This window comes from Sminthopsis crassicaudata, chromosome 4, assembly GCF_048593235.1.
Source record: "Sminthopsis crassicaudata isolate SCR6 chromosome 4, ASM4859323v1, whole genome shotgun sequence".
Lineage (NCBI taxonomy): Eukaryota > Metazoa > Chordata > Mammalia > Dasyuromorphia > Dasyuridae > Sminthopsis > Sminthopsis crassicaudata.
In genome coordinates, this window is record NC_133620.1 from 71,712,652 (window position 1) to 71,773,599 (window position 60,948).

The 60,948-nt window shown below is 37.8% G+C and overlaps 1 protein-coding gene across 5 annotated transcripts; it reads left to right on the forward strand.

Moving 5' to 3' along the window:
- The first annotated feature begins 17,531 nt into the window (after window positions 1-17,531).
- On the forward strand, window positions 17,532-60,573 carry NPL (N-acetylneuraminate pyruvate lyase). 5 transcript variants are annotated; one of them, XM_074308540.1, is made up of 12 exons: window positions 17,532-17,747; window positions 26,040-26,111; window positions 35,493-35,566; window positions 37,420-37,507; window positions 48,641-48,698; window positions 50,697-50,772; window positions 52,789-52,881; window positions 55,649-55,797; window positions 55,922-55,968; window positions 56,338-56,422; window positions 57,844-57,883; window positions 58,594-60,573. In XM_074308540.1, the coding sequence occupies exons 2-12, from the start codon at window positions 26,044-26,046 to the stop codon at window positions 58,743-58,745; spliced, it is 930 nt and encodes a 309-aa protein (XP_074164641.1). In that variant the 5' UTR covers window positions 17,532-17,747; window positions 26,040-26,043; the 3' UTR covers window positions 58,746-60,573. The 5 variants fall into 5 exon arrangements, with proteins under 5 accessions (XP_074164641.1, XP_074164642.1, XP_074164643.1 ...); XM_074308541.1 differs by having other exon boundaries at window positions 17,714-17,906; XM_074308542.1 differs by lacking the exon at window positions 17,532-17,747 and adding an exon at window positions 17,824-17,954.
- Window positions 60,574-60,948: the final 375 nt, after the last annotated feature.

Genomic DNA, 60,948 nt, shown 5'->3' on the forward strand with positions numbered 1-60,948 from the left:
TTACAGATGAGGAAACAGTGGCCCAGATTTAACTTGAGCTGACTTACCCAGAGTCACACAAGACTGGGATTCAAATCCAGGTCCTCTGATTTTAAGTCCCATACTCTTTCTATGCTGCAGACAGGCATAAGTGTATGTATCCAAGGACAGCTAGGTGGGGCAGTAGATAAGAGTGCCAGACCTGGCAAATCCAGCTTCATTTATTTAAGTGTATGATCCTGGACAAGTCACTTAACCTGGTTTGTTTCAATTCCTCATCTAGAAAATGAACTAGAGAAGAAAATGGCAAACCACCCCATTTTCTTTGCCAAAAAAAAAAAAAAAAAAATTACAAATGGAGACACAAAAAGTGTCTCTGCTTTTTGGATTGCCTTGAGTTTGAGAAGTGGGGGACTAAAGGAGTGGAATGTTACATATGTGCTTATACATGGTCTATATATGCATGTTTGCATACATGTATGCATAACAATAACCACCCATGGACCGAGGGAGCTAGGACACAAAGGGAGTCTTCTCAATTATAAATCCTGCCTCTTTGGTGTACCAGGTTTAGCCCTGGGGTAAACAGACCCATAAAAGAAGAAAAATTGAGCTTTTTTTCTATCATTCAGAGAAATTTACTTAAAGCTGAGATTTTGTCTTATATTTGGGGTCTACCAAAATAAGGAGTAGAAAAACATTAAATGCATAAAATATTGTAAAATGTGACACATGTTATTTCCTCCCATACAACAGGAATGCATGATGATGATAATCACAGTATTCATTGATAAGTTCTTCAACAAGATACTGCAATTTATCACTACCCATTGTATTCCTCCAAGTTTAACTTAAAAGTATCAAAACATGAATAAATTTATAGAATTTCTAAATAGACATTTTATATTTCTTCTCGGTTCTATACTCCCTCAACATCTGGAGAGCTGAGTCAGAGCTGGGGCTTCTTTTCCTCTTGTAGTCATTTATTCCAAGAAGTAGTGGATGTAGAGAGGGTACCTAACTAGGATCCCTGAACCTCTCAGAAGGCTGCCTCCACACCTGGGCATGTATATCTGGGAGTTACCCCAATCATCCATTACTTAGGAAATAATATAGCAAAGAAGAGGCAACAGAAGCCCAGACTCAAGTTCATCTAGCTAAGTCCCTGATCTTTCAAGTTCATGAGAGCAGTTACTCTACTGATTGGCTAGAGAAGGCCAGCCCTTCCCAGGAACACTCTTCTCAGAAAGCCCCAGGCTACCTTTTCTTGATTTCTCCCTAAAAAATCAAAGAGAGAGAGAGAGAGGAAAAGGGCAGAGTGACTCTCTTTTTAAAAATTCTTTGATTAAGTATGTCTTCCAGCAATAGTTTGTTTTATTGTCTCAAAAACTTACCCTTGAACTCTAACTCCACCCATTCCCAACATTATGAAGTTGTCATAAAAGCTCCGATACATGGTCCCTGGGATAGTCCTCAAGGGACACATGATCTATAGGATACAACTAAAAACATGTATATATATATATATATATATATAGAGAGAGAGAGAGAGAGAGAGAGAGAGAGAGAGAGAGAGGGTGAAGATGACAGATATATAAATATATACATAGATGGATATATAGATACATAGATGCATAGATAGATAAATATATATATATATACTTTTGAATCACTGCTCCTTAATAAAATAACTATTTCATTTTAACCTTTGTATCCTTATTTCCCAGCCCAGTAAGTATGTGGCACATAGTAGGCACTTACAAAATACTTTTTGCCTGACTGATTGATTGAAACAGCAGGACATCTAATCTCTATAATTCTAAATGTATGGTGTAATTTCTTAATTATTAAGTTTTTTTAAGGAAGTTAAAGAGAAAAACTTATTGTAGAAGTTCATTATTTAAATGCAAGGTTGGGAGTGGGGAAATACTTGACCAGACCTTTAACATTTTTAGTGACTTTAAGCAAATCATTTTCTGCCATGAACTTTAGTGTCATTATTTACAAGATGAAAGACTTAGAAAAAATGATCTCCAACTCCCCTTCCAGATCTGAAATTCTATCACTCATGGCTTTATAGAAAATATATAGAACTGAAAAATTACAAGAGGAAATTTTTGTGGCTACCCTGCCATCTAGTGGTGAATTTCTTTTTGGGGCTATCACAACCTGTACACTATATTGCAATTCCCTAGGCTGCTAAAGCTTTATGGAGATCATAAGATCATACTTATTTTTTTTTTAATAACAATAGCTTTTTATTTTTCAAAATACACACATAAAGACACATTCAACATTTCAACAACACAATTTCAATAGTCAACCTTGCAAAACTTTGTGTTCCAAATTTTTCTCCCTTTTCCGTTGACATCAGGTAATCCAATAAAGATCAAACATGTATAATTCTTCTAAACATATTTCCATATTTATCATGATGCACAAGAAAAATCAGATGAAAAGAGGGGAAAATGATAAATTCATATTAATTCCCCATCACAAGTCTATTGGAATTAGCCTGAACCACAACATTGTTGGGAAAAAAAAAAAAAAAAAAAAAGCCAAGTTCATCCCAGCTTATCATTACATAATAAGATCACACTTTTTATTTTCTCACATCAGCAGGGCATTATTCAGGATACTTTAACATTAGAGCAACAGAGAAGATTTCCAGCAATACAGTACAGTTTATGGATATTGGAAGAGTCATGGTCTTCACACCGGCCTAATTTTTACCTAGACTTAAAGCTAATATGTTGAAAAAAGAAAAATTTTACTTCTGTTATTATCAGACTTAGAGATTATTGGATGATAATAATAATATTTCCCACTTTCTCCTCTCTCAGATTTGCTAAAGGGGATTTCTGAATTCCCCATCTTGAAATCTAATCATTTGGGGTCAGTTTTCCCAGGTATTCTAATCTCTTAATAGGAACAAAGATTATTGCTAAAACACAGGTATCTTCATATACATATACAGCAATCCTTCCTGGTCTCATTCTCCTCCTATTCCTCTACAAGGCTATTCCCTTTTTGCCATAATCCAGAAGCATAAGATTTTTCTTAATTAAATGCAGTATCTTTCAACTACCAGCCATTTTTTTCTCTTCCATCTCTTTCTACCGTGAGGCAGGAAAAACATTTGTAACAAATATGTATAATCAAGCAAAACTAATTTCCATGTTGGTCATGTCCAAAAATGTATATTTCCCTCTTCATTTTGACCATCACTCTCTCTCAGAAGGTAGAAGCATTCTCATCTTCGGTCCTCTGGAAGCATGATTGATCATTGGTTGTACAGAGTTCTTAAATCTTTAAAAATTGTTATTTTTCTGTAATGTTGAGTATACAGTATGAACTGTTCTGGTTATGTTCACTTTACTCTGAATTAATATATTCAAGTCTTCCAAGTTCTCTTGGAACACAATTTTTCATTTCTTGAAACACAATACTATTCCCTTTCATTCATATTCCATAATTTGTTTAGCCAGTTCCCAACTAATGAGTAACTTCCTCCTTAGTTTCTAGTTATTTCTTATAATAAAAGAGCTGTTGTAAATATTTTTGTATATATAGAATCTATTTCTCTTTTTTTTTTTATTTCTTTAGGTTATAAGTCTCATAGTGCTATCCCTGAGTCAAAGAGTATGATATATAGCTTAATAACTAATGAGGAATGCTTCCAAAGTGCTTTTCACAATGGCTGGACCAATTAATTCACAGCTTCATCAGTACCCATTTAGAGTTTTGTTCCATGGCACTTCCAATATTTTTCATTTTACATTTTTGTCAACTTTGAAAATCCTGTAAGTATTAGGTAGAATTTCAGAAGTATTTTAATTTACATATGGCTATAGATCGCTTAGATTTCTTCCCTCAAAAACTATTTGTTCATATCTTTTTACCATTTATCAATTGGAGAATGGCTCTTATTCTTATAAATTTGGCTGTGTTCCTTATATATCTGAGAAGTGAGACTTTTATCAGAAAACCTTGATGCAAAGATTTTTTTTCCCCAGTTAACTGTTTCTCTTCTAATATTAGCTACATTGGAATTATTTGTATAAAAACATTTACATTTTACAAAATCAAAATTGTCCATTTTATCTTCTGTGATAGTCTCTAGCCCTTATGGAGTCATGAAGTCTTTCCTTATTCGTAGAACAAAAATTTCCTTAAGATATTAAGCTTCAGCTGACTAAAATCATCCAAACTTCCAGCCTTTGGAGACTGTTTTGGAACCTGACCATCATCCAATTTGTTAGCTATTCCTCATGGCTTAGTGTCATCTGCAAACTTCATTAACATGTCTTTCTCCAAATGAAAAGTATCCCACAATTGGGGATCCCAATGAGAAGGATCCCACTGATCTAAAGCTAGGAGACAGGCACCTTAGAGGCCATCTAATCCAGACCTCTCATTTTGTGAATGAAAAAACTGAGTTCCAGGAAGATTAAATTTCTTTTAACTCTCACAAAACTTATTTTGTCTAAGTAACATTATCATTAGAGTATTTTAAAGAGTTCATTTTAACTCTGGTCCCCTTCTCTAATATACCATGATTCTTATCTGGAGCCAGGAGCTTAAACTGTCTCCAGGACAGTGGGGAAGTAGCTGCCTTACCTTAAGACAAGTCAGCCCCAGGATATCAGTATCTTCTACTTTGGACCAGCAGCAAAACACTCCCACCCAGGTAGGAGACTGCAGAAGCCCCTGGAGGATCAGTCATCTGTCCCAGCTTCCCACTCTCCCAAACAGAAGCATTCCCATTAAGGGGAAGTGTCAGCTATTTGTCTGGGAAATAAGACTTTCCTGAGGCTTTCTAAAATACTGCAAATTCTTTTTTTAATTGGATAGGAGGGGAAACTGATTTTGTAAGGAGTTCTAGTAGTCCTTTGCTAGAAAACCGCATTCTAATAATCCCCCCAAGTCCTGACCATTCAACCTCACAACCTCAAGCAAAAGCAATTTATCCATACTATGATAAATGGTCAAGGGATATGAACAGACAATTTTCAGATGATGAAATTGAAACTATTTCCACTCATATGAAAGAGTGTTCCAAATCACTACTGATCAGAGAAATGCAAATTAAGACAACTCTAAGATATCACTACACACCTGTCAGATTGGCTAAGATGACAGGAACAAATAACGATGAATGTTGGAGGGGATGTGGGAAAACTGGGACACTAATACATTGTTGGTGGAGTTGTGAAAGAATCCAACCATTCTGGAGAGCAATTTGGAACTATGCCCAAAAAGTTATCAAACGGTGATACCCTTTGATCCAGCAGTGCTACTACTGGGCTTATATCCCAAGAAGGGATTCCCAAAGAAGGGAAAGGGACCTGTATGTGCCAAAATATTTGTGGCAGCCCTTTTTGTTGTGGCTAGAAACTGGAAAATGAATGGATGCCCATCAATTGAAGAATGGTTGGGTAAATTATGGTATATGAAGGTTATGGAATATTATTGCTCTGTAAGAAATGACCAGCAGGAGGAATACAGAGAGGCCTGGAGAGACTTACATCAACTGATGCTGAGTGAAATGAGCAGAACCAGAAGATCGCTGTACACTTCAACAACAATACTGTATGAAGATATATTCTGATTGAAATGGATATCTTCAACATAAAGAAGAGCCAACTCACTTCCAGTTGATCAATGATGGACAGAAACAACTACACCCAGAGAAGGAACACTGGGAATTGAATGTAAACTGTTAGCACTACTGTCTTTCTACCCAGGTTACTTATACCTTCAGAATCCAATTCTTACCGTGCAACAAGAAAATTGGTTTTACACACATATATTGTATGTAGGTTATACTGTAACACATTTAATATTTATGGGATTGCCTGTCATCTAGGGGAGGGAGTCGAGGGAGAGAGGGGAAAATTTGGAAAAATGAATACAAGGGATAATGTGTGGAGCTTCCTTGAATCATCCCACTCTTTTATATAGAAAAGGAATTTCTGGAAGTAACTTTTTTAAAGCTTACATTTCATCAAAATGCCCATGCTATTATTCTTAGTTTTCTTAATTATTTCCTGTTATTCTGTGTTTATTTAACATTCCAGACATGGCAGGACCATTTTTTCTGTTGTCCGCCCTTGTTCATTTCTTCAAAACATGTGTTTTTAGAACTAAAAATGTTTGATTAGTGGCCTTTCTAACCAAATTGTCCTCTTCAGACAATCCCTCTTTTACTTTCTCATTGAAATTGTTTGTTTGGGTCTTCAGAATTTCATTCTTGAAAGCTTCCCATCCCTCAAGGTTTCCAACATTTCTTTCCCAGAAAACATTTCCTCCTTTTGTGAATGAAAAGTAGGTGCAGAGTAAACATTCCCCTCATTAGAAACTTTCCATTTGTATAGCTATCCCATGTTCTAGTACTCTGCAGATTTGAATTCACTTTAAAACTTTAGCTCACAAGTCCCCACTAATTCCATTCATTTTGCTAGAGGACACAAATCAAATCAGTGATATTTGATGAAATAGCAAAGGAGTATAGAGAGCCAAAACTCTGGAGAAGTACACTTGAAAAAAGTATACTAGAAACAAGGTGTTAACTCAGTGGAATTGATGAGACAATAGTTCTCTAGTTTGCGTATATTTAATACTTAGCATGGTGAGGTAATGGTTCTCTAATTTCCACATAATCAGTATGTAATAATGATGTAATTACAATAAGGTATATAAGGGTTTACAAGGACTGGAAGATAGACATTCTATCTCTGAACAGCCCCTTGGTGTCTGTCCTGCCTTCACTTCTCCAAAAACCTAGCTCAAATATTACAAAGGAAAAGTAACAGTAGAATGTGTCTGCCATAAATCTGTATTCCTCTCTCCCATAAACATATACACCATCATTGTAAAGAGTTGAACTTTGTAGGGAAAATACATGAAAAGAAACATAGGAAACATAGAGTCATTTTAAGATGTGATCCAGAAATACAAATTCCATTATAGGACACCATCTTCTAAATAATTGATGTTAACAATGGTGACTCTGAGGCATTAAAATATCTTGGGGTAGCTTTTCATCTATTAAAGATAGATGTCATTTAGCAGTAGGTATGTTTTATTATAAACTAATTCTTTGTGAATTGTCAGCATGCATCATATATGGTATTAATCATTTATGCATAGTACTTGTGGGCAAATTCATTTAGGAGCCAAATTTCTCCACTCACAAGACTTGATTTGGTAAGTATAGAATTAGAGGATGGAGAAGAGGCATTGAATATTCTGTTGGAGTAGCTTGATAAATTGCCCCTATCCACTCTAAGAAAAGTGTCCCAAAAATCAGTCATCAATAATCAGAGAGCATCCCCTCTCTCCAGTGTGCTGGAAAAACACTATCAAACTACTCATTAGCTTTCTTTTTTTCTTTTTTTTAAATTTTATAATTTTTTGGCTTTCTTTTTTTTTAGATTCCATGAAGGTCACCAACCTTCTGTCATGTCAACATAATGTTGAACATATGACAATACAACAGAGTAGTTTACAGCTTTCTTTATATTAGGTATGTTATGGAAAGATATATCACTGGAAATTTTTGGCCTTTCCCAAATTAAATTAGCCATCTAACTTTGAGAAATTAGGAAAAGAATGACAGAGCCAAAAGAAAATACCGATATAAGAATATGGAATATTGCCAGAATAAAACTGAAATTGGAAATTTTGGGGAGCAAAATGGGAAAAACTAAGACCATTTAAATCTTTGGGGGATCTAACTAGAATTTTGGGATAGCAGCACAATTTCATATCTAATATTTTAAAGGGATATTTTCTAATGGAAAAGCCCATAATTTAGTTTATACTACCCAAAGTTCCATTAAGCTTTTATAAAATAACCTGCTCATTACATTGGCTTTGAGAGACATTTTGTCCCCATTAATAATCCATTCACAAATTGTCTCTTATAGTAGATTACTTCTGCTGACTGCTAACCTCATCCATTTTCAAATTTATTCTAATTGCCTTCAATTTTTAACTTTCTTTTAACCTCGTCCTCAAATTCTGAGGTGATTTCCTATTTGCTCCCTCCTACACACTAAATACTATTCTCTTTTAACAAAATATTTGGATAAGACAGTCCATTCCCATTGGATAATAATTATGAAACACTCATTGTGTTTCACTGATACAGAGATTTATCTAGCTCTAGGAAGTGGAACATGATAGCTTCCCAGCATGCTTCACCTAGAGATGCCACCAGGTGGAACTCTATCCTTGAGCTGCCTCAATAAGCTTACTAAGACTACTTGCATAAATCAAATGTGTCTTGTCCTGCAACTTCCAGTCTTGATCTTGACGGGCCTAGGGGATGAAATATGAAAACTTCCAAAAATAACTCATAGCTTATGATTCACCTGGCTCATGCCCCAGTTCTCAAGAGGATTCTGATCTCCTTCCCCAGTACACCATATGTATCTGTACTAAAGCAGAAACAAAATGACTTATATTAGCTTTGACACCGATGATTCTGGCTCCCAAACCTACATTTCTAGCACTTGTCTCTCCCTGGAACTCCAGTCCTCCATCACACAATTACTTTAAGCATTTTGAATTGGAAATCCCATAGGCATCTCAAAAATAACACACCTGTGAGGGATGTAGATGACCCTTACCCAAAATGACTACTCAGAGATCACTCAGTAGAAGGCAGAAAAGTTGTTTATTAAAACTTCCAGAGGATGAGCCATCCCATCGTGAGATAAGAAAGAGAAAGCTCTCAGTAGGAGGGCTAAAGAAGTAGTAAAGATACACAGCTTTTATATAAGAAATTACATCACAAGTAAGAGAGCATTGAGAAGCGGAGGGGGAAGCATTGCTAAGTTGGGGAGCATTGAGAAATAGGTACCCTCTCCCTTTAATTGAATGTTAGACATGGGTGTCAACAGATCTTCAAAATTTAGATTACTAAACTAATAGCACTCAACTAATAGTCTAAATATTGATAACATTGAATAGTGATAAATGTCATCATTTCAGGTCAAGTAAATATGATTATAGCTGGCCAAGGCTCAAATAAATATGGGCCTGCACATATTATTCAGGTCATAGGGGAAACACAAAAATAATGAAAATAAAATACAGAAAAAGAATTCACATATTTTTTAAGTTCTTCACCTTATCTCTCTCTATTCTCCACACTCCAAAACTAGAAATCCTTTTTTCCAAACTTACCTCACTTCCAAACTACCCTATCTATTCCATTCTTCTGACTAGAGCACCACCATACTTCCACTTTCATAGTCTCAGTGTCATTCTTGACTCTTCATTTGCCCTGACCCAAGTCACCAATCAAATGATTGTATAGCTAGAGTTGGAAGATGTGGCTCAGAGGCCATCTAATCCAACTTTTTTATCTTACAGATAAAGAAACTGAGCCTAAGGAATTTTTCCTGAAGTCCCAAAACTCAGGTCCCCTTACTCCAGAACAAGTACACTTTCCACTATTACAGGATCCTCAATAATTTTTTTTTTAATGGAAAGAGATCCAAAGACTACTGCACTATAACATGTATATATAATCAGCCTCCACTAGATGCCAAGTCTTATTGATTCTACCTCCCCAACATCTCTTGCATCTGTCCTCTTTCTTCACTCAAATTTCCTCTATAGGAGCCTCTTAATCAGACTGTGTGTCAAGCCTCTCATCTTCCATTCCATCTTTCTCACAGCAGCCAAAGTGATGTTCTCAGAGTGAAGGTCTGATTATATCACGTCCCTGCTCAATAAATTCTAATCATTACCAATTGCCTCTGGGATCAAATATAAATTCCTGTTTGACATTGAAGGCTCTTTACAACCTGCCTCCAACCTACATTTCCAATCTTATATAATATTATCACCCTGAAGAATATTATCATATTATCATCATGAAGGGTCTTATCATACCCTTTTCATGCTATTGCTCCCTTGTGACATGATGTCAACTAATATTTATATAACACATTGAAATTTTCAAAGAACTTTATAAATAATTATCATATCTTGCGAAGGTCTGGTCTAGCTCCTCTTGTCAGAATAAGCAAAAGTCCTTGCCCCACGTGTGGACGCCAATTGTAGCGAGCTGTCGTCTCTAGAAGCTGCCAGATCACTCTCTGGGAAGAGATCTGCTGTGTCTTCTACTCAAATCTCTCCCACAGATTCTTCTTCCTGTAACGAACCGTTGTCTCCAGGCAGTTGCTGTTAACTCTTGTCCAGAGAAGTGACTTCCCTTCCTGCAGAGAGCCCCATCAAGCCTGATGCAATGCAGAGTCTTTTTCTATCTCTGGGAGTCCTCTCTTTTATTCTCCCAGAGAATGGGCGTGGGATAATGCAAGGGCTTCTGGGAAGAACCACCTCAGCCAATGAGCCTGCTCCTTCTCACCTTGTAATTGTCCAACCTGAATTCTCACCTTGTCACTATCCAGACAACCCGAGTTCTCACCTAGTAATCCCAACAATATCTGATCCTCATAACAACCCTGGAAGGCAGGTGCTATCATTGTCCCCATTTTATAGATGGGGAAACTGAGGCAGATAGAGGCAATGTGACTTGCCCAGGGTCATCCAACTAGTAGGTGCCTGAGATTGCTTTTGAACTCAGATCTTCCTGGTTCTAAGACCAGCTCTCTATCTACTGAGCCACCTAGATGATATTGTACCTTCTTCCTCTGTGTCTTGTCCAGGCTGTTCTCTCTTCTTACTGCCACCTCTTAGAATCCCTGTTTTCCTTCACACCTCAGACGAGCTGCTGCCTCCTCTGTGAGGTCTTTCCTGACCCTTTGCTTCAGCTGTTAGTGTATCAGTTAGTATCATCCCTTTGTATGTATTGTAAATATACTTGTTCTGCATATACTGTTACAAGTTGTTGCTATTTTCCCCATAGAATATACGATCCTTCAGGACAACAGCTCTCACTTTTATCTCTGTATCTCCAGATCATAGTGATTCAATGCAACAAACATATAGGTAAGAACCTTCTGTATACCAACTACCTGGTCTTTTGATAGGGCAGAAACTAAATAGTCCCTGCCCTCAAGGAGCTTATATTCTATTAAAAGGAAACAGCACATACACAGAGAAGTCATTACAGAAATATATGTAATGGAGTATGTGTAGGGATACACGTGTGTTCCGGGTCCTCGATAAAAGACAATGTGTGAACAGTGGCTGGTTAATGTTTTCATCCCTGTAACTGGGATGTTACATAATGTTACACAACTGTAACATAATCCTCTGTAACTGAGGATTATGTCAAAGATGATTAGAGATTGAGTCAGAAAGACTTTGGTTACCATGTTTGAGAAGAAATAGTTTTTGGTCCCTTTCCAAAGTGGCCTTTCTTGGGACACAGTTCAAGCTCTTTTGGACTTCCCAATAAAGGAGGAAGGAGACATTTGCTTATCCTCCCTCTTCTCAGCAGCAGTTAAGGTGCTTGCAAGCATATGGCAATGAGAACAGGAACCAGAAGCTAAAACTTGACGGTCTCTTCTATCTTATGTAGAAACACAGGTGATCAAATATCTACACTGAGAGATAAATGTTTCCACCTCTGATAGTAACTTAGTCTGAGAGGTCAAGAGACCCTAGATACCTAGTAGCAACAAGAGGTAAATCTTACAAAGTAGTGTTTGAAGGGAGGGAGAGAATTAGATAAGGTGAAATATAGAAGGTGTTTAGATTAATTGGAATGGGATAAAATATGTAGATTAATGGGAATGAGATAAAGAAGGAAAGGGTAGTAGAGGATTAGAAGGGGAACAAAAGGATATTAGATTAACTTGAGTGGAATAAAGTGTTTAGATTAATGGGAAGGGGATGGGGAAAAGGGGAGATAATAAGGGAGGAATCCCTGAATGGAGGAGATTAAGTTTTAGCAAGGCAAGTTAAGGAGTAAAATTAAAGAAGACTTAACAAGGATAAGAAAACAAGAGATATACACAAATAATACAACAATTAATTGTTTATTAGAAAATTTTATTTATTAGAACTCTATTTATTTGGGAATTTACCAGAAATTTTATTTATTAATTAGAATGGATTAGAAATTTATTTATCTGGAATTTATTAGAATTAGAAAAAAATAGGACTGGTCATCATTGATCTCAAGCAAGGTCAAACCTAGCCAATCAAGAAAGAAATCTACATTATATGTCAACCATATTAATATTGTTTTTGAAGTATGTAAATATGTAAATATATGTGCATACATGTCATATGTGTGTATATAGATACACGTGGATAAGTGTGGATATGAATATATATATATACCTCTGCTTAACTCTAGCCTGCTTGGAAAAGGTAGAGGAGATGATAGAGGGAAAAAAGAATAAAGTTACAAGTGCACAGTAGAGAACAAAAAAAATAATCTATAAAGAAGAGAAAAGATGGACAGGCATGAATATAATATAATGTCTTCTACTATTATATATGCTTTCTGGAAAAAGAAATTTATTGTTATATATTATAAATCCTCCTGATGTTATGCTAGGCATATGACAATGTTTTGTTTTGCTTTGAATTTTCTTTTTCTGTCTTTTTCTTTTTTTTTTTCTTATTTTGTATTTATTTTTAATTAAAAAAAAAAAAAAAAAAGAATACACACCACCATCACCAGGAGAAACAACCAGAAGAATTAGTCATATATAAGTGGGTGGCCAAAAAAAAAATTAAACTTGAGTTGCTACTTAGAACAGATTCAAGAAAAAAAGGGGCAGCCACATGCTGCTATGAATAAAGCATTGGCCCTAGAATCTGGAAAACCTGAATTCAAAACCAATCTCAGATACTGAGGAGCTTTGTAAATTCTAAGCAAATCACTTAACCTCTGTTTGCCTTAATCTGCTGAATAAGGAAATAGTAAACTATTTCAGTATCTTTGCCAGTTCCTTATATCTATGCCAATCTTTCTGCTAAACTTCAGTCTTGTATTAACAACTATCTGACAGCTATTCACCTTGATTTTCCACAGATATCTTGAACTCAACATGTTGAAAACCTAATTCATTATATTTCTTCAAAGTCTATCCCTCCTTCCTACTTCCTACTTCTATTGAGAGCATTACCATCTAGTTTCTAATGTCTCCCCTGCCTAATTTATCTTCAACACAACTGTTAAAATGATATTCCTAATGGATAGATGTCCATCAATTGGGGAATGGCAGAATAAGTTGTTATATATGAGAGTAATGAAATATTATCATTCTGTGTGAAAATAGGAGAATTAGGAATTAATTGTACACACTAATAGCAAGAATGTACAATGATCAACTATGAAAGATTTGGTTCTTCTCAGGGCTTCAGTGATCTCAATAGAGTTTGGACAGAAAACACCATCTGCATCCAGAAAAAAGATCTATGGAAATTGAATGTAAATCAACACTTGCTATGTTCACTTCATTTTCCTGGGTTGTTTTTTTTTTTTTCTTTCCGATGGTTTTCCCCTTGTATTTTTATTTTTCTCCCCCAACATGATTCATAAAGAAATATATATACATATAGTAAAAATAAAATATATAATTTTTTTAAATTATATTCCTAAGATACAGGTCTGAAAAATCCAGTCCCCTTCTTAAAAAATCTTTAGTAGTTCTTTGTGCCTTTGAGATAAAATAGAACCTCAGATGATATTTAAAGTTTTTCACAACTCAATTTTTACCTACCTTTCCACCTGATTAAATATTATTCTCCTTTCCACATTCTAAGTTTTTCTCAAACCCTAATGCATGCTGTTGCCAGGACACAATTCTCCATCTCCCTCCTCAGTGTCTTTGTATGTTATCCCCTGTACCTGGAAAGCAGTATCTTTTTACAGTGACCACTTCTAGCTTCTTTCAAATCACAGGTCAATCTCTTACACAAAGTCTTTCCTGATTTCCTGTTTGCCCCTTTCCTTATCCTCTGTATATTCACACTCTCTACATTTTTGAATTTTATTTTATTATTTTGTATATATTTTGATTTACTTATGTATGCACATTTGTATTTATATATCATATTATTGTATTTATATATACAAATGCATATTTATGTATGTATGTATATTTGCTTTATTATTTTGTGAATATTTTCTAATTTGCATACAGTATATATTGCATAACGCCTAATAGTAAGCTTTTTGAGGACAAGGACTGTTTCTTTTTAGTGTCTTCATACTCAGTCTCTTGCAAATAGATGCTTAATGAATGTTTGATTTGTTTAAATTTAAAGCAATCAATTGATCACATCTATCATTTGGAATTGGATTCTCTTTTCATACTCTATACAAACTAAAAAAAAAAAAAAAAAAACCTGCCCATTGTCAGACAATGGTTCAGAAAAAATAAAATACTCCTTCACAACTGAATTTACCACTGTTGAATTTGTTAAAAACACAGAAATCTTGAGATAAGTGATCTTGTTGTACATTGTATAAATAAATTCCTATTTTAGAAGTCATTCAAATGGAAATTTTAAAATTTAACATTCTTCAGGAATGAAAATCATGCATACTGTAGGGTTTGCTGTCACTTGAATCAAATGACTACACTCATGTGGTGATTACTGTGAACTGAAATGAAGGCTGCCTCCAGAGACCCCAAGAAAACCTCAATAGACAACATTGCATTATAGAGAGAACATTACAGTCAGGAATAAAGTCCAAAGTCTTTATTGTCTCCTTCAATCCTAGGATTGTCTCCCCGTCAAAACAGCAGTCTCAGTCAGTCAGTATAAAACCTACAGCCTCTATAATCTCTACAATCTCTACTCTCTACAATCTCTACAATTTCTACAATCTCTACAAATCTTTACAATCTCTATAAACTCTACAATCTCTACAATCTCTACAATCTCTACAATCTCTAGAATCTCTACAGTCTCCACAGTCTCTACAATCTCTACAATCTCTAAAGTCTCTACGATCTCTACAATCTCTACAGGCTCTACAATCGCTACAATCTCTACAGTCTCTACAATCTCAACAGTCTCCACAATCTCTACAATCTCTACAGTCTCTACAATATCTACAATATCTACAATCTCTACAATCTCTACAAACTCTTCAATCTCTACAATCTCTACAAACTCTACAATCTCTATAATCTCCACAATCTCTAGTCTCTACAATCTCTACAATCTCTAGTCTCTACAATCTCTAGTCTCTAAAATCTCTACAGTCTCTACAATCTCTACAGTCTCTACAATCTCCACAGTCTCTACAGTCTCTACAATCTCCACAGTCTCTACAATCTCTACAAACTCTTCAATCTCTACAATCTCTACAAACTCTACAATCTCTACAATCTCCACAGTCTCCACAGTCTCCACAGTCTCCACAATCTCTACAGTCTCTACAGTCTCCACAGTCTCTACAATCTCCACAGTCTCTACAGTCTGTACAGTCTCTACAATCTCTACAGTCTCTACAATCTCTAGTCTCTACAGTCTCCACAATCTCTACAGTCTCTACAATCTCCACAGTATCTACAATCTCTACAGTCTCTACAGTCTCTACAATCTCCACAGTCTCCACAGTCTCCACAATCTCTACAGTCTCTACAGTCTCCACAATCTCTACAATCTCCACAGTCTGTACAGTCTCTACAATCTCCACAGTCTCTACAGTCTGTACAGTCTCTACAATCTCCACAGTCTCTACAGTCTCTACAATCTCCACAGTCTCTACAATCTCTACAAACTCTTCAATCTCTACAATCTCTACAATCTCTACAAACTCTACAATCTCTACAATCTCCACAGTCTCCACAGTCTCCACAGTCTCCACAATCTCTACAGTCTCTACAGTCTCCACAGTCTCTACAATCTCCACAGTCTCTACAGTCTGTACAGTCTCTACAATTTCTACAGTCTCTACAATCTCTAGTCTCTACAGTCTCCACAATCTCTACAGTCTCTACAATCTCCACAGTATCTACAATCTCTACAGTCTCTACAGTCTCTACAATCTCCACAGTCTCCACAGTCTCCACAATCTCTACAGTCTCTACAGTCTCCACAGTCTCTACAATCTCCACAGTCTCTACAGTCTCTACAATCTCTAGTCTCTACAATCTCTACAATCTCTAGTCTCTATTATCTCTACAGTCTCTACAATCTCTACAATCTCTAGTCTCTATTATCTCTACAGTCTCTACAATCTCTACAATCTCCACAGTCTCTACAATCTCTACAATCTTTACAGTCTCTACAATCTCTACAATCTCTAGTCTCTACAATCTCTACAATCTCCACAGTCTCTACAATCTCTACAGTCTCCACATTCTCTACAGTCTCTTCAGTCTCTTCAGTCTCTACAATCTCTACAAACTCTACAATCTCTACAATCTCTTCAATCTTTACAATCTCTACAATCTTTACAATCTCTACAGTCTCTACAATCTCTATAATCTCTACAGTCTCTACAATCTCTATAATCTCTACAGTCTCTACAATCTCTACAATCTCTACAATCCCTACAATCTCTACAGTCTCTACAATCTCTACAGTCTCTACAATCTCTACAATCTCTACAATCCCTACAATCTCTACAGTCTCTACAATCTCTACAATCTCTACAATCTCTACAATCTCTACAAACTCTACAATCTCTACAATCTCTACAGTCTCTTCAATCTTTACAATCTCTACAATCTCTACAATCTCTACAATCTTTACAATCTCTACAGTCTCTACAATCTCTAGTCTCTACAATCTATTACCGCAGTCTGCACATTTCAGTCTCTCACTTTGGTCTGACTCTGACCTCTTAAATACTCTATTACAATTACATCAATTCATCATACCAATCATTATATCACTAGGGGACCATTATCTCATCAATTCCACTGAATTAATATCTTGTTGTAAGATTACATCAATCATACTGAGTCTTAAGTATACCTTTTCAGAGTTCCAGCCCTATATAACTATCTATTTTATGTTCAATAATGAACTCCAGTTCTCCTTTGGTCACAAATGGAAATTTGATGTTACTTATTTTGAATCTTCCCTGATATTCTGGTGGCTACGCGACAATGTTTTATTTTGGTTTTCCTTTTTCTGTCTTTTTTTTCTTTAGTTTTAAATAAATTTTAATTAAATAAATAAAAATTTAAAAAAATTTTCCTGTTCAACAATAAGTAAAAACGTCATGGTGACCAGAGCACCCACTGGAGGTGCATAGCAACGGGCATTAGGCATTAGTGGGGGGGGGGGGGAGGAAGAGTACCTGGAGAGGAGCAAGAAAGCTCCGAAACTAACAGAGACCAAGAGAGTCACAGAAGAGAGGGCGGGGGAAGGAGGGCAGCCGCAGACAGCTGCGCAGGCGCACTGCACTACAGCGCTGCCTGCCCCGCCCCCGCCCTGCAGTTCTTTCAGTTCTTTGCTGGAGTAGGGTATCTTTGGATGTAGCATATGGGGGCCTAGAAGAATCTAAAGATTCTAAGTAACCCAGAGCTCCAAGCCATGATAGTATTTCCCCTCTCTCCGCCCGACAACTTAGTGGGTCCGACGCAGCAGTTAAAGGAGGAAAGGAGGGAAGCGGGAACTACAATTCCCGGGACTCCGTGCGGCCATGGCGCGTGATCACGCGCGCTCCTGGGCGCGGAAAAGGAGAGAGACGCAGCTGGAGGAAAATGCGCGAGCGCGCAAGCCCGAGAGCGCGCGAGCGCTGAGTGGATTGATTGAGTCTCTCCCGGGCAACCGAGTTCTAGTGCTGGCTCCCGACCCGGCTGCGGGAGCAGAGCTGCGGCGGCCTCGGCCAGGGGAGACGAGCTCCGTCACCGGCGCGGGTGAGCGCGAGCAGACATTCGGCAGCTGCCGCTGGACTGACAGGAACAGACGGGGCTTCCCCGAGTTCCGGCACGGACCGGGAGGGGAGGAACTGGGAGAGCGCGGCCGGGAAGGCGAGGGTGGAGGTCTGGCTGGGCGCTGGATGTCCGAGGACCTGGGTGCGAATCCCGACCCTTCGGTCGTCAGGCCTCTTTACCTCTGGGAAGGCAGGTTCACTGAGCGGCGCTGGCGCTCTGAGGAGCGCGTGGGTTTTCTCGGCAAAGATAGGGGAAAGGCTTGTCATTTCCTTTCCCGGCCCATTTTACCGATGAGAAAACTGAGGCAGGCGGGATTGAGTGACTTGCCTTGGGTCATACAGCTAGGAAGAACTGAGGCTGCGCATGAATTCCGACCGTGTCCTTTGTGCACTTGTTTGCCCAGTCCCCTGTTGTGAACTTAATTCAGTTCAGATTCTTAATTCGTGGATCCCAAGGGGGAGGAGGGGGGAGGGTAGATTGTCTAAAACTGGTGCAATTTGTTAGCATGAAAATTAAACCAAAAGAGAGACAAAGGTTTGTGGAAGCGTGTTATAACTTCCTAATCCAACTGAAAATATTAAGAAATAACAAGTTAATAACAGTTATTAGTAATTAATCATAATATATTAATTAAAGTAATAACTATTATTAATTAATAAGACAAAATTAAGAAATAATAAATCTTCAGCCTCAGGCCCATTCCAGACCTCTTCAGTTGTGCCCCCCTCTTTGTAGCCCCAATTGGGATTTTCCTGGCAAAGATACTAAAATGGTTTGTCATTTCCTTCTTCGGCTCATTTTACAGATGGGCAAATCGAGGCAAAGAGGGTTTAGTGGTTCGCCCAGCAGCAGAGAGCTAGTGAGTGTCAGAGCAGATCTGACCTCAGGAAGGGAAGCTTCCTGTTTCTGGGCCCCTCGCTGTATCCCCTGAACCACTTAACTGTTCCAGTAGATGGAAGGCTTCCCCAGGAGTGAGAAAGGCCCGAGTTCAAATACTGACACCAGCGGTGGGTTAAGTAGAGTCACTTAACCTTTGTCCCCGTTTTCTCCACAGTAAAATGAGACTATTAGTAGCTCCGATCCGGATGTTTTTAAGGATCAAATGCGCTAAGGCCTGTAGAATGTTTAGCACAGTAATAAAGATTAGCTGTTGTCAGGGGATAATTACCTCTAAAAATCTTTTTCTTATAAGCTGTTTCTTTAAAAGTGTGCAAAAGGTTAATAAAAACTAACTTGTAAAATTTCATGAGGTATACATGTATGGATTCATATATACGGGTATGTAAACGAATTAAGTGCTTAATCAGCTTTAAAAGGAAATTGCCTCTAGCCCCTTTAAGGGTTTAAGGGTGGAGAAAGCTTTGAATTTTTCTTCCTGCTCCCTGGAAACAGATTCCATTTTGCCTCCCATTTGAAAGAGACAACTGTGAGAGATGACATAGGACCCCAAATTTGAAACCCAAAGAGCTAGATTTGAATCCCAGCTCTTCCTCTTTTGTTAGGATTACCAGGTGAATTCTCACCTTGTCCCAGAGATTTGAGTTGACACAGCAGATCTCTTCCCCGAGAGCGATCGGCAGCTTCTGGAGACAGCAGCACGCTACACTCTTTGTTGTGATACTGGGGCCACCTGCCGTTGGCTGCTGAAGATCTAACTCAGACCTGTAGAATGGATCTCTTTATGTGAGAAGATGAGGATGATACAAGGAGACTTAAGAGACAGTTACATTCTCTGACCTCTCTCCTCTTCCCTCTGCCTCCAATTTATTTCATTCCCAAACTACAAGGGACATCTTTCCAAGGCTGCTTTACAACTCCTTCAAGTGTTATGATCCACAACTGTGGAGGCTCTTGGAGAATTGACCTGCCCATTCACTGAGGCATAGTCCTTAATACTCTTAGTTAAATAGCCTCAGACCAGGTAACCTTTCTGATCCTCAGCCTCATCTATAAAAAGAGATAAAGATTCTATCTATTAGAAATTGGGTGGAAACAAATGGATGCTTTATATTAGACAATTTAGTCATCTTTCCAAAACTGAAAATAGAAGGGGAAAAGGAAGAGTGCTGAGTAGGAAAACCTTTTAAAAGTAGAGGGAAGCATTTTCACGTCTCTTCTGTCAAGGTTGCAACAATTTGGTGAGATGCTTTTTGTTTGTCCTTCATTCTTAGAGTAGATCGGGACATCAGGGAGGGGATGCTGTGATATGCAAGAAAACTGGATTTCAGTGAGGGAGCGTTGGACAAGGCCTCACTTTCCCCTCCCGAGCCAAGTGGGTCCAGTGGCCAAATATAGATCTCAGTATCTGGGGACTGCCTTGTAAGCTCAGAAAGACTGTGACTTGAGATACCCTTTAACTCAGGGATTCTCAAACTACGGCCTGCAGGCCAGATGCAGCCCGCTGAGGACGTTTATGTGGCCCGCCGGTTATGGCAGATGGACTGAGGGGCGGAGACAGAGTGTGAGCTTATGTTTTTACTATAGTCCGGCCCTCCTACTGTCTGAGGGACAGTGAACTGGCCTCTTATTTAAAAAGTTTGAGGACCACTGCACCCTTTTCAGTTTGATTGAGTGATTAAGACTAGATAATAAAATTGACTAAGAGTGACATCTTTTTTACCTAATTTAAAAAACAAAAAACTAGGGGAAGAGAAAACCTAAGGGTTTTTGGCCTAAACAGAAGCAATTGCTATTCACATTCATTCTGGGGTTATCTGAACTAAAATGAAAACCAAGTGGGGTGTGCATTAGGACTTATTTGGCCAATCAGTGAGAGTCAGAGTGATTAGGTTTTATGGGTTGGTGGGTCCTTAAGAGAGAAATCTAGCCCTTAAAAACCTAGATATATGGGTAGCTTTTTGCAGTCAAAATTCATAGCGCTTGCAGGTGAGTTTTTGATACTGCATGTCCATTCAGGGAGAGGAGAAAGGGAAGGAGGGAGGAAGGAAGGAATGAAAGGAGTAATGGGAGAGGAATGGAGGGAGAGAGAGAGAGAGAGAGAGGAATGAAAGAGAGAAGAGGAAGCTGTATAGCCCAACTGGAACTGTGCAGGGGGGGGGGGGTCATTGTTCCTTTGCTTTTAAAGAGAACCATGATTTCAGAGGTGATGTGATAACAAATTGGATTTGAATGAGGGAGGGCTGGGAAAATCACTACCTCTCTCCTCTGCAGCCATCTGGATTGGGGTGGTAAAGGTATAGAAAAGGGAGACTTAGAGATGGCCCCTGTTGAGTGGTACAAATGGAGAGAGCTGCACTGAGAGCCTGAAAGACTTGGCTTAAAATAATATTCAGTTATGTGGGCTTATGAACCACAATTTAAGAAGCTGAAATGTAAAGTCCTATATAAATCTTAGTTATCTTCAAGGCTTCATTCAAAAACTCCAAAATTTGGTAAGATTCAAAAAAGGCTTTTTTCCCCCCATTTCCCATTTCCTCTTTATCTTCCTCTTTTACTTGACCCTCTCCACCCACATAAGCCACCCTCCATTCCTCTTTTTGCTATTTTATGCTTTTAGACGGGTCAGTCACGAGATCTTATGTGAACTTTCTGTAAACCTGCTGAGAGACTCTAGGGGTTGCTGATTAGCTCTGTTATTTCCTGTTCTCTGCTGCTGTTCACAAAATCAAGTTCTCTACACAAATCCTTAACAGGAGAACTCGGAAATGCTTACTAGTATGAATTTGAGCCACCTTTCTGAATCTGAGTGTAATAGATTGTTTCACCTTCTTGCTGAGTAAGTTGAGTTCTCACTGTTCATTATGAACCTCTTCTAGTGAGAAAAGAGATTAATAAGGTAAAACTCTAGTTTGATCACTTGCTACTACTTTGTTGGAAATTGTGGAAATAGTGGAGTAGCTTTGGGAATTAACTTTGAATTTGTTAAACTAATATCTTACTAATTCCTGAATATCATGTATGGGCTGGAGTTCAGTTTAATTCAAGTAACTGTAATTCCATAAAACCAGTATACAAGCTAAATAAATTCAGCTGAATAGGAATGGTGTAATGGATATATAATGGATTTTTAGTTCCCACTTATCCACTAAATAGATATATGATTTTGAGCAAGCTGGATCTGGGCCTCTATTTCCTCCCCTTAAAATGAAGAGAGCTAGGTGGAGAAATGCCCCCTTGATCAACTTCTAAACTTTAGCTCCGACATTCACCAGTTCTGTGACTGAGTTAGTCATGGAATCTAAATTTATTTTAACCTTCTCTCTTCTATGAGCTCTCAATTCCTAGAGACAAATTCTTAACATTTTTCACCTTGAACATTAAGTAGAGAACATTTTGACCAATTTTCTTTGATACAAAGTGGAGACTTTGTATTTCATGGAGAGGGTATTCTGAAGTATACCTTTATCTCAAAGTCAAATGGCAAATGAAAATAGTCACTTGAATCTATTGCTTATGTTTTGTCTGTTTTGTTTTTTTAAACATATAAATACTTAACATTTTGAAAAGAATATCTGTTACATGACATTCAACTTATGTCTCTACATTATTATTTGAAAGATCTAAATCATATTCTTTATTTTTTACCTCCAGTTAGAGTAAATTTTATTTAAGAACCAGTCCATGCTCAGGGATTTCACATATCCCTTTTAAAAACACTTTCTTTTTGTTCAAAATAGAAGGAAGGAAGGAAAGAAAGAAAGAGAGAGGAACAGGGAGAAAGAGAGAGGGAGGGAAGAAGGGAAGGTTTTGTTCATTTTGTGACTGGGATGGATCCCCTTCTCTGCCTTCACCCCTGGTATATGAGGATCAGTTGAAATAACTGGAACTCATTACTCAGCAAAAGAGGAGATTTAAAAGGGATGTGATCCCTACCCTCCAGTACTTGAAAGTCTGTCATGTGACAGAGGTTTCACTTAGTTCTGCTTAGCTCCAGAATATAGAGCAAGAAGTGTTGGGGTAGAAATTGTAAAGGGATTTAGGTCTGACAGGCCTGTTCATTGGAGTTGTACAGTTGTGGAATGAGTTTTCAAGAGAGGTGATTGCCAGAAAACCTTTACTAGTGGGGACTCTTCAGGTTTTGGACAAAATAGCCTCTGAAATGACTTTCAGCTCTTAAAATCTGTGACTTTTCAATGAGCAAGCAAATTTAATGAATACTTTCCGTGTGCCCAATACTTTTTTAGGTGCTATATTTCACAGAAAAAATAGAACATAGGCCCTACTTTCAAAAACCTTAGTATGAAGTTGAGAGATGAACACATGAAATAATAGTAAGTGCTAGAATAGATGGTGCAAAGTGTAAGCACTGTATGTGGAGAAACAGCTGTTCCAGATCAGGAAATTTTTATATATTTTTTCCCCCTAAGAATTCACTTTTATTGCTTGAATATCATTAGGATAATCTGTAATGAAAGGGATTTGGCCCACTGGTCAACCATGACTTTCTAAGCTGGTAGACTTGATAACTTTTAAATAGGGCACAGCAAAAATAAGTTTCAGAACTCTCAATGTTAGCTAATGTCTTTCTCAATTTAAATTGTAAAAGTGTAACTATAAGTTTCAACCTAGACTTAATTTATTTTAAATCTTTTAGGTAAAGTTAGAAAAAAAGGAGAAATTGTCAAGTCAAATCTCAGCCAGAAAGAAATTTCCCTATTTTCAAATATGGCTCATAGCTTTTTAACCACATATCTAGGAGACTATTTACTCTTTTAATTACCTGTTTGTTGAAAGAACTACAGGTGGTCTCCTCAAACAGGTATCCCTTTATTTTCAGAAAGTTATCTCATTTGATCCTCCCATCAAATCCTATAAGTAAGTTTTTATTATCCTCATTTTATAGATGAGAAAACAGCTGAGACAGATCAAGTGACTTGTCCAAGGTCACACAACTAGTACCTGACTGAAGCTGAATTTGATTCCCAAGGACAACACTGTCTACTTTACCACCTAGTTCTCTAGCTCTTTTTTCAGAATTGCAGTATCCAAAAACTAGCACCACAAAGCCAACTTGGTGATGAGCCAGCCTTCAAGACTTGGTTTTGAGTTGGCTCTGGAATCATACCAATTTTAGGGGGTAGCTGAGGGGTGCAATGAATAGATTACTGGATCTGGAGTCAGAAAGACTCCATGAGTTCAATTCTGGCCTCAGACACTGGCTGTGTTGCCCTGAGCAAATCACTTAACTCTGTTTGTCTCGGTTTCCTCATCTGTGAAGAAGGACATGGGCAAACTATTCCAGGGTCTTTGCTAAGAAAACCCCAAATTTGGTCATAAAGAGTCAGAGATAAGTGAACATTAAGATACTGTTTGAGGTCATGAGGTGGGATACAACTAAATGTGAAGTCTAGAATGAACTTTAAACTGGAAAAATACTTATTAATATAATAGGTTTTAGTAGACTTCCACAAGCTTTTCAAGTATGTGCCAAGCCAACCCCAAATGGGGTCATGAAGACTCAGCCACAACTAAAATGATTAGACAACATTTTGGTTTGACAGGCTAAAGCCAAGCTTATGTTCCTCTGTCCTGGCTCTCTCCCCTCCTACCCTCTGTGGTCATCACAATTAAGTATTCCACTAGAATTTGATATCCAGATAATTAAGGTCATGTTGATACTCTTTAGATAGTGGACTTCCAAAAGATTGTAGAGCATCATGCCTCTTAGTAGTGGCCTAGGAAGTATTCAGATTGAGGCTTCTGTCAGGGCTGTAAAGGGCATTCCGTCCTGAATGAGATGGCTAGGGGGCCTCTAGGCTCCCGAAGCTGCCCCTTGCCCCATCTGGTGCAGGCTAGTAGATTTAGAGCTGGTACGAAGAGACAGGCTCATTAAGAGTGATTGTTGTGCCAGAGATCACCAGTAAGTTTTCTTCCCACTCAGCCAGGTTGCTGTGGTTCCACGTTGGTTCTATACTTCTCTGCTTGAAAGGAGACTTTAACTGCTTTTTTACACACAAACACACATACATACCTTTTTTTTCCCCCAGAGGTGGGGGACCTCAAGCATGAGTGCTATATTATCAGGCTTCTTTGGTGTTGGTTAGTTTTATTTAACTTTCCATTTTTTTTTTAATTTATGAGAAAGGACATTTCTCTGGGAGGGAAAAGGGAAAGGGATACTGTGGGAAATGTAGATGATATGACAACAAAGCTATAAATAAATTGTATTTAAAATATATTAAAAGGGTATTATAGCTCTCCTCCACAAGTTCTGCTTCCATTTCACACCTGTCAAACTAGAGTGTACCAGAGAGAAAGCTTATAATTTTCTCTCCTCCTAAGGGTACACAATACCCATTTTCAATCCATCCCCCCATCCCACAAAGAAACACTGGTATAGGCTGATGCCAGAGAGCTGAGGGTATTTTATGGAGGAAATGGTTAGAACTTTGTGCTGTGAATTTGGGAGTGGAATTAGAGAATTAAAAAAATGGAACCTGCTGGGGTGACAACTCTCATTCTCTAATGAGAACTCTATTCTCTTCTGAGTCTGCCTGTAAGGAGATCTCAACCCCAATAAAATGGTTTGATGTGATTACGTACAGCGAAACATCCCCACCTAAATAAGCCTGATCAAGAGCAACAAGGTTAACAAGACTCAGACCTAAAAAAACCCTGATATGTGGTGTTCCTGTTACTCAGCCTCCCAAATCAGGAAAGTTGCAAAGGAACCTTACCTAATGGGTTCCTTTAACCACCTCCCCTGAAACTCTACAAAAAAGCCCTATAAATATGTCCCTTTGTTTCCCAGAGTTACTACTCACCTACCTGCTCTTTAGCTGATGCTAATGATACTTTTTATGTTCTAGCTGGGCCTTTTGTTTTACTGATCTCCAGTCTAAGACCAAAGTGAAAGGAATGAATTAATCTCTAGGAGGATCTTTGCCTCTGGGGATTGAGGAATTCCTCTAATATCTGTAGGGCTTTTTCCATTGTAATTCCTGTGATCTTAAATCAGGTTTATAATTTGATAAAGTTCCCCCCCCAAAAAAAAAAAATAATAATAATCCTGTTAAGATTTCCTCCTCCTTTGTATTCAGGATTCTCTTTGTTTCCCAACTCTATAAGATTTTTAGATATACAATTATTTGTGTAAATCTGGAAAGGACTTTCTGGTGAGATCTTTCTAGGACCCACCCACCTGTTTTTTAAGCCCATTATTTCCGGAGTGGGGACCTTATATGTGATAATTAACTGTGCTGAACAGCACTCACCAAGGCTCCTGGGAGTGGACTTTGTCTAGGAGTTTTGTCATTAATAGGAGCTTTCTGAAGAAGAGAGAATCTAAATTCTTTTCCTGACTTCTTCCAACAGTACAATGGCCCTCCTCAAGAAGAAACTTCAAGGGCTGGTTGCTGCAACTCTCACACCTATGACTGAGACTGGGTAAATATTACATTGTCTTTATATTCTCATGGGGATGTCAGTCAAGAACCTATTATGTACTCGGTATTATACTAAGTGCTGGGGATAGAACAGGAGGCAAAAGACAGTCCCTGTCTTCAAGGAACTCAATCTAATGGAAGAAAAGGGTAAACAACTATGTTCAAACAAGTAAAAATAGGAAATAATTAATAGAGGGAAGGCACTAGGATGAAGAGGGAATGGGAAGGGCTTCCTGTAGAAGGGGGATTTTAATTGAGACTGGAACAAAACCAGAAGGTAGAGATATTGAGAGACAGCTTTCCAGGTATAGAGGGTGGCCAAAAAGGAATGTCTTAGAGAGTCATCCGGAGGCTAGGAATGAAGAGTACCTGGCTCCTAATCAAGTGCAAGAAACGTGGCATCTATATCATTAATGTTTGATGTACCTTGTATTTGGTCCTGGAGGCAACAGGGAGCCACTGGAGTTTGAGTTGGAGGGATGGTAGGACTTTAAACTCACTTTAGTGGCTGAATGTAGAATAGATTGGAGACATATGAGTAGCCTAATACCGTAATCAAGAGTGTATTGAAGAGATTACAAAGGTAAAATCAACAGACCTGGAAAATCGGTTGAATATAGATAAGAGATTATCATTTCTATTGTCTACTAACCTAGACCAAAATATATATATATCTCGTCCTAAACTCTCCTGCCCAATCCCTGGTGACCAAGTCTACAGAAGTCAAAGCTTGTCCCAGAGGAATATGTTCTTGTTCTTCCTCAAGTCTTGAACTGTAGAGCCAGGCTTTTAAGATCAGATCCTCTTACCTCAAATCCAGCATCTTTTGATCATTCCACAATCAAAAACAAGAAAATAGTTTATATAACACTTTAATGTTTATAAAGGACTTAATGTTTTGAAATCTGACAGTCTGTTAGGTTGGTATTTCAAATATTATCTCCATTTTATAGATGAATAAAGTGAGACTCAGAGAGATTAGGTGACTTGCCCCTAGAAAGAAACAAGAATTTGGTTTTTTGCTAAATATTTTGCAAATATTTCATTTGATAGTCACACAGCTAATAAATATAAAATACAGAAGTTGTGAATTAGTGTATCCATTCTTGATACCAATTTGGAATTATTCAAGGAAAATTAATAATAAGAGAGTGAATTTAAACCCAGACCATCCTGACTCCCAAGTTCAGCACACAAAATAATGTTCTTTCTCTGAGGGAGGAGGTGAACATCGAGCAAAAGAGCCAAAGGGATTAGTTCAGTTGTGGCTTAAATGGATTGTATTTGTTATCAATTAATATTTGTTGAATTAAACTCCTTTTTTTGGCATGACAAAACTAATAGCTCAGTAACCACCACACCAGCAATTAATTTCTCATATTATTAGCAGTGTTAATCTAATTGTATATATGGATTGACATTTTGGAATCTACCAGTGGATTTAGTCGATGAAACTGTCAGATGATTCCTCTGAATAAAGTCAATATAGACATATTAAAATTACTAATAAAATGTAACAACTGGCTGGTCAATACACACACACCCAGGGCTCACTCTAAATTTAATGTGCATTATTAGCATCTAATCCATCATTTTCTCTGGTCTAGACAATCAACAAAACAATCCATCAAGCCCTGCTTTGTAGTATTCCCAATTTCAGAGGTATAAATTCTTAAAATTTAATAGTTGACTCCCAAGATGGTTCAAACTGGCTCTATCACACTCCTACATATCCCTCAGTAAAGTGTAAACTCAGCCCTTTAGACTGGGAACTATTATATTTTTCCATATGTATTCCCCTGCTTTATTTTTGGCTTTGTGTCCAGCCTCACACAGTGACTTGCCCTAATTAAGGATAATTTACTAAGTGCTAATGAATTAGGCTGCATAAAATCAGAAGCCTCCTAGTGACTAACATTTGAGAGCAGCCTAGTATGGAAAGATGGATGGGAAGTCAGAAGATAGAAGTTCTAAGCTTAGTTCTGTTTAACTGTGCTAATAATCTTGGGCAAGTATTTTCATCTGAGTCTTTTTCTCTATTTGTCAAATAAAGGGGTTGAATTAGATAACCTTTAAAGCTCCTTCCAGCTCTAGATTTCTATGTTTCTATTTTTCTAGTTAGAAATTGGTCAATTTAGTTCTCAATTTATCTGTAGCTCAGGTCTTACTCAAGTGTCTCTTGGGGATATGCTTTGAACAGAATAATAATAGAAGCAACCTTAGGGTTCTAATGGAACCATCTATTCGAATCATTTCTTTTTTATTGCCCATAAAGGTGATGTGACTTGCCTCAATTCATGTATCTAGGAAGCTAAATAAAAACAATTTTTGCAGAGGATACGGTATTTCTGTGTCAGCAGCTGGTTAATATTAAACTTGTCTGCTTTCCACCCTTCCCATGAGCTATATGGATAAAGCCTGAAATAATCTATTTCTCAATGTGTTTAGGCCTTTGTTGGGCAGATAAGATAAAAAAACATGTGATTATAAGAATTTACAGTTTTTACATCCTGTTATGGGAGCTCCTCTTTCAAGCTGAAGAGCTACATCTGGTAGATGTCACTTTAACCTTTCTAAACTGGCCCCCATTTAGCCGGGAAACAGCTTTAAAAAAAAAAAAAGAAAGAAAAGAAAAAAAACAACACTTATTTTATTCACCTTGCAACCTATTGAGAACTTTAATGTGTTCAAAATACTCTGAAAGTAACTTTCTCCCATGAATCCAATCCCCAATTCCTGGGGCTCAGCTCTGCCTTCTCCATTCTCTGCCATTGATTCATCCTGTTTCCCTCTGTTTCGGGCCCCAGAATTCTTAACCTGGGGTTTGTGGGTTTTTTGTTTTGTTTTGTTTTGTTTTATGTTGCTAAATGCATTATAGTGTAATTGTTTCCAATATGAGAATCTGATTCTCAGCAGGAGTCTATAGGGTTCTGCAGACACTAAAGAGTCCATGAAGCAGTAAAATTGAAGCACCAGCAGGTCGGGGCTGCCTTGGAAAACAGCTGGGCATTCGTGTGCAGGTCAGCCAGAGGGACAGACCTTTTTTTGTTCCTGTGCCTTGATTGGGTTTTCAGTGTCTGCCCTTTTCTTTAGGGAGCTCATACTTTTGTAAGATCCAAAATTACTAATAATGCAAGTTAAAGTAACACTGAGCTTCTTCCTCACATCCATCATATTGGCAAAGTTGACCAAAAAGAGGAAAATAACAGTTGGAGGAACTATGTTGGTGCTCATTGATGGAGCTGTGATTTGGTTCAGTCATACTGGAAAGTAAGTTGGAACTATGCCCCAAAGGACATTTTACCAGGTAAACTTTGAATCCAGTGATCATTATTAGACCTAAAATCCAGAGGAAACAGATAAATAGGAAAAGGACTGACAAGTACAAAAATGTTTAGAATCTTTTTCTGGAAATTAAAGGGATGCCCATCAATTGAGGGGACAGCTAAATAATTATTATATATTCATCTAATACAATATTATTGCACCATAAGAAATGCTGAAAGGAACAGTTTTAAAGAAATCTGGATGTGGAGTGAAGTGAACAGAGCAAGAAAACAATTTGTAATTATAATAGCAACATTACAGAGACAGACAACCTTGAAAGACTTAATTCTGATCAATGCAGTGCAGACAATCACAATTCCAAATTAGTTCTGTCTACTGGCAGATGATGGATTTTAGATGCAGATAATACATTTCAGACACTGCCAATGTAGGGATTTATTTCATTTAGCTATAAAAGGAAACACACAGAGGGAGGAAGGAAGTAGGTGAGGAAGTGAAAGGAAAGGAAAGGGAAGGAAAGAAAGTAAGAAAACTCATGGAAGCATTTTTAACAAACGAAAGAGAACCAGAAGGATAGGTTACTTGTTGAATTTATTATTTGTTCAAAAAAAACAAGCTATAAGTAACAAATCTATGGTGTCATTTACATTTTTGTTTCATCATATGTATATGGAAATAACTATTTTATTTAGGATTTGTTCAATTCAGAATAAAAATTCTCCAGATCTAAATATTCAGTCCTATAATCATCTGTTTGCCTAGAAAAGTGCTGGGTTAATAATGCTGAAGACTTAATGAGAGAGTGCTATTTATTAGGTTTACAAAGCACTTTACATATGTTAATCACTTGATCCTTTTATTAAGAATTCAGGCCAGCAAAGGGGTTAATACTGGAGTTTATGGATCATGGATTAGGAACTCAAGCTAGGAGACTGTAAATCAGAGTACTAGGAATTGAGCCAGGATTTAGGGTTTTAAGCAACTGCATCAAACACCCAGGCCATGTAGATGTTAAATAGAGCCTAGTGTCTAATTAATAGTCTTAGGATACCAGCAGTAAGTCTAGAAAAGTGCTGGTTAGTAAAAGTAAAGGCTTGAGGTTGGAGAGTAGTTGGAATTAATCATTCCTGTCCCTTTCACTCAATGGACTGGATATTAAGGACTGCCTGAAAGTCTCCTCTTCTTCCCCACTTCCCTTCCTCAATTGCCCTTGGCTTTTAGTGAGAAATGTTGTCATGTTTATGGATGCCAAAGAGCCTGGTACCCATAAACTCCATAGAGATGAAACCCTTCCTACCCTATTCCATGTTAGACTTTTATAACCCAGTTGTCAGGGAAATGAATGACCTCCCACCCTGGAACAGGACATTTTCTTCTTCAGGCACTCAGAGCCTTATTTGTTTCTTTTTGGAAGTGGCTTTGTATTGGCTATACAGTTGTGGTTTTGGCAGAGACATTGGTACGTTTCAGCTGTTTTTAGGTACTAAAAATGTGTAAAAGCACAACCTAGAAAAGCAAATTTTTAAACATTTATGCCAATTAAGAGAACATGTCCTATTAGTTCTCAAATGAGGAGCCCAAGTCTCTTTGTGTGCATTTTTTTTTAACACAAAAATTAGCCACAAGGCCTGGATAAAGGATCAGAAACAAAAGAGTTTTTGTCTAAGAAACTCTTTTAAAACAATCCTATGTCCCTTGTGGCTTAAATAAAAAAGAAGTCTAGGCTGGGATTCAGAAGACCTAGAATTCAGATTCTGGTTTCAGTGTACCAGGAGAATGATGAGGATGGTGAATCAGATCAAATTCACTAAGTCCTTTGTTCTCCTAGGGAGAAAGGTACTTTTAATGGGGGTTCATTTTTATTTATGCATTCAGCTGGAGAATGAAAGATCAAAGAAGTCTCCCAGGAATGTAACCAAACAAATAGCTCTGGGCACTTTTGCAGGGGAGCTTTTGGTCAAAAACTGAGCCTGGAGGAGACAGAGTTGTTTCTCAGTGCATCCATTCTCTTGTGACTCCCTGCAGAGACTGAAAAAGGAGGCTCTGGATAGTTGAGTCCCATCATCATGTTTAAGAAGCAATGTGGTCCATTGCATCTGAAATCAGAGAAATGGGGTTCCAACCCTGCCTCTGCCACTATCTCTGGGACCTTGGACAAGTCTGTTTCCTTATTGATAAAATGAAAGTGATGAACTAATTGACCCCTAAGGTCCCTTCCAGGCCAAGACTATGATCCCATGATTCCCAACCATTGTATTACATGTCTTAATGATGGTGAAAAAGTTAGAACAAACTATGAAAATTCAGCCCAGGTGACTTGTGGAGGTTGGAGAAATGTTTCAGAATCAGGGGTTCCCCAGACTATCCAAATTATTTTTTATTGACTTTGCATATCTGTATTTGCTTATTGATACCTACTTTGTTTCCTTTGATAAAATGTGATTGCACTGACTCTGACTACAAGGACAGCTAATTTCAGCATTGGCTTTGCATCCCCAGTATCCAGCATAGTGCCTGGCACATGGCAGATACTTGAAATACTTGTTGATTAATTGATGGGGAGAAAACATAATCCTCTAACAGGATCCATATAATAGTATAACTGAAAACAAACTGTTTCCATCTCTATCTAAAAAAGAACAAGCCAGACAGTCTGAACTGACCACTGGTCCATTGCAGTAACTATTTGCATACATATCCATAAATTACATCGGTTTATGTTTGTGAGATTGATCTCACAAATCCAAAACTTTGCAGAAATCTCCAGATCTCCTAATTCACAATCTGTGCTTTCCTGAGTAAAGGAGATCCTCTTAGTCCTGAAAGTTCCAATACTGTACTCATGCTGGAGAAAAAATAGATACTCATGGGATTTTTATGCTCTAGTGAACACAGTGTGTGACTGTGAGTGGATTGTGCCATGTCCACTTCTGTGTCACTGTGTCACATTGCCTTTTTAAAAGGCAATGCTATGATCTCATCCATCAACAAACATTCATTATAACTCATGGGCTATGTATTGTTCTAAAAACAATCTACCCCAGATGGAGTCTGATAATAAAATGGGATTGTATTTGCATTGTTCTGTATATTGTACCTCTCAGATCTGTCCTAAAATTAGTTTTTTGTGGCTCCAAGATTACTGTGGACACATGAAATTTGAAGCTTACTAAAAGTCTTGATTGAACACTTGACTTCTTGAATACCACAGTTAGACTCTTCTCACCTTTGCCTGGGCTTTAGGACTCAGCACAAAAGCTACATTCTGCAGGAAGCTTTTCCTGGATCCCACCTACCAGAGCCTTTCCTCAAACGTTTTTTTTTGCATCTGCTGACTCTTTTATCTAGTATTTGTCCATTTACATTCTAATGGAGGGAGATAGCACATGCTATTAAAATGTAAGTTCCCAGAGATGTTTTTGTATTTTATTTGTGGCCCACTTAACACTGTGCCTAGCACGGAGTTGGTACTTAATAAATGCTCACTGATAATGCATTATCATTCATTATATTCAAAGAACATGGCTTGACCCAGCCCTACATGTAGAAAAATAGCTTGAACTCTCAAGTGTATGAATGGCAAGTAAGTTTCTTTATCTCTTAATTTGGCAGAAATTTTAACAATGGAGACACTCCTTTGGGTATTTTAAATATTATGTCCAGTCAGACAATGTTACCCAGTAAGGGTCTGTGAGGTAAATGGATTGATGAGCTGTTACCCAGGAGTACAAATATATTTTGGTTACAAAAGCAAATTCATTTTGATAAAAGGTGATTTGCAAGCATTTATTAAGCATCTACTATGTGTCAGGTATTATAATAAGCTTAAGAAATACAAATAAAAGCTTTTAGACCGTCCCTACTTTCAAGGAGTTTACATTCTAATAGAGGAAAACAAAAAGAAAGCAAAAAAGAGAGGAAGGAGGTTGAAAGAAGAGCTTCCAATATCTAGCTTAAAAACATTATAGAAAAAGTCTGGAAAACTCAAGAATATAACCTGGAGAAGAAGAGCATGATAGGAGAGGGTTTATTAAATTTTTTGTACCATGGACTTCTTAGGTCATCTGGTGAGACTCATAAGGTGTTTTAAAATGCATAGGATTACAAAGTAAACCACTTATTAAAATACAGTTATCAAGTTTGGCATCTAAAACTATTACTATGATTGGCATAATATAGTTTTCTCTCTTGATTGAATCTTTGTTTGACTTTGTTTGGATCAATGATTGCTAGCACTACTATTTTTTTTTTTATCAAATAAATAGAATAAATTCTACCCTTCATCTTTGTTATAGTGTTTGTATAGTTTCTTTTGTTTCCAATGCCTGCTAATTCCACTTTACCTACTACTCCTTAAATTGCTTTGCTATTATTTAACCTCTTCTGAACCCTGGATCTTACCTTCATTTTCTCCTCTCATCCTTTTCCTCCCTCTTTAGCTCATTCTCATTAATCTACATACTTTATCTCATCCCCCTTTAATCTAAATACCTTTCTATACTCCACCTTATCCTATTCCTTTCCTCCTTATTTCTTTGTAGATTTTGAAGGGTGCTATACCCTTCATGATATATGTCTTATTCCCTATTTAATTTATTCCCAATGTAAGTAGGTTTTTTGAACTACCAGCCCTCCTTCCTGCTTCTAAGTCTAAGATGGAGTAGTTATTGCCTCCCAAAGTTCTTTCAGCAACTGGTGCTCCTTTTTGAATTGACTCCAGAATAGCAACTCCCTTGTATATTTCCTTTGTTCTTTGAAAGATAATATAGTTATTACAGTATTCATTTTTTTCACCCTCTTGTTTCATATGCTACATAAAGTTGTGAGATTTAAAAAAAACTTTGTGGTTTTTTAAGAGTGAAGGATTTGGTTGTATGAAAGCTTCTGATATACCCGTATGTCCTTTCTTCTCAAATTATTAATGTTGTTCAAACTTTCTGTCTCTTTCCCATGCGGAGCAGAGAGCTCAGCCCATTTGTCGTTCAGTCCTTCTGTTGTGTCCCACTCGGACCTTCCTGGCTCCTGTGCCTTATCTTCTGCAATATCTAGCTGTCCTCTTAGCATGTAACAGGTGCCTAATGTTTGTTAAAGATGAAGTTGAAGGAAATAAAGATGAACTTCAACTTCTAGGAGTTGCCATTAATAGTGAAGAGATTTGGAAGATTTGGAAGAGAATAGTGAAGAATGGTGAGCTTGGTGTTTCCAAAGATCCTCCAGGACAGAAGAGCATTGTGGGCTTCTTGGTTCATTGTCTGAGACCTGGATGGGGCTGGACCTTGGGGTAACGTGGTCCAACCCTCTCATTTTGTAGGTGAGAGGGCTGCAGTGACTTCCACATGTCAGTGAGTAGAAGTCAGAATTTGAACTCATATATCCCCTGTCTCAAAATTATAGAATTTTTGCTACAAATAGCTAGTTAACTCATAATCCTTCTACTTCTTTGCTGATTGATCTTTTTTTTTTTTTTTTTTTTTTTTTTTTGGATTGATAGTTTTTCATTGAAGTGGGGAATGAAAAGATTTAACTTGCTTTCTAGGCACTGGGAACTACCAAGTTCAAAATATTTTCCTGAATTTCCTGAGTCTTTAATCCTTATTCCTTTTTTTCAAAAATGGTAGTCTGAAATTATCAAGATGCAATTTATTTTTAAAATCATCACATGCACTTAAAATACTTAAAATTGATTCAATATTTAAGCCCAGAGGCTTAGATTTGTTAGTTGTACTTTTAGTGTGAATTAAAATAAAATCTTCCTATGGTATTTGCATTTAAAACTTTGGGGTCTATTTGTGAATCACAGATTGTACAACTAAAGGAGGAAAGGGAAGGAGAGACCAAAGTTTTCAGTGATATTGACAATAAGTAATGGAAGTTCTACCAGAAAGGAGATAATTACAACAGATAGGTGCATCCACTGGGCTTGTGATCTCTTTGTAGAGAATTCCCAGGTTAGCAGACTGCCTCAACCAAAGCAAATTTGGCACCTTCTCTACAACTTAGTCTTATTACCTGATACTTTAGGAATGGAAAACCATCTAGGTCTAGGAATTGACATCATACCTTTACTTATGCATCTTGTTTACTTGTTTTTCAGGGAAATCAACATCTCTGTAATTAGCCAGTATGTGGACTACCTTGTAAATGAGCAGGGTGTGAAAAACATTTTTGGTAAGTCATCTTGGAATCACAATGGTGGCTGGGATCTAAATCTTAGAGACTGCCTAATTCAAACTCAGATTGCATTGACACAGAAGTGCTCCCTTTACCATTATAGCTACCACCCATTCTGCAGGGTCTAGAGTATTGCCTGTGGGAGGCACTGAGTAGTTAAGGAGCTGGCCAGTCCCATGGCCAATATATGGTTGTGTCACTCCTTGGTTTCCCAACATCAAGGCCAGCTCTCCTATGTGTTACCTCCACACTTCCTCTCTCAGTCCCTGTCATTTCGTAGATGCAGAAGTGAACCTCAGAGGGGCTGACTTGCCCAAATTCACAAAATAATGGAAGCCTTAAGCCAGAGCCCAGTAAAGCCTTTTCATGCAATGCTATTTCCCATTAGGAATCCCCTGAGAGCAGGGGCTAGCTTTTACGTTGCTTTATATCCTTAGTACTTAGCATAGTACCTGGCACCAATAAATGATGGTTGACAGACTTTCTGACACCCATCTTTCAGATGGTTTGTACGATAAAAGTTATGACTACATAGTATAGACAGAAGCAATTCATTTAATCAGGTAGACAAGGGAACTGCACAATTCTGACCCCAAAGCCCCCAAATTGAGAGCAGTTGAGTCATTGCACCTATAGGGTTTGGTGTCTGATAATGGAAAACACCATCTAGTTTTTCAAGATCGATTTTCTTTCTTTCTGACTCATTCCCCCAAGATAATTCACAGTACCCAGGAGCCCCCTAGAGTCCAGCTTCTTAAACTGTGGTTTGTAACCCCCATATGGGGGTCTCATAACTGAATATGGGGTTGTAAAGTTATTTATCAGTAAATGTTTGATTTTTGCATACCTGTTTTATATATGTCTACACCCAGGCTCCCATAAAAATTTTTCAGGTAAAAAGTGGTCATGAATGGAAAAAGTTTTGATAAGCCTTGTCCCAAAGGCTTGATCAAGGTAGCTCAAAACATTAGTTAATAGGGAAGCAACTTTTTTTTTTTTTTTTTTTTTTTTTAAATTAAAGCTTTTTACTTATAAAATATGCATGGCTAATTTTTCAACACTGACCCTTGTAAAACTTTGTGTTTCAAATTTTCCTCTTCTTCCCTCCACCCCTTCCCTTATATAACATATAATCCAATACATGTTAAATAATAGAGAATTATTCCAGGCCACATGTTGTCCAAAAGTATAAAGGATCTTCAGTAATTTAACCTGAAAGCCAGAGAGGATGATAAAAGCAAGCTTGGCTTCCTCCGTGCCTAGACACACACACACATCCTATCCTCCTTCTTAAAATAGAGGATAATTTGAGTGTGTATATCCTCTTGGAAAAACAAGGAGTCTTTCTTAGCTTTGCTTATTTGGAAGGCCCTCCAAGAGTATAGTATAGGGACGACTATATATATATATATATATATAGAGAGAGAGAGAGAGAGAGAGAGAGAGAGAGAGAGGGAGCGCTTTTTCCTCCCATGGCCTTTCATGCATTGTAGAGAAATGTAGAAAAAATACTGTGTTGTCCTACTACAGCTGACCATGAAAATGATAGATCTTTCATCTTTGGCAGACATCAACATTCTCATTAACTATATGCTCAGAGTATCTTCTTTATATCTAGGGGCATAGATTTTAAGTCATTCCTATATTTTAAATACAATAGTAGGAACTGACATTTATATGGTAGGTACTTTTAAGGCTTTCAAAGCACTTTTCAAACATTATGCTGTTTGAATTTTGTAATCATTTGAGAAGAGCTGATTTAACCTATATGTTTTCATGTGCATTGGTTGGAAGATTGTATAGTTTTTGCTGGTTTCTCTGACCCAGCCACTTGTGTGTGTTTGGAACAGTGAATGGTTCAACAGGAGAAGGCCTGTCACTGAGTGTTGCAGAGCGTCGACAACTTGCAGAAGAGTGGGTGACAAATGGAAAGGATAAGTAAGTAGCTATCCCAGGATCCATTTGCCAAGTTATAGAATTTTTCTTTATGGGAAGCACATTTCCTTTCCCCATCAAAGATTAAGCACAGAGTCAACTTGTTGGAAAGAGAGCAGGAACCTAAATGACATTGGAAGTCTCTCTTCCTACTAAAAAAGACACCCATAATATAGATCCTTGGAAAGATCTCTGATCCCTATGGAATTTCTATCTTGCAAATAACGTTTCCCCCCCCCCCCCCCCAAGTACCCATGTCAGTCTACCCACTGGCTGAGGAGAAAAAGCAGTTATCCTGCACTTTTTGCTTTGTCCAATGCCAATAGTTGGGGCTCTTTCTGAACCTGGATTTTTGTTTGTTCCCATCTTCCAGTTAATCACAGAGATGTATAAATAAATCATAAACACTACAAAATAGAAGATCCTTTGGAGGCCATCTGGTCCAAGCATACCCGACCAAGAATCCCCTTCACAACATATTTAAGTGGTCCTCCAGGCTTCATTTGAACCTTCAGTGAAAGATCTCACCACTTTTCTAAATAGCACACTTTACTTTTTGGCTGTCATTAATCTTGAATAGATTTTTCTTTTAAGATTAAAGATGGCTCTTTACTTTCTACCCATTTCTTTTAGTTTTTCTTACTGAATCTTCTAAATACTTGAAAGCAGCTATCAGGTATTCCCTAAGCCAAACTTTATGTGACACATAGTCACCATCTTGACTGCCCCCCACATGTTTTCTAGCTTATCAATGTTCTTCCAGTCTCTTCCATAACTGAACAGATGTGATTAGACCAAGGTAAACCATTATCATTTATACATTTCTGGAAACAATTTTTTTATTTGCCTAAGATTGCAACTAACTTTGGCCCTGCTGTGTTACACTGTTGCCTTCTTTTGAGATTTTTAGCACTTTAAAACCCAGTTTTTCAAATGAAATGTTATGTAATTTTAACTCAACTCAAATTTTAACTTAAGTACTATTTTACATTTATCCAAATTAATTTAAATCCCATAAATTTGGCTCAATATTCTAGACTCAAAAGAATGTTTTTCAAGCCTTATTCTGTTATCTTATGTGTTATTCTCTTCCTTGACTTTGATAATAAACATTTGTTAAGTGCTAAGCATTTCTGGGAATACAAAAAGAGGTAAAAGACAATTCCTGCCCTCAAGAATTTTACAATGCAGTCTTGACTACTGTAATTATGCTCCTTCAATTACAAACTCTTTGGGGCAAGGACCACTTTTTTTTTTTTTTTTTAAGTATCTCTGGGGCTTAATAAATGTTTATTTGACTATTAACTACTAATTGACTTATGCCTTCATCCACTTGATTGCTAAAAGGCCTAGTATAAATGCCTGAAGCAATCCACTTATTTCAAGCAGATTTTGAACCTTGAGTTCAAATCATTGGAATTGCCTTCTAACTCTAGACTGGAGATCCTCCAATGATCCCTTCAAGTCCCACATCCTATATCTAGCCTCCCTGGCTCAAGGCCCTTTCTACTACTTAGTATACCAAATGAGATTTTCAATTTCATAGCACTCCCTTGATTTACCAGTTTAATCATCCTATAAAAATAAAAGAATGCAGGTGATGCTTGCTAAACATTCCCTTAGTAATAATCTTGTTTTTTCTTTCTTTCTCTTTAAATGCTTTATAAAATTTTGTAAAGAATTGTTCTTATGCTCATCATTCTGAAGATTGTGATCTATGTTCTTATCTTTTAGAAAACTGGAGCAATTCTGTCCTTAGCCAGCCCCAAAGCATTTGTTACTTCCCCTGGTGATTTCTTAAAGATCCTTTATTATGCCTCAGTAATCGCATCTGGTTCTTTCATTATCTTTCAATATGTAGTTCTTCTAAGCCTGCTAGTTTAAATTAGCCAGAAATTAGCTAGGTTTTCTAACTCTCTACTTATCTTAGATTTCAATTGCTTATTAGCCATCATTATTTTATCCTTTCTAATCCAAAAAATTGTCCACCAACAAATCCTTTTGTGTCTCTCTACTGGATTGTTGTCATTTATTGTTCCCAATAGTCCTGGCCTTTTTTGATGTTCTCTTTTCCCCAAGATAGTTATGCCCAAACCACATTTTGTTGTCTTTTGAATCCCTAGCCAACCTCAAATTTATTCTGTTTTACTGCATTTAGCCCTGTCTCACTAAAATCCAATTTACTTACAAGTCAGCATCATCTTCCTCATGTCAGGGTCCTCTTTGAGAATGAAGGACTAATAGCCCAGTTTAGCATTCTTGACACTGTTTTCATTTGAGTGTCTTTTTAAACTGTTTTTTCTTGCTTTCTCCTTAAGTGGTAAGTAAGGGGTTAGGAGTTACTGTGAGGGCAAGAATGTGGATCTGAAAAATAAAAGAAAAAACTTTTTTAAAACATTTTTTCATTCATAGCAGTCTCTTTAAATAACTTTTTTCTTCACTGTTTAGATTGCTTTTCTTTGAGTGTGGGATGTAAAAGAAAGACCCTTACCCAAAATGACTACTCAGAGATCACTCAAAATAGAAAGCAGAAACTTTATTTATTTTATCATGAGATAAGGGAAAAAGAAAGCTCGTGGTAGGAGGGCTAAAGAAGTAGTAAAGATACACAGCTTTTATATAAGAGATTACATCTCAAGTAAGAGAACATTGAGAAGGGGGAAGGGGAGGCACCTAATTGGTTGTTGCTATCCAGAGAGATTGGAATGGGAGGTTTCTCTTTCCCCAAAATCACCTGATTTCTAGGAAACAGAAAATCAGGCCTTCAGGCTTCAGATATAACTGGCCAAGGTTCAAGTACATATGGGCCTGTACAGGTCATAGGGGAAACACAGAAATAATGAAAATAAAATACAGAAAAAGAGTTCACATATTCCTGTAAGTTCTTCACCTTATCTCTCTATTCCACACATTTGTGCCTCAGAATTTCATTTTTGAGAGTTTTCTATCCCTCCTGATTTGATTTCCTCTTCAGAATGTTAGGTAAAAGGATCCCACCTGTCCTTTCTTGATGATCTTTAACATTTCCTCTCCCAAATCTAGCATGTGTCAAACTATTGACCCTGCCTTTCTTCTCTCTCCCAAAGTCCAAGTCATTACCTCCCAAGGCTATTTCAGCAACTGGTTGCTCCTTTTTAGTGAGAATTGACCCCAGAATAGCAGCTTCCTTATATAATTTCCTTCACTATTTGAAGGATGATATAGTTATTACAACAAGGCAAGAAATGATTAGCTTCTCAGCTTTTGACAATGGAGGGTATCTGAAGTCTCAACCACCATCATCATTTCATGCCTCTGTGATCAGCCGGATTTTTGTTGCCTTGGTTTATTGGGAGATAGAATGGAAGGAGAATAAGAATAACCCACATTTATATGGAACCTTAAGGTTTGCAAAGCATTTTCTTCACCACAATCCCCAGGAAGTTGTATGTATATTCCCATTTTGCAGGTGAAGAAAGTAGGTATTATAAAGTTAATTTGTAAAATTAATTTGTTCACACTTACCTAGCCACCAAATTTCTGAGGCAGGATAGGAATCTAGCATTGCTAATAATGAGTATTCTTTCTAGTACTCTAGGAAGCATATACATGTATATATGCTATATTACATTATTATATTTTTATTACTTACATTTACATTATGTACAATGGATATCAACCAGGTGAAGAGCCTTTACTAAGCACCTACTTTATGTGGGGCACTGTGGTAGTCTTTGGCTCCACATATAGGGAACCTGTCTGGAAACCCCACTTGTTCTTCTTTTTTTAATAGCTTTTTATTTACAAGATATGCATGGGTAATTTTTCAACATTGACCCTTGCAAAACCTGTTCCAATTTTTCCCCTCCTTCCCCCCACCCCCTCCCCTAGATGGCAGGTTGATCAATACATGTTAAATATATTAAAGTATATGTTAAATCCAATATATAACAACAACAGAAAGAGTGGAAATGCTGTGTTGTGGTACACACATAGTTTTCTCTCTGGGTATAGCTGATTCTCTTCTTTACTGAACAATTGGAGCTGGTTTGAATCATCACATTGTTGAAGAGAGCCACGTCCATCAGAATTAATCTCTGTATAATCTTGTTGCTGTGTATAATGATCTGGTTTCACTCAGCATCAGTTCATGTGAGTCTCTCCAGGCCTCTCTGAAATCATCCTGCTGGTCATTTTTTACAGAACAATAATATGGAAACCCCACCTCTGACAAGTCACTAAATAAGCTTCTTTGACCTCATTCCTCCTCTGTAAGAGAAGGGCTTATATGACCTCTCAGGTCCCTTCCAGCTCCAATCCTATGATTTTATGAAGAAATTAAGGGGGAAAAAAATAAATTTGGAAATTGAAGAGGCTCAAAGGTTGAATTTTAGGGACAGGTAATTGAGAGAACTGAAGAGAAAGTGAAAGAAAGACTCCCAGGGCAAAGGAGATGAAAGTGAATAATTTGTGTCTCAGAGTATTTGACCTGGAAGTGGGGCAGGAGAACCTACAGTAAAAGGAAAAGGAAGGTATTTGACTAGGGTGCTAGCAGGGAGTTAAAGAGGGCTTCTTAAGGGAGCCTGGTACAGGAAAGGGAATGAAGGGAGTCCATCAGACAAGTATTTATTAAGCATCAACTGTGTACCTGGCAATGTGCTCTTAGCATTGGGGATACAAAACCAAAAAAGGTCCTGATTTCAAGGAGTTTCCATTGTACAAGAGAAGAAAAGTTAGACATATAACTGCATATAAAATCAATAGGCAATAGCAGCTGGGGTAGGGGAGAGCAGGAATGGCTCATGGAGGAGACTGTAAGCCTCTTAGGAGGGGGAGGTGAATTGGGAGTACCCTTTCCCCAACCACAGGAACATGTGTGCAAAGGCCTAAAGGAGGGCAAAGGCAGGGAGCAGCACAGAGACAGTGTATGGGAAGGACAGACATGTATACGGGCCTAGGAAGGTAGTAAGGGTCCAGCTGTTGTGAAGGGCTTTCAGTGCTAGACAGAAGAGCTAGCATTTTGTAAGACACTGGAGGAGAAGTACAAGGAAGATTGAGATCTATTTAAAAAAAAAAAACAAAAAACAAACAGCCTTGACTTGTTGTGGGCCATTAATCAGCTTTGATATAATCCAAGAGGTCTCCAGAGACCTGTCTTTTGTGTGCCTGTGGGACCTGATCTTTCCACGTTGGTATTCTCAGGTCTTTTATACTAACTTTATCCCAGTCAGGGACACTACTGTCTTACCTACTTTCGGGAGCCATTTCACCATCTGCTCACAACCTTGGAAGCCGGCTTTCTACCTGAGCAGAGGTAGATCGGCTGCAGTAGGGGATGCTAGCAGGGGGCCCTGACATTTTGTCAGGCACAGGACATGCTCTGGGTTTAATGAATCAGCTTGTCTTGTCTGGCCAGGAAGAGAACATTCTGTAGGCATCCTCCTGTAGGGTTGTGTGGTACGTGTGTGCGTGTGTGTGCATGCTATCAGTCAAGGCCAAGTCACTGATCTACATGTAAACTCTGTTCTCCTTTTTTTGAAACTTGGGTAGTTCAGCATTTCTTCAGAGAGAAGGGCATCTCAGAATAGCCCAGTCAGTGGCCTCTTCTGCTTTCACCAGGAGAGGGTCTAGGTGCTTATGCTGTACTGGCCGACAGGCCAGGAAATTGTGAAACTTTGTCATTTATATCTGATCCCTAATTGTGTTCCTACAATAACCTGTTTTATTTTCCATGTACAAAAATATCTCCTAACTGTATTTGTCATTGTGCATAAAAACTTATGCATGTCAATATTAATTTTAATACCTATATATTAGTTAAATCTTATGAACCATTTAAATAAAAAAATAAATAATATATACATAATATAGAATTTACACTTTAAAACCGCTTATTCTATTTATATTTTGGAAACTCTCTTCAACCTCACAAGTATAGCTTTCCTGCATTTGTGAGGAGAACCTGGCATTTTCCCTTAGCAAGTATTTATATAGTAAGCATTGAGTATGTGTCGGGCACTGTACTAGACATGAGATATGGAGACAGAAATGATCCCCAGACCTCAAGGAACTTCCATTCTTTGTGAGGAAACAGCATGTATAAAAAGCTACATTAGGGTGGGGAAGACACCAGCCTTTGGAGACCTTAAGCCTGGAGGTGGCCCTTACTACCTTATACACTCAAGTCACTGGACAGATGGACATAGTGCCTGGTTACCCACAGCAGGCAGGCCGGCTTATCCAGAACAAAGCTATGGGCACAAAATAGGACTGATTACAGGCCAAAGAAGGAGCTTCCTAAGTCTGCTATTCTCTGCCTTTATCAATTCTCCTCCCTCTGTGGCTATATTTGAAGCCCTCTCCCCTTGGCAGAGCTTCTGCTCCCTCTTGAATCTTAGTGGTTATTTTCTTCTGGATTCAGTCTTTTCAGCTTTGCAGTTTACTCTTTTTGTTTTTGTTTTTGCTGAGGCAATTGGGGTTAAGTGATTTGCCCAGGATCACAGAGAAAGTGTTAAGTATCTGAGGACAGATTTGAACTCCGGTCCTCCTGACTTCAGGGCTGGTATTCTGTACTACACCAACTAGCTTTTGCAGCTTATTCTTACGACTCAGCTGAGATCTTCTGGGTGGTCCCTTCAGAAACTAACTTATTGATTATTTCTGCTTATAAATTCTCACTGAAACTGCCCCTCCCCCTCACACTTTGAACTTTTTCTACTTTATCATTTGATTGGGTAATTATTGGTTTCAATTGCTTACATGCCCATCATGAACTCCTTGGTCATTTATTTTAAATGTGCTCTTGCTAGAACTCTAGCATTCCTTTGACCTTTTTAACAGAGGCAGTTAGTGGTACAGGGGATTTAAGCACTGGAATCAAGAAACCCTGACTTCAAATATGGTCTCAAGGCACTTAATAGCTGTGTAATCCTTGAAAATTTAACCTGTGTCTGCCTCAGTTTCCTCATCTGTAAAACAGAAATAACAGCAGCACCTGTGACACAGAATTGCTGTGAGGATCAAATCAGGTAATATTGTAAAATATTATACAAATGCTAGATATCATTTTCCCCCCAATTCCAACATGACTTCATTCTCTATAAGAAATATTATAACTTAAGAAAATTAAAATCATCTGATATGTCATCCTTAAGACTTTACTTGATTTTCGTGATTCTTACTATTTTCATTTTAGTCATTAAGGTGTAAAATTTCATAGAAAATTGTGTAATTGTGTGTGTGTGTGTGTGTGTGTGTGTGTGTGCGTGCGTGTCTGCATGCGTATTCTGGATCATGAGGAAATGGTTTGGTTTTCTAATTTATTTTATTTGAAAAAACAGTGAAAAAATAAACAGAAAAGAAGCTAAACGAGAGAATATTATCATGTCCCCAGCAGAAAGTCAGAGAAGATTCAAAATAACAAATTACCAGATTAGGAAAATACACACATACACACGTATATAAAGTTATATTCATGAATGTCCATTTTTCCCCCTTTACTTCCTTGTAGATTGTTCTTTTGTTCTCTGTTATGCACCTTATTTATTTTATTGTTTTTTCCCCTTTCATCCCCATACCCACATCTGAGCTAGCTAGTTAAGATATATATATCTACATATGTACACATAAATAAATATATGTACACATAAATAAATATATGTATGCATGCATACATACACACACACACACCTCCATATACACACACATGTCTTTCTTATCCCTGATGACTCATGAATTAAATTCTGCTCCATAAATTGCCTTGTTATTACTTAGCCTCCCCCACCCAAGGATTCCTCCCTTGGCTTCTTCCCTCATCCCTGCTTCCCTATCTGTTCATCTCTTCCCCTTTATTTCTTTTTAGATTTTGGAGGGTGCTCTACCCTTCATAGTATATATGTAGTGTTGCCTATTGAACCCATTCCTGATGTAAGTAGGTTTTCAGAACTACTATCCCTTCTCCCATTAATGCCTCTATTTTCCCTCTGCCTCTCATGTACAACACGAATATTTTTACCTTAACTCTGCCAATCTTTCTTTTGAGCTATCATATTGTTGATGTCTTGAACATACAGTATATATTTCCCATGTTAAAAAAAAATTTTGTCTACATTTAAATAGTTTGTCCATATTGAGTTCCTTGTGATCTTATATGTTTTGGTTGATAGAAAGTTCTAAAAATTTGCAAGTTTGTTGAATGTCCATTTTTTGTTATTCAATATTATAAATAAATTTGCCAGATGAGATTATTATTTTTTACCACTGGCCTATTCTTTTGGTTGTCAGTAGATAAGATTCCTGTGGTCTTTTATTATATAGCTGCTGATAAGTCTCTGCAATTCAAATTATAGCTCCAACATATTTGAATTGTTTTTTGTTTTTGTTTCTGTTTTGTTTTTGTTTTTGTTTTTTTTTTTTTTGCAAAATTTTCTCTTGGGGGGGGTTTCAAAATTTGCAACGATATTTCCAAAAGATCTTGGTAAAACGGATTTCCTTTCGTGTTGTATCACTCCAGGACAATTTTCTTGGATTATTTTCCTGCATTGCTGTGTCAAGGTTCTCTTTTTGGTCACAACTTTCAGGCAGTCCAATTATTCTTATATTTTCTTTTCTTGATCTATTCCCCAGATGTCATTTTTTATTATATTTCACCTTCAGTTCTATTTTCTTGTTCTTTATAATCTATTTTGTTGTTTCTTGGTTTCTCAGAGCTTCACTGGATCTTCCTTACTCAATTCTAATTTTCAAAGAATTATTTTCATCTTTGAGTTTCTGTATCTCCTTTTCTAGTTAGTTAACTCTTTTTTTCATAATCTTTTCTTGGATTTAAAAAAAAATGTAGTTTTTCCTCAGTGTCTCCTTTGATTTTTTTACCTTCATTTAATTTAATTCTTTCTAGAGTTCTTCTATAAATTCTCTCTTGAGCAGGGAACCATTTTAAATTTATGTTCCCTTTTTTTTTTTTTTTTTTTTAACTAAAGTGTCCTCTGAAGATGAATTCTGGTTTTGAAATACACCCATGTGTTTCAATGGTGGAGTTGTCAGTTCATTTTTAAAAAATAACAGTATTAGTGTAAGCACCTCTAATCAGGGGGTAGGAGGATGGTACAAGCTTCCTTTCAGTTCTCTTCTCTGACCAGGAACCCCAAACCAAGAGCTCCATCCTCTTGCAAGTTCTACAGCCAGTAACATCCCTGCCCTGCTACCTCAGCCCTCCAAGTGTGCTGGTTCCTTCTAGTCCAGAGCCGTATCTCAGCAGCACCTTGGATTTCCTCAGTCTTTCTGGACTCAAACATCAACTCCAGTCCAGGGAGGTGAAAGTCTCTGTGGTTCCTGTTGAGACTCTAGCCATATCCAACTAGTCCCAAGGGGCCCCACTTGATGTTTCTGTGGAGTCATTTCCTAGGAGTTTGCTCTTTACGCTGATTAATCCCCAGCCTGGGGGTCTTTCTTCAGATCTTCTTGAGTTGTCCCAAGAGGACTCCAGTTCTGCCTCAAGTCTTGATTTCTCATCCTGAAGCTCAAATTTGTTCTATTTATGAAGGTAATCTAGAGAGCTTGAAATTTACCAACCTACTCCATCTTCCTAGAATCCTCCCTCTTATGATTTTCTTCTGGCAAGTGGCATTTGAGGAGAGTTCCACCTTTTCTTAAAGCATTAAATTCCATGCTTTCTTGGTGCAGAAGAAAAACTATATTGTATTGTAAGTACAAGGCCACCAGAACCAATTTATATTTTAATTTTTTTGCTTACAGAAATGTCCAAACTGACAGAATCTTCAACCCTTTAGACATAGTCTCTAACATGAATTGTTGTTGAAGTCCTAACTTATAATTATAATAATATGTTATATTCATGATGGAACAAGAGTCTAATCTAGGAGGAGTAGAGCAGGAAACTCTTTCAGAATTGATAGTAAAAGACCAATAAAGGTTCTCTTTTAGGTTAGTATAAGACTTCAGAATACTTTTTTAAATGCTTTCAGTATTCCTCAAGGAGGGAACATATTTGTATTTGCTTTAGCATCAGTCATATCTAGTGTTAGCCACCACCCACAAATCCACAAAAAGGTCAAAGTCTTTATTTGCAGGGATATTTCTGGCTTTCATCCAGGTCCAATGTCTTCTTGCAAGGTAGTATAATGAGTGGGGTTGACTTTACCACTTTTTAGCTGCTTCTAACTGATCTTTATAGATCTTGTCAATCAACAAGCATAATTTGCTGGGTCAGTCTTTTTACCATCTTGGGATTGTTGATGAATATTAGTAGCAAAGATAATCAAATCATATCTCCTGCTACATGGGCATGAGCAATCTGGTGGATGATATCCCTATTGGTCATAAGTAGGAAAGCTAGGAATTCAGTGCTATGGTACGTCATAAAGCCTTCCTTCACCAACCAGAATTATTTGGGATGGCATGTTAATGGAAGAAAATGCAATTGCTTATCAAAAGTACTTCTCACATTTTGAACTGTTGTGCTTGTTTTTATCCTGGATTACCAAATGTTTATGTGTATAATTATTATCATCTCATTCCTTCTCTCTTAATGTAAAGGGAAAAACAAAACAAAACATTGGACTTTGAATTAAGAGTACCTTCATAGTAACCCTTGCCCTGAAAGTCAGTATTCTTCCTATGATCTTGGGCAACTGAATTTTCCTGTCTGGGCCTTAATTTTCTTACTTCTAGCTCTGATCATATGGTCCTAGGAATCTCTATCTACTGTAGTAGACCTCGTTCTTGAAAACTTCCTTTTGGCTAGAGGCCCAGGCTAACAACTCCACCCAGGCCTATGATAAGCTTCATCCACTTTTGAGATGTGGCTGGCTCAATAAATACTCTTGCAATTCTATAGATTTCACTAAAGAAGGATGGCAGACCTCTGGGGCTCAGTGCAAACACAGCAAGTTGGTTCTCCTTTAGCAGCATTTCAAGAACCTCGCTATCCTTTTTAGACATCTCTTACTATACTAGTGAACATAGATGTTAAAGTCTCTTTTGATATCAGCTCCCAGTGGATTGAAGGGACATAAATTATTTTATATTTTTATAGTTATAATAGCATTATAGGGCATAGAGATTTATGTGATTTTGTTACACTTAGAGAGATAGTATGTTCCTCAGTAACTGTAATCTCACTTAATCTTAATTATGCAGGTTGGACCATGTGATCATTCATGTAGGAGCATTAAGCCTGAAAGACTCACAAGAGCTGGTATGTGTATAGGGTATACAGAGTTCTGGGGTAAATCACACTGCAAGGGCTTGCTCCCACCTTTTTATACACGGGAAATCTGATTAAATAGATATCAAGAGTAAAATTGGTCAGTGGAATGACAATTGTATTTATATTGCAATTTAAACTTTACAAATAATTATCTCATTGGTCTTCTCAAAAACACTGGGAGGTTGGTGCTATTATCCTCGATTTGAAGATGAGGAAACAGACCAAAAGAGAATGATCAAGTGATTTGGCCAGGATAACACAACAAAACAGTATATGAGAAACGATTCAAACTCAGGACTTCAATTTGGGAGCCTCCAGCAGGCCAAAAAGGAAGAAGCATTGGCTTTGGGATTAGGAAACCTCAAATCCCAAATCCTCTACTTTTTCTGTTATTTCAGGTAATTCACTCTTGCCTATAACTGTTTTCTCATCTCTAAAAGAAGACGATTAGTCTTACTGACTTCCTGAGTTTCACAAGGTCATAAATCAAGAGTAGGAAGCCATCGAATCCAGTCCTTTTTACAGATAAAGAAACTAAGTTTCATGCACTGACTTCTCAATGTCACACAAATAAGCAAACATCAGAATTAGGATTTGAACCCAGGATCTCTGGCTCCAAAGCCAACCATATAGTTCTCTTGTGCCCCCAAAGTCCTAAGAAAAAAAAGACATCCCAGAGAATGGCTCCTGAGCAGGAAGATGGCTTCTCTGAATTTGCTTGCTGTTTGTCCTTCATGTAATATAAAGTTTACCCATGATCGGGTCACCTCGCACACAAAAGACCCTAGGTAGGGCCCATATGGAACTTGAATTCTGTGGCTCCTGCAGATGCCCCATGCTGATGAATGCTTGGCGATGGGCTTCTTCCCATGGAATGTCCTGGTCTAACCAACAAGACCTGGAGAAATGTCTATTTGGAAATGTTTGAGGTGTTGATTAGGCAGAAAAAGGGCCAGGCCCTATACTAAGTGCTGGAGAGACAAGGAAAGGCAAAAGCCATACCCTGCACTTGAGGAACTCCAAGGTCTGGGGGAAGAGATCCTGCAGACCATTCTGTACAAACAGGTTACACACAGGAACAAGGGAGATGATCCACAGAAGGAAAGCAGGAGAGTTAAGGAGGCAACGACCTCCAAGAGAAGCTGGGGTTATTTCATGGCTGGGGCAAGTGGCTCATAAAATAGGGAAGAATAGTCTCTGATCTTCTGTTCTATTTGAAAAAAATGGGCCAAGATCCCTCAGTCAGGCTGCTGTAACAGCCACTGAGGCCTAGAATGAATGAAAGCCGTGGGTTGTGCTTTGCTGTTAACCACTTAAGAATTCCTTTCAGAATTGAACTCTCCTGTGTCCTTGGAGATTCTCAAAGTGGCACTTCACAAATCAAAACCCATTTGATACAGTGCCCTTATGGAGGTAAATTTCCACAGCTCTCTACTCCTTTAACTAGAAAAGTAATCAAGAGATGCTATAATAAAAAACTGTGGATAGAAACTGTTGTATCTTTGTTCCAGCAGCCACTGTTGTCTGCAGAACATGAGAAAATTCTGTAAGGGTATGCACTTCTCTCCCACTGAGCCCCGAACCTACCTGCCATGGAGAAGACCTTGTGCTGGACAACTGAGTCTTCAAAGTAGACAAGACAGTCTTTTCCGTCGAGGAGTTTACACTTTTCCAGACTAAAAGAAAAGTCTTCCAAAAACTGAGATGACCATAAAACTCTCCAAAGCAATCAGTAATTTTCACTGCCAAATTATTGCTTGAGGGTTTCATGTTTAATAGATCCTTTCTCAGAATAATGCTCTTAAGTGCATAAAATACATAGGATTCTAAAGGTAACCAAAGTTTAACAAAATTAAAATGTAAAATTTTTCCTCATCCAAGTTCAGGAAGCCACTTAAATCTTTTCATTGAATAACACTGGTGTGCTTGAATACAGTTTTTATCATGCCCAGCCTGAACACATTTTATTCCTTCCTCCTTTTCAAGGCTCAGCATGCAGCAGAAATAGGAGCTGATGGTATTGCTGTCATGGCCCCTTTCTTTTTCAAACCTGCCAACAAAGGTGAGTCATAAGGTCACATGGTCGGCATGGCCTACTTTCACCCCTCATCCTCCATCGCTGAAAAGCTGCTTCTCGATAAAGATGGAGATGACATTTATCCCATTTGCAGTTAGGCAGTCAGTAAGCAATCTTTGGTTAATTGCTTTTCTATGTGCCAGCCATGGTTCATAATTGCTGGAAATAGAAAGGCAGAAGCACTTTCCCTGCCCTCAAGAAACTCACATCCTATAGGGGAGAGAACGTTCAAATGATTATATTCATGATGTATATAATGTTATATAATGTCTTTTAAACTCTCAACCTTAGTTTCCTCATCTGTAAGATGAGAAATTTAAAAGAGAAGCTCTGAGCTCCTTTCCAAAAATAGATCTTTGAACTATTGGGTTCTGACTGGCCAAAGTCCTTCCTTTAAATTAGACAAGACCTCTGAGCCCCATCAAGTAATTCCCAACTTACATTTCACAGTAATTGTGAAACCAAGGTTCAATCCACAAGTATAAAACAAAAGTACATCATTACAATTAGAGGCTTTAGAATGACTAATCATGCTTTAGGCACCCATGTTCAAGAGGATGAATTTAGTAAAACTAAAGACTTCTCCTTTATAGTGTGGTCATTGATAAACAAGAGATATCTCTCTATTTGGGGGATAACAAAAAGATCCCACTCTTAGGCCACCATAATTGCCTCTTAATCATTTAGCCACTGATTCTGCCTCCTTTAGTTCTTTAGTTCAGTTACCAGCCTCCATTTCATCTAAAGTCAGGGTTTTAACCTGTCATGGGTCATTTTGGCAGTCTGTGGACCCTTTCTACAAATAGTATGTGGTGGGGGTTTTTTTTTGGGGGGTAACTTCTACTTGAAGGAAATACCAAATTTCATTTAGAGATTAGTGAAAATCAGCTGTAATTCTTTCCCCCCAGCAAAGTTACAGACCCTCTGAAATCTACACAGATCTCTTGGGATTCTACATAAAGAACTCTGTATTAATTCTTTTTCTGACACCAATCCTTGGCCTCCTTCTCTGTAGGCAGGGGAGTAAGCCCTCTTTCCCTACAAATGGGCTTGTATTTACAAAACCTGCCAGAGGATATGTCCTAAAACGTCCTGAGGCCGTCAGTCTAACATCCCAGGGCAAGGAAGGTAGTTACTGTTAACACCCTATAAAAAGAGACAGGGGATGACAGAAAATGGCCCGGCACTGACCAAAAGTATCCATACTCTAGTGACCAGTCCCAAGCTAGGACAATCCAACCAAAAAGCGCTGAGGAATCAGAATGGGTAAAACAGTGGGAAAGTCTCTGCGATTTAATACCTGAATGAGCTCAGGCAAGTCACTTAACCTCTCCAGGTCTCATTTTCCTCATCTATAAATGAGGAGGTTGCACTCAGCAGCCTCTGCAATTGCTTCCAGCTCTGGAACTATGATTACCTGTGATCCTCAGGGGACAAATAGAACTCTTCCCAGCGACTATATCCAAGACTGCCCAATTTATTGAGATCTGCTAAAACTTAGTACAATTTCTCAATGACCCAGCATCATCTTCAGGATTGATGAAACACATAGGAAGACTTTGGTGAACATTACACTTGTATATAGTGCTGGATCTATCTATATGAATAAAAACATCTGTGTACATATGTAATTACATATATATCATATACATAAATTATATACATAATTATATTTGTGTTCTGTATTCATACTTATCATATTCTAATGTCCCTTTCCTTCTCTGAATCCTCCCTTATATCAAAAACAGTACAAATTTGAAATAAACTTTTCTAATTAGGCAAGCCCTGCTTACCTACCAGCTACATTTGATAGTATATAATGTTCTGTATCCATAGTCCCATACCTCTCTATTGAAAAGAAGGAAGTATTTTCTCCTAATGTTTTTTGAAAACAATTCTGGTCATTACAATTAAAGTACCTTTGCCTTTCAGTGTTTTCCTGTGAAAATTTACATTAAATCTTATGATTACTTAAATTTGCTTCATCACTATTGCTTACAGATGCCCTGATTGCATTTTTAAAAGAAGTAGCTGCTGCTGCCCCTGAGGTGCCATTTTATTACTATCATATTCCTCCTTTGACTGGGATAAAAAGTGAGTGCTTCTTGTTTTGTTTTGTTTTCCTTCTATCCCTCACTTTCTCCATTAATCATTTCTTCTTACTGTAATGACCCATTGGCAAGGGCCTAGATGTGAATGAACATCTACCTAAAACCAACAGCAAGCAAGCATTATTTGTAATGGGGATAAGCTAAAAGCCTTTCCAATATCAGGAATGAAACATTTTATTATCACCAATGTTCAAGAGTTTACTTGAAATGTTAGCAATAGCAATAAAAGATTAAAAAATCCAAGGAATCAGAATGGGCAAAGAGGTAAAATTATCTCTTTTTACAGATGATATGATATGCTAAAGTTATTTAGTATAATTTCAAAGACAACTCATACTTATAAAATACTTTTTATACAAATGAATTCAGATTTAAATAATTGGAGAAAGATCAATTCATATGTGGTCAGAGTATAATAAAAAATGTCAATTAATCTACTTGTTCAATGCCATTTCAAATTATCAAAAAATTGTTTTGTGGAACTAGAAAAAAATAACAATTCATTTGGAATAACAAAAGGTTAATAATATCAAAGGAATTGATGGGAAAAAAATGTAAAGGAAGAAATTTTTGGAGTACCAGATCTTAAACCATAGTATATGGCAATAGTTATTAAAACTATCTGGTACCCACTAAGAAATAGAAAGATAGATCAGTGGATCAGAGTAGACATGCAGTATGCAATGTTATAAAAGATTATATTAACCTTATGTTTGACAATTATAAAGATTTAAGCTTTTTGGGTAAACTGAAAGTAGCCTGGCAGAAGTTGGGTATATAGATCAATAGTCATGAAAAATATCCCTAATTCATTATTGATTAGAGAAATGTAAATTAAAACAACTTTGAGATGTTATTGCCATCAGATGGCTAAAAGGACAAAAGGGGAAAAATATTGGAGGAAATGTGGAAAATTGGGACATTAATACACTGTTAAGAGTGAAACTGAACTAATCCAACCACTTTGGAGAGCAATCTAGAACTATGCCCTAAGTGTATCCCGTTGACCAGTAATACCACTATTTCCCAAGGTTATTAGGGAAAAAGGAAAATAACTGTTCTAAAATATTTAAAAAGCAGCTCTCTTTGTGGTGGCAAAGAACTGGAAATTGAGAGGATGCCTATCATACAGGGAATGGTTAAACTAGTTGTAGTATATGATAGTAGGTCTACTGTGCAATGAGAAATGATGAGCTGGTTGATTTTAGAAAAACAGGGAAAGACATGCAGGAAATAATGGAAAAGGAAATGAACAGAACCATGAGAAGCTGTACATTGTAACAGCTATATTGTTTGAAAAACAACTGAACAACCAAATTGTTCTGAGTTTTATAAATACTCATATCAACTACAAAGAACCTGTGCAGGAAAATGCTATCCACCTCCAGAGGAAAACCTGAAATAGACATATGCATAGTATGGATTTACATATATTTATATATCAGTAATGAATGATATCCTTTTCTAGTGGGATGTGAAAAAGGGATGAAGGAGAAAAAAAAAAAAGGAAGGAGACAGTTAAACTTAAAATATAACCAAAAAATTTAATTTTGGAAAAGCAACAAAGTAGATCAGGACAGTTATTTCCTTTCACTACAGAAAATGCTTAAAATTCAAAAGACTCAAGTGTATATTCACCAATATTTAAAACATGAAAAAGTAACCCATAAACTTCTGCTGTATTCTTTCAAAAGGTTAATATTTAAAACATCTAAACATGAAACACTTTTTAAACTTGAATGGGCATTTTATCTTCACCTGAGTTCTGCACTGCTCCTCTTCCTGTCAGTGATTACCCTATCCTTTAGATAGTATAGTAGTAACTGTAGGGAATAATTTATGTGAGAATAGAACTGTTAGGAGCCCAAATCACACTTTAAGAGGAAGGGAAGGGGTAGCTGGATGGTACAGTGGATAGAGCACCAGCCTTGAATTCAGGAGGACCCAAGTTCAAATCTGGTCTCAGACACTTGATACTTCCTAGCTGTATGACCCTGAGCAAGTCACTTAACCCCAGCGGGGGGGGGGGAAGAGTAAGGTCAGAAATCATTGTTTACTTTAAAAATTTCTGAGTAGTTTGCTTTTGTTACCTCTTTAATGGGGCCCCCAACACAGGCAAAGGTTAACACACATGGGGACCAATAAAATAAGAAGCCACAGGTTGAAAATGTTCTATATTAAGAGATCAAAAGATGTATTTCTCCAGAGCAGGACAGAGTGCTAACTTAGCAGAACACAGGGCTGGTTACCTTGACCTTACAAGTACAGTAAAAGACATTATTCTTCTGTAGCCACTGCTATCTTTTCAAGTTGTTTCTATTGCCATTATTGGAAGTTATCCCCATTGGATTATATTTTTAAGGACGGGAAAGAAGCTTATCAACTTCTAGCCACCTAAGCTGAAAAATAGCTTCTGCAAACATATATTGGTCATGTTGGTAGCAGAGGGGGGGATGTTGGTGGAGGGGGGGCTAAGAAGAGGGGGGAAAGGATTTAGGACTGTCTTTTTCCAGATCCCAAAACCCTGCAGGGGCTTCTTTCCTTTGCCTGTCACTCACTATACAATTGTTTCTAAATGAAAATGCCCCAGAACTCTATTGCAGTGGGGAATAACTTTTCAGCTTACTCACAGTCTGAACAGAGCAGCCCTCCTCATTGACAATGAGAGAGAGGGAGGCAAAGCAGGGGTGTGTGGGAATCTTACATCCCCAGAAGGATGTGCATTAATGAGCAGTCCTTGTTCTGAATAGTTCGTGCTGAAGAGCTGCTGGATGGGATTCAGGACGAAATTCCTACCTTTCAAGGGCTGAAGTTCAGTGACACTGATCTCTTAGACTTTGGACAGTGTGTGGATCAGAACAGCCAACGGCAGTTCGCTCTTCTCTATGGAGTAGACGAAGTAAGTGTCCTCTCTCCATCGGGAGCCCCAGGTCCAAATAAGGCTTCCCACGGATTCTCCTGGTCTGGGGTGGGGTGAGGGGCATTATAGAAAAGTAAACACTTTTCATTTCTTTTCTGATTAGCAACTGCTGAGTGCCCTGGCCATGGGAGCAACTGGAGCAGTTGGCAGGTAAATGCTGCAGCTTCTGCACTGAGAGATGACACCTCAGCTCCTATCAGATACCCCCTCAGCTCCCTCTGGCTTCTTCCATTCTCGGTCATGCCATCTTCTCTTCTGAGACTTTTCCACTCCCTTTTTTCTCTTCCCCTCTTGGGACATGTCCTAGCTCTGTTGCTGGCTCTTAAAGCTAAAGAAATTGTTAAACCCCAGGAGAACAGCTTCTCCCTTTGGGTGTTTGGGGGCTGAGGTGTGTTTGGGGGTGTGTGTGTATCAGACAGATAGAGGGAGAAAAAGAGTGTGCAGGTGTAGATAGGCATAGAATAGCGATTGTACCCACAGAGGGGCATCTTGCTGAATCACGACTACTTTTCTTGGCAGCACCTATAACTACCTGGGCAAAAAAAACAACCAAATGTTGGAAGCTTTTGAGCGCCAGGACTTTTCCTTAGCTTTGAATTACCAGGTATGGCATTGTCTTCTGCTCACATAAAACATGACCGTATTTCTTTCTGCTTTCTAAGCTCTTCCATTAGTGCTGCCTTCCTCCCTGTTCATCTTACTCTTATTAGCAGAATGGGCCCACCAAAGATCGCTAATCTTTTCTTTCTTCCCTGATCTTACATATCAACCAGTGTGTCCTTTGCAGGACTAACTAAACCTCTGAGAAAACAATCAACTTCTCTTGGTGGAAGTCATCATCTATTCTTTTTCTCTGTATTTTGTTAAATATTTTTTATTTTGTAAAACAGTAATTATAGGGTGTCAGAGAATCGCTGTTTTAGAGACTTTTTTTTTTTTTTTTTTTAATTATAAAAAAAGGACCTGAGGGAAACCCACCTGAGCCAACCTGAATTTAGATTAAATGATCCCTAGGAAATAAGTCCAGGTGCTGGCCTATAGGGGGGAAAAAATATTTCCCTGAATGCTGAAAGAGCCTTAATCTCAAGTTAATGAAGCACTTCATGTAAATTAAGGAGGACAAAGAAAGGAGAAAAGAACTTTTAGAATCCCAAAGCCATGGACTCCCACAAGAGGGGCAAAATAGATCTGTGTTTGGTGTCCCAAAGCTAAGGATGGCATCTTTAGTGTCTTACTCCTCATTTTCAAAAGTATATCTTTAATTCATTCACTGAAGGCTTAACTTTGATGCCTTTGACATAGAGGCCTAGCAATGGCATTGGAGACTATGCAGAGGACTCTCACCTAACAAAGTGCAGAAACCCATGACCAAAAAAGATTGATTACTGACTGTCAGAGCATAGATAAGCCATGTGGCTTCTCCATGCTTAGCTATTCTTTACTGTGAAGTGAGAAACTCAAGCAACCATCTACTGGAATGAGAAGCTGTCTTTGGACTGACGAAGGTACTGGTCATTCTAGTACTTTTGGTAAAAGAATGGTTTCCTCCTCTCTGGTAGCCACACCATTATAACTACAGGCTGCAGACACCATAAAAATTTACCTCAGGTTTTTCCAACTTTATTATATCACCTATATAATCAAATATTTTAATTATCAATTATTCCATTATTATAGGACAGCTAGGTGATTCAGTAGATAGAACACTGGGGCTGGAATTAGAGGGATCTGAGTTCAAATATGTACATAATTAATATATATACACATATATATTATGTTATATTATATTATATATATGTACAAAATATATATATACATACATACATAATTTTATGCTCTGGGAGAAGCTTTCCCTCTACCCTATTCTCTTCATTCCATTCCTTTATATAGCTCTTCAGTTTAAATAAAGAAAACTAAAGACAAATAAAATTTCTAATTGTACCAGTTCTACAATGCAGTGCCCTTCTATTGGTAACTATCATGGAATCTTTAATGCTAATAGTAGTTTTTTTATGCTTTTTCTAGTTTTGCATCCAGAGATTTATGAATTATGTGATCAAAATGGGTAAGTACATCTTTCCATTTCCTATATTTTAGGGCATTGCAAAGGAAGTATAAATAGAAAACATATCTCTAACTTTTGAGCATCAGTTTTTTGGAAAATAATATTCCCTATTGAACTCTCTGGTGCTCCTCCTTTCTATATTGACAAAGCTTTGTCAAGTCAATGAGTGCTTATTAAGTACCTACTGTGTGCCAAGCACTTATAATATCAGAGGATACAAAGAAAGGGGAAAAAACATTGTCCCACCTTCAGGGATCTCATAATCTAATAAAGAGTCCCACAAAAACAAACAAGACATATACAGGATAAACTAGAGCTAATCCACAGAGCACATCAGCCTTAAGGTGGATGAGGAAAGGCTTTTATAAAGGTAATATAAAACAAGAGACAATTGTGGAGGTAGGTTTGACAGGATTTGGAAAGAAGGGTGAGAGAAAGTAGGTCTTTGAGGAAGACACCTGGGTTGAGAGCCTTCATGATTGGAGAAAAAAGCTGGATTCAAATCCCTCCTGTCCCTCAGGACCTCAGATAAATCACTTAGTGCTCTGTACCTCAGTTCCCTCTCCTGCAAAACTCGTGGTTCAAGGGTTCTTTCACCCCAACTCCATGACGTAGGGAACGTGATGGTCCAGACCTCTCACCTCAGCAGATGTCAGAACACTTGGTAAAGAGTGATAGAATTAACCTGCTTGTTTTCCTTCCTTGCCTAGGTCTGGGAGTTGCGCAGACAAAAGCTATCATGACTCTTGTCTCCGGGATCCCAATGGGTCCTCCTCGGCTGCCCCTGCAGGAAGCCTCCAGGGAGTTTGCTCTGAAGGCTGAGGCCAAGCTGAAGAGCCTGGAGAGCCAGTGCTTTCCCTGAGGCAGACTTACTGGGGGGGTGGGGAAGGAACCTGGCCCAGCCCAGCACTGTCTTTGATGAACTGGGAGTCCCCCTGCTATTCCAGTTACTCAGGGAATTTCATAATCAGCCTGAATTAAACACTCTTTATAGAGAGGCAATTTCCCCTGAGGCACTTGGGGTTCAGTGACTTGCCCAGGGTCACACAGCTAGTAAGTGTTAAGTGTCTGAGATCATTTTTGAACTCAGGTCCTCCTGAATTCAGGGCTGGTGCTCTATCCACTGCGCCACCTCACTGCTCCTTCCATCTACTCTTAATGGAATGAAAGCTTCTCTTGAATACCCTCACCTGCCTGAGGTATCCTGCTAGGTTCTGTGCTTTATTCTTCCTCTCCATCAGGGTTTCTCAGCTCCTGATGTTTTACAGTGTGATAATGGATTTTTTTTTTAACCCATAAATGGAGACTAGTCTTGTACTACAAGACTAGTTATAGATACCAGACAGGTTGTTTTGTAAGCTTTTTTAAAGTGTTATATAATGTGAGAGCTTATTATGCAGACTCCTACCAATCAGCTTTATTTCTCTGTTGTTAGAAGATATTGAGAAAATTCAAGGGAGATATCAGTCAGACTGAAAATAGTTTTCAGTCTATTCCAGCTTTGTTTTCTAGTTCCCTTCCTTTGGGAAAATGTTTGAAAATGTCTTCTGTCAAACTATACTATGTTTTCTAATAATATTGAGAATCATTACTTTAGAGTCCATTTAAATCAGCACCCTCATGTTCCTTGGTGAGGTAACTGAAGTTATGATTTGATTTCTTTATCATAAAACTGGTCAATCAATAAACATTAAGTACCTACTGTGTGCCTAAGCAAAACACCAGAGATATAAGGAGTTGACAGTCTTAATTAGGGGAAGGCAAAACTTAGGGGATTCTCCATCTCCTTCACAATCCTAGGGAAAGATTTACATGGGGGAAAATGCTAGAGCTGTTGGCTGAAATGGCAATTTATATGGATTGATTATCTAATTCTTCCTGCTACCCAGATTTTTTTTTTCTGCTTTCAGTTTTAATTTGGGGAATGGAAGAAGAGAGGAAGAGGGAGTGCTTTTATTTTACACATTGCTCTAATCTTGCTAAACTTTTAGAGTCTTTGTGCTAGATCTGATTTTCCTAATAACCATGCAACTTGATGGAAAAGGAGACAACATGGCAAACTTAGGTCAGGAAGACCTGAGTTGAAACTCCTAAGATTGTGCCTGGGGAGATCAATGAATCTGTCCTGGTTTTTCATCTATAAAATCATGCCTATCTTAGGATTGTTGTGAGGATCAATAAAGATGATACATGGACAAGACTTTGTAAACATTAAAGGAATATGTAAATGCTAGCTATTATTGCCCCTTGATAATTAACATCCATTTCTTCCCATCATGAGGGGTAGCCTCTGCTGCAGATCTCCTACTAGGTTTCTGTTTCTAGTTTGTTGGAAATCTTGTTTCCTTCATTTCCTCAGCACACCTTCTGGAAGAAACAGTTAAACATTGTGAAAAGTGAGGAAAAGGCTTGAAATAATCATTACTATAATTTTGAATTGAGTTTTGAAGATTACACTATAAACAATAGTGTCAGTTTCTGCCAATAAGCAGGTAGAGAGATGTTAACCATAATCAGAATATAGGAAACCAAGGCTCCTGAAAAGGTTGAAGATTAAGCCACAATATCAGAGTGCATCACTGTGAAATCCAAGAAACTCCTTACCCTAGTGAAAGACTGTTGAAGTGGAAGGAAAAAAACATTCGATGAGAAGTCAAAAGAGCTGAGTTGATTAAATTCAAAATAATAAATTATTTGTACAACACTTTTAAGATGCACAAAGATTTTCCTTACAATTCTGTAATCTAGGAAATACAAGGTTTACTCTTTGTACAAATGAAAAAATTAAGATTTTTGTCAAGATTTAGTCATATGGTTTACCAAGTGTTAGATCTGAGATTCAAGTGAAATCAGCCAGGTGGTTGAGCCAAAAGGCTAAGAAAGAGCTGGATAAGCAAGTTGTTTCACATCAGCACCACCTCCTCCTGAGAAGTGGCTTTGATCAAGGGCATCTATGATCAAAGGGTAAAGCTGGGGTAAAATAGTGCCGGAAAAAGGGCTCCACTAGTGATCACAAGAAAAATAGAGCAAAGTCCAGCAAGTTTAGATGCCCTGAAGAGCACCTC

Bases quoted from the DNA above. Each gene is read 5' to 3' on its own strand.
- NPL (XM_074308540.1), top strand. From the start codon at position 26,044: ATGGCCCTCCTCAAGAAGAAACTTCAAGGGCTGGTTGCTGCAACTCTC. The intron at 55,969-56,337 runs GTAAATGCTGCA...TTTTCTTGGCAG, and splicing joins GCAACTGGAGCAGTTGGCAG to CACCTATAACTACCTGGGCA. The intron at 56,423-57,843 runs GTATGGCATTGT...TGCTTTTTCTAG, and splicing joins CCTTAGCTTTGAATTACCAG to TTTTGCATCCAGAGATTTAT.